The sequence below is a fragment of the Necator americanus genome, chromosome IV (assembly GCF_031761385.1).
Source record: "Necator americanus strain Aroian chromosome IV, whole genome shotgun sequence".
NCBI classification, from domain to species: Eukaryota; Metazoa; Nematoda; class Chromadorea; order Rhabditida; family Ancylostomatidae; genus Necator; species Necator americanus.
Window position 1 is genome coordinate 14,570,729 of NC_087374.1, and position 58,766 is coordinate 14,629,494.

The window sequence follows — 58,766 nt, forward strand, 5'->3', positions numbered from 1 at the left end:
ATAAACTCGATGCAGTAGCATTTCGCTGCTGGACGAAACCGTTCCTCGTATAAATATATCCACTACTGATGCGATTGGATATCCATATCCGTTTTTCCCTTGAAAGCATGTTCGCCTTAGTACCGGTTACCCATCAGATTGCATTTATCCAGTTGGATAAGCCGTATTGAATGCAAATGCCCATTCGTATGAGCGGGGAATCGGTCACAAATGAGTCCCCCACACAGTGAGTCATCGCCGATCCTCCTGAATTTCTCTGCTTGGATCCTTGGGAGATTGTGTAGGCATGCTGTTCTATGTTCATCCTGTTTCTTTAGTGACCAGTAACTTAAATACTATATGGAGAATGTCCTCACCATTAGACACTAAAATGATTCTGCTGCCTATCTAGCACCGACTTACATGAAACGAAAGAAAAACCGTTGTTTTCAAGAAGATAAGGTATCTTGACATCTCGTGTGACAAGTCGACTTTCAGACAACAGTCTAGGATGGATTCCCTCCACTCTGATTACGTGTAGCTTCGCCCGTGGAAGCTGGAGGAGTCGTCCTAGTACTCGTCGTTGTACTGAATTCATCCTATTTCATTCCAAGAAAATGAACTACGTATATTTGTTCGTTCATTTCTCCTAGGCCTTCCCAATTTTTTCACCTTCTTTTTCGCAAAGTCTTCAGTGAAATTCTGTGCATGTCGTGTTGATGGTATGACTGTAAACGCGACCAGCCACATATCATTGATTAATGGAATTAGTTTTTTTTTTTCAAAAGTAGGTAATAAAACTTTCATGTGTAACAAATGAGAAAGAAATCGAAAGTCGTTTGCGTTGTTTCGCCAGCAAGGGAAATCTGTGAAGTGACTGTGAGTTTCACGCGGTCTGAGCTTATTTCTGCAGAACCATCTGCGAACTGAACTGTTGAGGAATTTAGGGAATTGTTAAGAAATCTAGTGGTGTAAAAAGCTTCTCTAACAAATTAAGCAGTGATCGCCTATGCGGTATCATTTGTGAGTATAAATACGAGTAATAAATGCTAAACAGCTACCGTACTCGCTGGGTGGTAGTTTTTTCTGATCGATGTGCCCTTTCTCGTTTGTATGAGAGTGCACTCGAGGAGAAATGAACGCGGAACGTTGGCGATGAAAGTGCGTGTGAGAAAAAAAAGGTTTTCTGTTCAGTTGGTGCACTTTGTAGTCAGTCAGTCAACGACGAATACTGGGAGAGGCGTGACCGAGCGAAGCATCGTGCACTCAATTCGTCCTCGCATGTAACCTATGTGACCGCAGCGGCAATTTTCAGGTCATTTTGAGGTCATCTTCAGCCACTGAAATATTTCCTAACTAGTGATTTTTTATTTCTGACTGTCATCTTTTACTCACTTGCTCATAATTATTTGGATTTGGAATGATGACACTTCTTCAAATGTAACTTGTTTCGAGTCATCTGCATCATTTTGTCCTTCCACTTAATTTTTCCTCACTCATTCTGTTACTCCATATTACTTCTACCAAAAATTCTTTCGACTGCATTTTCGGGCTGAGGGAATAATAAAACAACTTTCAGATTGTCCCACTCATTTCAATTTCAGAGTTTTTCCTGTGAATCCACCTAAAAAATTTCCCTGGCGTCTTTGACCTGTACTAAAGTGTGTGTAAAGTGAATGGTGTTAGTCACTTTGGATGCGCCACCGCGTCAACTTCAGTTCAGGATCGTTTGAGGTTTATCAACTATGTGCAGCCTAGCGATGACTTGCGGGTGCTAACCGATGTATCACGTCAGTGCATTTACCATCCCAGTCAATTCTGGCACTAATTTATCGACCCGAGAGGGAAATTCTTGGTTGACACTAAAGCGATTTCGAGCCAATGGCTCGTGCAGACACAGCGTAACGTCTTACCGACTGCGATAAACCCGTCCCTAACCGATAATGTCTTGTAGTTCTGCCTTGCTGACAAACTATATGAAGCTTCATTCGATATATTCGAATTTTTTCCCTCGTTTAATATTTCTAGAGTAATGAGAATTTCCTAGCGACGCCGTAAAAGTGGATTTCTCAATGGGTGACTACGTGTGGTTGTTGTCGGGCCCATACTCTTACAAAGTCCACATTTTGTCAAAAGCGTAAGTGCACAAGGTTGTTGCTAATGATCCGCGTTGCTGCCGCGTCCAACGCTATATGTTCACGTTGCCTTGTAAATGAAGCAAATGATGATTACATCGCACATATAACGGAAACGTCCATTACGTTAATGAAGTACCCATTTGGTGCGCGGGAAGAACACAAAAGAAAGTCTCCATCACTATGCTATTCACGTGGACATTTCATGTAGCTGCGTGATGTCCGTAGAACGCACAACAAGCTGGTTATGGCGGAATTATTCAACCTTCCATGACCACCTTGAATGCTAATCTCCTCCTAAGGCTTCTTGAATTCCTTAAAGGCATCACCCCACGAATCTGAGGTGGTGCAGATTTCAGGTGGAGTATTCGTATACAGGATGGGAGACTACGGAGAGGGGGGTGATTCCGTTCATTTCTTCCTAATTGCCGTAAAAAACGGCCCGGAAGATACGGTTCATTCGTTTTGGCGCACCATTTTGTACAAGAGGTTCGATTGGAGCGCACCAGTCTTGTGCGGCGCCGCATCTTCCGGGCCGTTTTTACGGCAATTAGCAAGAAATGGACGGAATCATCTCCCTCTCCGTAGTCTCCCATCCCGTATACGAATACTCCACCTGAAATCTGCACCACCTCAGATTCGTGGGGTGATGCCTTTAAAGGTAGCTTGTCACAAAACTGACAAGAAAACATGGGAAGCAATGTCATCGATGTGAACGTGAACACGCTCAATTCCCCTAGTAACCAGGCGAACCAGTGAGACAGTTTTGGTCGTATCCGTTTCCCAAATGATACAATTTATTACGGGTAGGAAAACGAGGGCAATCCACAATGCATCTGCGGTTGTACAGGTTGGGCAGCTTCTGCTGCGTATTTGAGTTGAATTATGGTGGGCGCTAGACGAAAACGGAATTATTTCTGTTGGATAACAAGGGAGCAACCACAGCTGTTCCTCACGTCTGAATTACACCGATGTCATGGTCAAGCGTGTAGTTGGGTAGTTGGGACACGATCCTCCAAGAAACGTCCACCCCTCTCCCTCCCTTCCCCCTCCCTCTCTCTCTCGTTCCCTCTACTTCTAGCACAGTCGCTCATATACTAATTGAATATCATGATCATGATATATAATAACGCGCTTAGTCCATGTGTGTGTGTGTGTGTGTGTGTGTGTGTGTGTGTGTGTGTGTGTGTGTGTGTGTGTGTGTGTGTGTGTGTGTGTGTGTGTGTGTGTGTGTGTGTGTGTGTGTGTGTGTGTGTGTGTGTGTGTGTGTGTGTGTGTGTGTGTGTGTGTGTGTGTGTGTGTGTGTGTGTGTGTGTGTGTGTGTGTGTGTGTGTGTGTGTGTGTGTGTGTGTGTGTGTGTGTGTGTGTGTGTGTGTGTGTGTGTGTGTGTGTGTGTGTCACGAAATTCAAAAAGGGGGGTGCGACGAGTCTAGTGGCGTCGGATCGGCGCGCTGGCGCCAGACACCTCTATAAGAGGGTGCGACGGATCTCGCGGCATCGAAATGGTGCGCAATAACTTCGTGCGCGTGTCGCAGAAGGTAAATGGGATGTTTCATACCTGTGGCCACTGGGCGCTTTGCTCTTCACCTTTATGACTCCTCCGCGTGTCTATTTCCTTCTCCGTTCGCCTCAAGTTGGTAGTATGCCTTCCTCAGAAAGTGGAAACATGCATGCAACCGGCTGCTTAAATGGTAGCAAACGTTTACAGGAACGGTATCTTTATCAGTAGGATAAAGTCTTTCACATTATTTTGTGCTAAAACATCATTTATTCATAACTCCTGTAGGGAGACAGGAGGAAAACCCAAATTTCGACTAATACTTTCAAATTGTGTCTATATCATATTCGTATCGACGGAGTGTTTGAAGCTGAAGTTTGAATATTCTCCAAATGTAGAACTGAAGCGGTCAGAAAGAATACTATGATATATTTTGCCTTCATTTGTAATAAAAAAAGATGAGGGAAGATTGTTGGAGATACACAAGTCTAATTTCACAGAAAAGGGTACTAATATTGATTTTCGCTTATCAGTGAAGGGGAGCGAGAATACAACAGAAAGTCTGAAGTCCGGCCTTAGCCGGAAGTTCAGACTGGTTAAGTAATACAGCTCTTGAAAAATTAATAAATGAATTAAAATAAAGTCTTGATAGCACAGAGAAGTGACCAGAACAAGTATTGATGAATTGATTAAGCATTTACTCCTGATTTGTGGGTGATTCTAGAGATGCACATTGACCCTGATTGGAATTGAGTGCAGGACTGGTGCTGATTTTGGTAGGCTAAAATAAATACGCATAAGTTGCCGAAAGAGAAATCTTGATGGGCAAGTAAGCGTGTATTTTATAAAGAAGCGTTACAAGTCGTAAAGCAGTTACATTGACATTTTTAGAGGAAATCTGTTCTTTTTTAACAGTTAGTTGAGAATTTGCAGATTTTGACGCTTTTTCAAGCTCTTTCTCAACTAACTTTTCAGAGAACGAATAAAATGTGGAAAAGTGAAAGAAGTTTTTAGTAGGAAAATTCATCTTCTATAATAAATTTTTAATTGATTGTTTTTTTTTATTTAGAATAAGCAGTGCTACTCGCCTTCCTTCGAAGCCACACATTTTGACGCGCAGCCAAAATCTGAATCTTCGCACTTTCCAACGACTACGGTAGCGCTATCAAGGAAATCTGCCTCCATCTTCTGATAGCAACAAGGGAAAACTAGGAGCGTTAGAATCACGAAGTTTTGAAGAAATATAGTCATAACTTGCCTCCATATACCTGCTAAGTTTAACTGCAAGCAAATTCCCGGTGAACGTCGTTATTCAGTAATTCGTGCATTCTACTTTTCACTATTTTTACCCGTAGTTCTAGTTATCGGTGTTTTTTGGCATGTTGATAACGTCCAAATTTCTTTTCTTAAATGATAACAGGAAAAGCCCTCATTGTTGGATGAGAAATAAGTTTGTTTGATTCTTTAACGCTGAATGAACAAAAAAATCTCACTTCGGTCAGGGCTTGATTCCTGACCAGTTTTAGTAAAATCAGAAGTACACCGTGCAGCGCTCCCACCTACACGAGGCGAAATAAGTACATATTACCTCTCGCCAAAGTATATATTGTCTGTCTTCACAAATGTGTGGATCTTCATTGCATTGAATCGGCCATACGGGAGGAGTGCTGAAGCAATGTGCAAGGTGTGAGGGGAAGAAAGAACCGCCTTACGGTCCCTTATATACTTATCACGAAGTCACCTTTGATCAGTTTCATTTCTCTTATAAAAAGTGATTACAAAGATTGAAAAACTGTACCACTTACATTTTTAGTAAGTTAATTTTGCAAGAGGATCGAAAATTTTGGATTTTGATCACATTTTCCATTTCACTACCTTCAGGACGTTTATCCAGTCATTTAAAATGCATCCTATTTATACAAGTATTTGATGGTTTCTCCTCAGATTGACTGAGTGTAAATATCGGATACGGTTTTGCACGGTTTGACTCTCTGAAGCGAACATTATCAGGCATAGTTTAGCACAGCAGGTAAATGCTAACTAAAAAAAACTAGAAGTCCATCATCAAGACTGACTCACACACTTGTTCCATTACTCGAAGTATAAGGAACAAGATATTTTAATCATTTTTTGGTTTTTGTGCTCTGATCTTAGCTAAGCTATTTTCTTTGTACATGTTTCAAGTCTTCATCATTTGTTCGAATTTTTCTTTAAAGTTCTTTTCTATTCAAGTTCAATTTTACGATTTTATCCCAAAGTCAAGTATCGAATATGACCCCCTACGATCTCACTGCTGGGAAAATCCCAAGGTACGTTTGCGCTTGCCCCCCTCCCTGCCCATTCGTGGAGAGATTTCAACATTGTCGATTTCGTGATACGCTGCCTTGAAAACTCCCAAGAGAAATGCGAGACTCCTGAATGTGAAGTTTGAAGCAGCCAGTATTCCGTGTTTCCAGATGAGAGGCTTTCCAATGGCATCTTTAGCAGTATCGTCTTCGCTTCGTTAAAACTGCTTCTTATCATTATCGACTATTGGGTTTCATTCACGCTTCTTTTTTCAATTTTAAATGGGCGGCATTATTCATGACAAAGCGCACATTCAGTAGGTAACAACCGAGACCTACGATTCCCAATTCGCCCACTCCTGTTTTCTTGAAAAGACATTCGTCACCGTTGCCACTTTTTCGGGCGCAGCAACGGTGAGCAGCTGCATTGAATTAGAACTCAGCGCTTGCTCGCCTTTCAGCTGTCATTGCTCGCTACAAAGAATCATCTTTTTATTTTCGTCATGTTAGCCGAGTTCCACCAAACTCCTCAAATAATCTCCCTCTATGACTCCCTCTATGACTTTCTTGTTCTCTGAACTGGTCTTTAATTAAAAAGTATAATTTCATCAGTCCAACAATAGATCTAAAAATTCATAAAATTGTCGCATGGTAATGAAGCAATTGCCTCGGTTGTTCGCCAACGTTTAATGTATTAACCATCGCTGGGTGCCCTCATCGGAAATTTTATTGTCGAAATTTCATGCAACTGTCTACAAAACGTTGTCATTCCTTGAAAATTGCTCCATACCAGTAGGTGACACAGAAAAACTTCGCCTTTTTAGTAAAATATCCCTTTACATAGTCTGTCGCTGTTAAGGCCATACGCCATGAAATTGTTGGGATCTCTCAACAAAAAAAAAAGTACGATCAATGGGCTGTTGATGCCTCCTCTGCCGCTCTCTGGCTGGCGTTCGCGACGTGTATGAATGCTCTCGTGGAGCGTTGTAAGGCACCTCGTAGGAAAGTTTGATCGACAAGTCCGTTCCCCGCGCTACTTTTCTTCACAATTATGAGGAATTGAGCGTGAAGTGATCCCAACGTCGTCAATTTCGTGGTATGCTGGCTTTAACGAGCCAATAAGCAATCATTTTCCCGCGTAATCATCTCACTGAAAGAAATTGCAAAAGCATGACTACTTTTTCCTAAGAATGCGCAGAGAATGGGACGATACACGTCGTTCTCGCATGCTCCGTAACCAAGTCGGATGGGATAAATTACGGCTGTTGTAGCGCCAGCTTTCAATGTACACGTAGAGTGGTGCTGTCACATACAGTTATTTATTTTATTCAGTTTAATTGCTCGGATTCTAGCAATGTCACGGCAACGAAGCTTCAAACTTTCCGGCTAGCGGTCGGGGTGGAGAAAAAAGGAGAACCAGTAAGCTAGCGGATTAGAAAAGTCCATTATGTCTCCTTCTCATACGTTTCTTCATAGGTTCCACTGATTATGTCATATGCAAACAACTGAAACCTCCGGTGTTCGTTTTTTATCAGTACCATTCACGTAAAATGGTGTCCTTGAATTGCAAAGTAATTACCCGAACATTAATTTATGAAAGCATTTAGGAGTAGAATCAGAAAAGAAAATCGCAGGCAAGCTCCCAACGAAGTTTTATTTGCTCACACCAGTGTCTGCTGACGCAATTACGGTGCCGCCGTCGTATTGTTTGAGCGTCGTTCATCAAGCAAGGCTTTGTGATTATAAGATGCCTATGCGCATACGTCAAGCATCGTCTGCGTATCAAAGAACAATTGCGAAATCACAAAACAACATAACTATGTAACACTATGTTGTGTTTAACGAACTATTTTTGGCGTCCTTAGTTACTTGTCCGGAGCTGACTCAGCTAATTGACGCTGGCAACTACGAAAGCAGCATTACATGGGAAACATCAAGTACACTAGATGAATTCCGGACATTCCTGTCTCCTTTGCTTTTTTTTCCATTTTCATGTGGTCCCTAAGTTTGTGAGTAAGAAAAGAAAATGTTTAATCCTATAAAAATGGCGAAAAATCCGTTGTATCCAATTATTTTGCATCCGAGGACGCATGGTTCTTTATTTTTCAAACACTTTATTTCACCGGTGGAAAAGTTGAACGACTTCTGTTGCTCAGCGAAAACGTCTGTTCAGAACTATTTTGAAGTTTCCGCCTACGGAGCGTTTATTCGAAGATGTGAGATGCTCTATTCTCTGCTAAGTCTTTTTTCTCCTCGTTCTTGGACTTACACCGACTGACTCGCAATCATTCTGCCACTCCTGAATAATTTCAAATCGATGGCGCACCCATCGATCTGAGTGACGATAAACGTGAAGCGACGATCAGTGGAACAAAGCCCGTGACGTAGAATCTAATTCATATATTTTCTCCTGCGAAATTGCAAGACATGATAGGACGTAGCGACCAAGGTTGCGTTCGGGAGATGATGATGCTCTAGTACCCGATAACGTCCGAAACCATTCACTTCCTTGCTACGGGGTTATGACTACCAGGCGTTTCATTCTGGACGTGAAAAGGAGATTATGCTTGGACATCACAATAATTAACACATTTCCTAAGCTCGACATAAGGTGTCCTCGTAAGTGAAAATGTTATTCGCTTGTGTTTGCTACGGCATCAAATCTAGGCTAAACATTAAGGAATCTACGTAGCTCGTGTTTGGCAAACGAGCGTAAGGTTCACGGTAAGATTTTGGTCCGTGCATCTCCGTGGTGACAACGTTGACCGCAACAGCCACTGGCACCAAGCGAAAGAGAAAAACGCGGAAACCCAGAAAAAACTCTTTTGTTATCTAACCATGAGCTGTTTGAGCATGAAATTTCGGGGACCTTCTGGTAAAAAATTCCCGACGAAATCGGTTTTCGCCGTTTTCTTCGGCTCTTCCACTCCATCCTGCATTGTATTTAGCTGAATGATGACTTTTCGAAGTGGTCACAGAACTCTCTTCTGCTAAACGAAATTGCTGCTTTTTGAGCACTCTAACGTAATCCCAAAAAGAATGAAGGCAACTTTTTTCTTGAAATTTCGTGAAGGGTATTGCATTTGCACCTGGCTTAGCTTCGTTTCTCTTTTTTCTAAAAACAAATAGAAACTGTCAAGAGTCCTCCGTTCAATTAGATGAGTTATCAGAATTGTTTCCCACCAACATTTCTCCTCGTAGGAAAATGTCTTTTTTCTATACAAACTCAGCCTAGCATTCCTTTTTTACGATTTTCTTCCTCGTGAGTTATGGCTCATTTTGCAAATTTCCGTGGAGCAAAGCCATTCCATCTTTTGTTAACAAACTTTAGACATCACAATGATCGATACTTTTTGGTTTAATTTTTTTTCTAGTTCGCGTTTTTCCATTGGTTCACATATATCCGCAGCATGTTTTCTACTATGAATCGCATTTCACAGATTGACAATAAACATTCATGGAGCTGTCCATGCTCCCATGACAAGCAAAAAGTGCGGCCACACGCGGACAACATACACATCGTCCGTGACGTACTGGAACCAGTTCAAGTTTACCCACCGCGTGGTTGACGTCACAGAGCCTACCAGAGCTTTTCCTGTCTCTTCCTCGTCCCACCACTTCTTGAGTTCGACGGTATTCTTTCCTTCGCTGACCATTGCGCCCACCTCTAATGTCACAACGAGCGTCTCGAGAAAGTTTCTGTTTCAAACATTGAGAGACGATGGTGGAATGCTACAGTTTTTCTTTCTGTGGATCGATGTCTAGTGCGTCATAGGATTGTTATCGAGTGGTTCAGACTGTAATAACCCGAGCACGTTTCAGCGCTTTTTTTGTCGGATGCGCTAGTCACAATTTTATGGCGTTCGTACTGTCATCATCCAACAGCCTCGACGACGTAGTTCAATTAGGCACGCATCAGTGAGCGCATTCGAAATCACGGACTGATGTGTACTTAATTAAACTTGATGTCATCCTGGATACGAACGTGACACCTGTGTGCACTTTGTTTTTTCTAATGTCCTCTCAAATTTCTTCTCTTAAAGGTATGCGTCCATAGATAGCGCATCCATATTTTTCTCTGTGAACTCTTTTCCACTCGATTTAAATTATTTCTCGGTCCTCTTTTTTTCCTTATGTGGAAACACACCAAATGCAAACAGAATGAATTGCCAAGAAATGATTTGTTAGATTCGGTGACACATTGGACAGTAGTATGCGTATTATGAGCAAAGTTCGTTAGAAATTGTTGCGTAGGTGGTTGTCCACATTTTGACTGCAATTGATGTCTTTTACTGCTTAGGAAAAGGAGACGCGAAAAAAATTTGCGCTAGCAATTCCTTGTCACCTGTAAGCGTAACTGTAAACGCGTCACAATACCCTACGTGGATATAAATTAAAAAAAAAACGTATAGATCCAATCAGAATAAAATAAGTAGTGACTTGCCGCGGGTGTTGGTATTATTGCCTGACGCAGTTTCCTGCTTCTTCTCCGAGGCGGGTCGCCCTCGAACTTAGTTTCCCCATCCTTCTCGATCTACAGCAAGAGCTCATTTAGAATTCATCCACTCATCGCTGTTCCATAGCCCGCGAGACTCTTCGCCTCACTTGAACACCGTATCGACATTGAGGAAACCGAGTACCTCAGGTCGGTAATGTCCGGCAAAGCAGCGTAACGAAACATAGAGTTTTCACTGAAGATTCCACCATCCCTCCAAGTACTTTACCTATTTTGGTTGGGCTTCATCGATGTGCTGGACAACATCGCTCATTTCAGTATCTTGATAACTTCTGCCACATAACTACGCAAGCTATAATAGCTCGCAGGTCTCTAGAGCGTATACTCAAATGGTGCAAGCAAGGGGAACGGGAGCAATCAGACTTGTACAGGGCTTAAAATAAATACTATATAATAAATACAATTATAGAAAACATATGTTCAGATCTTTGTTAACAGATAGCTGACTAAATTAGTTGCGCTCTCATCCCAAGCATCAACCAGTTTTTTCTACGTAATTGTGGTGAAGAAGCGAGATAGGGCACGAGCTTGAGAACGAAGGTTTATTTTACAACCTTAGAAGGTCGAAGGACGATCGATGACAGGATAATGGAGGCTGTGAATACGAAAGGAAGGCAAAAAGGACGGGATTCTGAATGACGAGAGTGAGATTTTTGAATACGCCAACACTTCAGAGACGGTTCGGAAATATTAGAGAAGTTCAAGGCTATCCGATTATGTAGTTTGGATGTCGCGTTGAGGTGGAGGTTTTCTCCAAGGTCAGGGAAAAAACTAGCACAGTTCCACCTTACAAGATAGTCATTCGTTAGAGAGAGAATCAAGCAGAACCTCCTTCCCTTACTGCCCATAGAAGTTTACAACCACCTGTTGTAGTGGAGCGTGGACGGCGGTACCGCGACTGAAACACTTCATAGGACCGGTCATTCATCGCATTCTCTCGAACATTTTCCTTACAATGTGGACGAGTTTGGTTGAGATGATGTCGGTGAGATTAAGGAACGCTGTCATTCTCGCAAATAACAAAAAGCTGCTGTCAAATCTTTTGATCGCAATATCACTAGCCACTTGTTTTATGCTACGACTAGCATCTAGTTGATTTCATCTACGTTTACGGTTACCCTTAAAAACACACGCTTTGATAATTTACCACTTATTTCTTCCACAATGTAAAAGACGTCCTACTTACACTCTCGATTTGTTCCTGACAAATAATGTGACAATGTACCAGCCAGTTGTTGTCGGTTTTCAATTAATTTGATGCAAAATAGGAATTACGCATTAGGAACGCTTTAAGCCTTTTCGTATACATTTGATTAACTGCATATTAACGGATGTGGGTGTGGATGCTAACTGCATCCATTGTGAGAGCTCCTTAATGACAAACATTTCCTGATACCATTTCCGAGAATCGTGGAAATTGATGAAACTCGTTCCGCGTTTGCGATGCGACGTTTGCGACACCATCCGACTTTTTTTGAACTTATCATTATATTTCATTCACACACTCGACTACTCATTCATTTGTTTCTTTGTCAACTTACGTTCTTTCGGGGTGCATTTCAACTCCACTTCAAATTATTCTTAGTTTATTAATTATTTTTACGAATACTATATTACTCACATTTCATATATTTGTACACATCACACGTATGCATTATTTCAAAGAAGGCAGTTCAACTGTCTGTCTACATGTTCCTATCCTTTTTCGAACTTCTTTAATTGGCTATCAGAAGTGTATCTGTTTATTCGACTCTTTTGCTGCCTGTGACGACGAAGCTCGAATAGTTTTTGTCGAGTTTATCCTTTCCAAGTCGAACTTCAATGCTCGCAAATGTGGAGAATGAATGACGTCAATCAGAACCAGACCCATATTTGAATTCTTCTTTTTCTTTAACTTCTTTGGTCGCGAAAGCAATTACTATTTCTTAACTGTACTTAGTGTTCAGCAACTGAGCAAGTTTCTAGGACACCTTATTCTTCACAGTTGAACATTTATAGGACTTTAGTCATGCTGACACTTTAAAGTTCTCTTTCTCTGATACTTATTATCGGATCTTTTTGTTCTTGTTCATGATGGCTATTATTTTGCTTATTGAATCTTTTTGTTCCTCAAAAAATATACAGCGTAGGTTCGCATAATCTTTTTCGACAACAGACTTGTGCGGAGCGCTTTGCGTGCAATAAAAACTTTGAAATTGATACATAACTGAGAAGAGGCTGAGTGTAGTCACGGCGGTTCATTCGTAGTAGAGCGCGAATGAGATTTCGTCTGCATTTTCATTGAACGTTCGCATAACGTTTTTCGTCAGCGCCCACTTTCAACTCGTATCTGAGAGCATGCTTCCTATGACTTTATTAAAAACATTTTAGAAATTTCGATTTCTCTGCGAGTTTTGTTGCGAAATTTACTAGCCCATACGGATTTTCATTATTCCGTTATTATTATTACTATTATTATTATTATTATTACGGCTTTCATGCAATAAGTTGTACATATTAAATTTTGCAGAAATATTGTAGTAAAATGTGCTGTCCGACCACATCTAACTCTTCGGTCGTTCAAAGTCAATTCTCCAGCAGTATTGTCCGTGTCATTCACCTACACCTTTCTTTAATAAGACAGAAGAGAAGATGACTAGACTATAATCTAGACTTATCCCTGGAAATTGATAGATTAGAGTGTTGTTTTCCGGCGTTTCAGAGTAACGTGACATTCATGGTCAGAGATCAGTTATCAGAACTAACTCCGTCCTCGCAAGACTTTTTAAACGATAGTTTTATGTGGTTCTTCCGTTTTCGTGGTATTTTGACATCATACCTACTGCTGAGTCACATAATAAGACGTACAGTGTACTTTTGTATCGGCTGTCCAATTACTTCTTCTTTCTCTTCTCGACATCTGAAAGCAGCGCACCATTCACTGGAAATTTCATCGGCCAAAAACTTGTCTAACGCTAGTTTGGACGTCTTTTTCCTGGGGCGTCAATTATCCTTTCCACTCATGATCGAGGGCCTCTTAACCGGGGCCTCGCCGAATCGTACACGATGTGATTCACGTCAGAACCGGCTTTTCAACATCGTCACTTCTTGTGAAGTAAACGACCAACGGACGGAAAGCGATTGTCACTGGTCGCGCTTACGGTAGTGAGAAGTCCATTCAGATCTCATCCTTTTTTCCAGCCAACGGCGAAATGAGATTAATGTTTGCGTCCTGTATTTCTCAGTTCCAGTGACGCACTTCCACGGACGTTTTTGCGTTGAACAGCGTTCGCGAGTGCTTAGCTGTGGTCTTTTTGATTGCAACTCTTCTCCAAGATGTTTTACACTTATCGAAGTCCCACTGCCTGTTTTGCAGTAGACTCAGAGTCTCAATTTTCAGCTCGCTGAGAAAGATGCTATGATTTGGTTCTCATCAAGTTCAGTGACGTTAATCAGCAATGAAAGTTCAGATTGTTTCCATTCAAGTACTCTTTATAACATCTTTGAAATGCTTAAAGAAATACCTAAAACATATTTCTTTTATTATACCACACGTGGCAGAAAACACGACTGCTTCAATTTTGCAAGGCTTTTTTTCTGTAAACTGGGCTCTAGTTGTATAAATATTATCTGTACGCAGCACCTTAGTTGAAATCTGAGGAGAAGATATTCTCATTCACTCACCTTCCACACTTAAATGAACGGTCAGTTGCTGTCCGCAGTTCTTAACGAATGTTAACTGCCGATCTGCTGAAGATCTGTACTCCCAGGCGACTTCTAGATTCTGGTCATTTGAATACAACGTGATCTCGTGCTCGATTACATCACCATGACTTGTAGAAGTCCTTGGTATCTACCGGAAACCATCTATATATGTCGGCGACTGCTGCTGTCATATCGTGAGGTGGTAATGAATTGCTCGTTTCCATTCTATTCTATTAATCAATTCATTCCGGAATCTTATGGCTACAGTAGTCTCCACACCAACTTAAGATTACGATGACATTGAATCATAACGTTACACCTGGGCAAAAATGAAATAAATTTTAAGGAAGAAAAAGGTTGGCGTTGGTCGACTGGTTTGGGACGGCGAACGCTTTAATTCAGAATAGTAGTGGTCAATAAGCACATGCATACAACCTATACCATGGTTACGACCCAGGAACATGCAGATGCAACGGAGCCTCGTACTATTCTACTACACTTGCCCCGAACTTAACTACACATTCGTAAGGTTTGGGAAATGCCGAACGACCACGTACAAGCTTTAGCCATCGCTTTTCCTTGACTTCAAACTGGGACCGGTTTTCTTAGAAATAGTAGCTACTATCGGCACAGCGCTTATTGCCTATGTCTTATAGTACAAAGTGCGTTGTGAGGTTCTATCCAGTTTTGGTTCCACTTGAGATATCACATTGGAGGCCGTTTGTGTGATGTCCCCGCCTTTCCAGACGGAACTCGCCTTCAATTGACCGCTATTATTTCAATTCTAATATTGTACGAATGCAATGGTTTATTTGTTGCCAGTCTTTGCTTGTCATTCAGCTTGTTAGCGTCAATTACCGGTTTTTCTCCACCAGTGTCACGTAGCTGAAACGTCGAGAACTCAAGTGAATTACTTCGTTCTTCAGCGAATCGCTCGATGAATGCGCTCGGATAGTAGATATTACACCCTGTCGGCGGAACAGTAGCGAGACAAAAACCGAACAGAGACTGCGTATCACGCAGTTGACACTCGCATTCGCCACGTGTCGTCCTTTGAGCGCAGACTAGGAGATGTTGGTATTCAAATCCGGAGGTTGACTTACTCACTTATTCGCTTCCAAGCACTTGCCCACTAAAAGAGAAAACCATATCTCAGCCGAGTCTAAACAGGAAAATTCACACCTAGTTTTCTTTTGGTGAATGAAAACTGGCGCAGTCCTTCCGTGGCGGCTAAACAGCACTTTCTCCTTCTGAAAAAAGGAGAAAATCCTTTCCCTAATATCAAATATCAGCTTCTGAATGCTACTTCGATACCAAAATAAACCCTTCAAATCCTAAACGTTTGAGTTCTGGGGGTCCTATTCCTACCTACCTTTTTTATCAACCTCATCTCTTCTTCTGCTCTTATCTTAATATATTACACTATTATTTATATTTATATCAGTTAGTTTTCTGGAGAAATAATGTAGTTTATGAGTGGATTTTCTGCTGAAAAGTAGGATAACAATGGAAATATGTATCATTTCTGTGTTTGCTATTCATTTAATGTGGCATGTTAGCATTTAATTGGCCATTTTTCATTGTTTGCTTTAATGACGTTGCCGCGACATCAAGATCGTGCGATTTCATTTGTTTTGAAGAGAAATTCACCGCTTTCGCTTCTCTCGGACGGTCTCGGCGAGCTTAGTGAAGTTTGACCAGCGATCTTTGTTTTCTGATGTTGTTTCCGCAGTGATAACGAAGTGTTTACGAATAAGTGGCGCTCGATTCTTGATTCTAAAACCTTCTACACTCGTCATCTTATCCCAATTTATCATTGTGCGGCAGTCTGCGAGAACTTTTATCTACACATAATTCCTCGCGGATCGAATGACTCTGTAAACTACTGCTATCGCCACATGTATCGTTATTTCTTCTCAATTGTAAGATTCACATCGATGCCTCTTTGTAATCCATTTTCGCGTAACTGTAGTTAACCTTGAAATAGAATAACTTTAACACCTTCATAATGAACACGTCTTTCATCCAACTTTTAATCCTAAATTTAGTCGACACCTTATAGCCAATTTTGAGGCCAATTTCGCTGCGGCTGCTGTTAGCACACACTGTAAAATAATAAGATAATAAACTAATGAAGATGAACTCTTCTCTTTCTGATGACTTCATAGCTTCTATGATTTATTTCTGGCCTCTCTACATTTTCCGTCTGTCGAAACACGTCGTGGCCCATCCTACTATCTGTGGTGTACGCAGACCAATTCGCTCCCACTAGTTCGAGGATAGTTACTCGGACGAGAAGTGTTGCTCCTCGCATTTGTTTTGTCGTTCCAGTAAGCGAGTCGAGATCGTCTGGATCAAGTATCGTACTGGGAATACATTTCCGCCTTTGTTACACACACACATGATTCTACATAGCTTTGAAAACACAGAAACATTTTCGTTCGCCAACCAAGAACACTGCAGATATTAATTTCCTGAAATGTTTCCTAGTTCTTCCGATATATCAAGGGAGCGTGTACATGAGGAGAACTCGTCCTTGTGAAAGCGGAGGCTCATGTCTAGACCACCTGGACTCTTTCTGCTCTAGAAACTACTAAAACTAAAATACTGAACTAAAATAATCCAGAAAAAAATACGGTATTCACTAAGGAGGAAATATGATCATCCATTATGTAGTTGGGATGAAATAGAGCATTGGTGTTTCCTGAGCTACGACGATTATGTCATCAAGGGATAGATCCCGTATTGTTATCGATTTTCCTATCGAAATTCGACTCAGGCACGTTTTGGTCTGTTTTTCTGTATTTATTCCGGTCAGTTAACTGGAAACGCATTTGTTTTTGTTGGGTTTTTCATAATTGATGCGACACCCAATCCTACAATACCCCTAGAGCACAAACGTCAATCCTTTCATGTAACTAGTTATTAACTTCTTATCAGTAGCATATACCACAACATTTCACGTCTTTGGCTAAGGTGTGGGTTCTTGATAAGGAAACCGCGCGAGACCATATTAAATTTTATGACCTTGTCGGAAAAGTTCGTCATTTACTTAACGATGAACTTATGGTGGACTATATGAAACCAGAAAATTCGCAAAGATTTGCTGCATGGGCAAGAATGCTTTTCTTTATTTTTTGTTTTTCTCGCTCTAAATCCTTTTTCTCAACTCCATTTGTATTAGGTTGTATTGACCTTCGTAGAAGTCGTCATATAACAACAATTTGAATTGAAAAGTGGATATGGTAGTAGGGATTTCCACAATCCCCTTGTAGAAAAACATCTCATCACGACAACATGGGAGTACATCATTGTGCTTGCTTTTTTCCGGCTTTTTTTAGGCGATAAAAATTACAGTTCTGTTCCTTCAAATCTCCATTCGTTATTTCATTTCCTATTCTTCTGTCAGTCAATCGCTTACTCCATCATCCATTCATCTCATCCATTCAGCCATGCAACCCTAATGCTCCACTTGAATTTTCACAAGATCAAAGTTTCTCTTCATAGTCTCATAACCATCTCCACCGATTACTTATGGAAGTAGTCTCATAACTCCTATCAGACTCTGTATCGCTCTCCATTACTGCAATATCCATTTGGTGCATTCTGGAATTAGATCTAAGCAGTTGATTTATGAATGTTTGTGTTTATTTATTACCGCGTATTATTTAGAAAATTCTTCGTATTTCTTGTTCACTTCGCATTTCATTCATTTTTTGTCTTCATCGAATCAATGTTCAGATGACAAAACGGCCTTGCGGTGACGACAAATCTGTGGTGGAGCCGCCTCCGAAATCATCGTGCTTGGATGCAAGCGAGACTGATGGTGCGTTTTTTTTTTTACAAATGTCATGGAAGAGGTGGGGAGGACGACAACTCCCTCTACTTCCATATCATTGTTGCTGTTATATCATATCATTGCTATAACTACAAGAGCCAAGCATGGTACCTTGCGTGAGCTGCACTTGAGGTTTTGTAAAACGAATAAAATCAAACAGCAGGGGTCATCAGGGGTGTGCTGAGTAAAGTGAACCCAGTGAACTTACTGCGCTTTATTCTGAATACACTTTCTCTCTAGTAATGTAAGATTCAGGTATAGCAGAAGTTAGCCTTTGAATCTTTTTATAACTCAGAACTGATAATAATTCACTCATTACCGTCTTGTTAATTAAATGTTATTAGATTATCAGACGAAAAATCAGAAGAATCATAATAATAAAATAAAACTTCTATTTTTCGTTTCTAGTCAGTTCACTGATATTTTCTTTCTATAGATAAAAAATAGTTTGTAGTTGTTATTTTTTGAGAAGCGGGTTCCTTCTTTGAAAGTCCATCGGGTAGGCATTTTTAATTAAAAGAGCAGTTCTATTTAATTATCCACGGCTACGAAAACGCGCATTGTTGGTGTTTTCGTACCTGCTTCACTTCCGCGCTAATAAATTTCTGTCATTTGTGGTGTGAACCGTGATGTATTTAATCTCATTGAGGTGAAAAAAATACGGTAGGAATCTGTTTTGCTGCACACTCGCCATTCGTGACATCATTCGGGAACCGGCTGTATCATTCGTTCCAAGTTCATGTCGCTTGTGTGCTACGCGATTTTGGGGACTTTAACAACTGTCGTCTTGTTCGATGAGCATCTGGACTTCGAATGAACAGATAATCCCTGCCAGTCATCTCATCCGTCCTTATGCACTGTGGATAGAGCTGTACGGGATTAGTCCGGTTGAAATTTATGACGTGAGTAGACCAAACTTCGTGATAATAATGAGAGCACTGCGACCAACGATCTCGTGCTCTTAGCGCAACTCAGCTGATCCCCTCCGGCTGTTATTATGCTCAATTGCAGCCTTAGGACCTTCCTCGATCCACTATGTTCGTCACTCCCTTGACGTTTTGAGGAACTTTTCGTTCCACTCACCATTCTTTTCGCCTTATTTATATAGAAGTTCTATATTCTACATTTTCGCTACACTCTCTAAATACGGCATGGTTGTTGTCAGCGAATCCAAGTACAGCATACATGCTTCGGCGTTCTCCTCTGTTTCCACCAGCTTCTTCCTTGTTTTCTTCCTCATCGTTTGGCATTTTTCTGAAAATGACTGTTATAGTGAATGAGTTTCACCTCTAAAGGTGAAGGAACATCGCAGAATGCAAAAGAAGGACCAAAATTTGGTGCGCAAACTAATCCATGATTTTTAAAATTCTTTTTTCCACATACCTAGCCTGTCAAAATATCATTGTGCAAGGTAGGTTAGCTTTCTTCAAATTGAGGGCATTGCATAAAATCTCAAATCGAGGAAAGTTGGGGAAGTTAAGCATGGTCGCTTCACACTGATTCCAGTGTAAAAACAGTTTTTGCTGTTGAGTAGGGAGCGAATTCACAGTATTTTTAATGTGTATTAGTGTCAAGAAACAAAAACTGAGGTCGAAACTTTGCAAACTCCTCCTCCCTCTCCCTCACTTATTTTTCAAGTATTCTGGTTCACATTTTTGAATATTCGGTTACCTTTATATTTTTGATTTCTCATCTTTAGCGCGGAATCCTAGAATTGGAAACAAATGGAAACGAAATTTTCACGTGGGAACTATTGACCTTTTCGAAACGGATCTATCTCTAGAGTGTGATTTTCCCTCGACACTCTGGTGTCCACTCATCTTTGGAAAGGTCTTGATGACGGCGAAATAAAATCGCATTTCTACGAGCTCGGACCAACCGAACAGTTCACTCTTTTATCACTAGCAGCATCGAAAATGTCCAGAGATAAAGTTGATTCACCGAAACCAAACGCTAATTACAAGTAAATAATGAGAAGATGATAATCTGTTGTGGTGACGTAGGTATCATTGAGACACTAGTAACGATGACTTACAAAATAGGTGGTAACAGGGATACTCTAACCCAGTATTTCTAGAAGCAACAAATAGACACTTTTTTTGGATTTTCGAGTGTTTATTAGCTTTGAAATCCAACGCGTTAGTTCTTTTTTGTGTCCGATGGGCTTTGTTCACCTAATGAACGCCATTCGTTTCGTGTCTGCTTAGCCGAGAGTTTCGGAGTTTTGTTGCTCGGCTTTTATGTGTAATTGGAGATGGCACTTGCCGACGGCCTCGACGTCACCCAATAAACACGCTCTTCCGATCATTTTGCTGTCTTTCTGCTTTTCTCCTTACTGCTAAACCTACAGTAATTTTGCTGTAATCTTGGATTTCTGTATTGTCAATCTAAGAGCTGCGGCTCTATGAGGATTTCATTAACTGACCGTTACTGGTAACTGTTCAAACTCTGTTTAACTACTATTTTCCAACTAACAACAGCTGACAAAGTAGCTGGCTGCTTGTAGCCATATAGTTACTTCAAAAAACTGGAAATCAGACTCTGATTGAATTATAAGCATTTTCATCATCGCGATCGTTAGTGCAATTAAATTATGGCTGTGAATTGTATTCAATTAAAATTCTTCGCACATAGTACGTCAAGCTACATCATATTCTCTGCTGAATTCTATGACAATTTCTTCAGTTTCTGGAGCACTTCAAATCCTGTTAATGATGTCTACAGACATTTTTAAACTTCTCATGTACCGATTACTCTTCGGCCTCAACATCACACAATAAATAATAATAATAATGTGGTTAATTTTGTACAAAGCGCAAAAATTGTGGGAAGAGCCGAATCTACATATCCCATGGGACTGCTTCCATATTCTTCGAAACTCGCTGTAATACATGCTAATTGTTTAGCTGTTATGTTGTTCGGCTGCTGCTACATGTGTATGTGTGATTTACGTCTAGCAACAGAGAAACAAAGATCTACGCCATAATTGGATTTGTTGTTCTTTTTTTTTTGGAAAAGCAACTGTCTTCTTGGAGAAGAAAAGCCAGTAGCGCGGCCCATCTACAGTGTACAGTGCTGCTATATTGTATTGTAGTTGCGCCTGACAACTATTATGCTCTGTCAGTATGGCAGATGCATATCTATCACTACGATACGATTGAGCTGTCAGATTTTCTTCGTGCGCGGGTTCATCCCTGATTATACGCTCCGCATCTACATCCATCCGTTGCTCAGATAAACTACAGAATCATTCAGGAGTAAAATTTTCTGTCGGTCAAGCGACTATGCAGCAGTTGGAGATCTCCTGGCCTGGCGCTGCCGTTATGCTGTAAAACATCAATTTATCCGCTCATTCTAGTCTCATATGTGAAAGAATGGCCTTCATATTAAGCCAAAATTTATCCAATTTATCCATTTACCAAAATTTATCCACACTTACCACAAAACGTTCAAACCTTCTAAACCTAAATTTCACACCAACTCTTCTAAAACTCTTAAAAGTCCGAGCGATTAACGATTCGGATAACTCTTCATGGGGGTTCTCTTTTAGTTCCTTTACTTCCTGAAATTGAATGCTCGAATCCTAATCTGTGAACAGCTCGCCTGATTTGAGGTGTTTTCGCTTAACGCTAACATAAATTTTTCACGTAAACCTACTCATTAATCATGGATCGCCTTATATATAGTTGTTGTTGTTATGTGAAGCCGATAGTAGCATAATTCACGGAGATACTTGCGCCATACATACAGGAAGGTACGGGAATCGTCTACGCAACTCTCTCTTCCCCTTCTTTTTCGTGCTTTAGTTCATTCTTCGGCCTTTTTTTGAGGTTTTGAAAACTCGGATGCGATATAACTAATCGCTGTTAAAAGTGCTGTTTTTAAAAAATTCGGTTACAGTCCTTAATTTTTGGTTTTACAGCTATCATTTATGTTTGTTTTCAGTTTCCATTTTGTTCCTTCCTTAGTTGGCCGACTTTTGCTCAAATTCTCAAACAAAGCGTTGCATTCCCGAGTCTGACGTAGTTTACAACCTCTCTTGACCCCATTCTTGGAAAGTGGGGAATTCAACTATAAAAGTTTATTCTTCTCTTTTTTCCGCGTTCTCTTCCTTGTGCATTTGTGTTCTGTTTCTTTCCTGCTGGTTTTTGAATTCGAGTTGTTGTGTCCGGAGAACTCTCATTCACCGCAGCCGAATTACATTTCCTGCTTTGCACACGTTGCTGTTGATCGAGAAAAGCTGGAAGCTATTTCTTTTCACTCGAAAACATTTGCTAGATAACTAGCATTGATTGCTTCACAGCAGAGCGGACTAACTTTTTCGATTACCGTTCTATTTCTCTCGTTTAACAGTTGCGTGCTTTCAAATTTTCAAAACGTCAAAATTTTTAAAGTGGTGCGGTGAAGCGGCCTTTAACATAATTTGTCTTGCCATATAAATTCACATCTAATTTTAGTTCGTAATTTTATTTATGTAATGATTTTTCTATAGGTGAGCTCTTTTTAATGAGATAACTCAAACAAAGTTCTTGAATACCTTCAGATGCTTTTTGGAAATGATGCAACTGGAAAATGTTGTAATACATCTTAGCTTAATGAATAGAGGTTCATAAGCCATTTTGGTAGCTTTGCTATAGTATTTCCTAGATGTAAAAACAACTTTCAAAGCTCATCTAGTACGAAGCTTTTTTCAAAATTAACAAATATATTTGTTTTCACCAGCTCCGCACAATTCAGGCATTAGAAGGTGGCTCTAACGTATTTTCATGCTCAAGATTTTTTTGCATATCCTAAGCATCCAATGAATGATTGTGAATATGTGCAACAAATTTGGAAAAGTCTATCAAAGATATTTCCCCAGAGCCCTGTTTATGCTTGTTTTTCTTGTAACACCAGAACTCCTCGCTTCTCATCATCTGACTGTCATCTTATCGATCGTCCAGGATGAAACCTACCAGGAAACACCCCTACAGTTAGTTATCACGTCCGATTGTGTATCCGGTCCCACTTTTCTCCATGCTTAACCCTTTGAAACAGGATTTTTCTGTCTTCGATAACCTCTAAAGGACACCACTATGCCCGTTATCCTCTGAAAATTCCAGTTTCCGAAAGAAAATGAACGCGGAGAGGCTAGTGCATGCAACCAATCCATCCATTTTGTCTGTTTAGAAATTTTCGGCAGGATAAATGGCTTGAAGCTTTCGCTATGTGATTATGATGGCAGATTCTATCTATTTTCTAATTCTTGGACTTTCTTACAGCCGTTTTAGGTCCCCTAACCGTATTTTTAAGTTGCTTCAACTTTAAAGAGTCACGTTTGTATCCTCTTCTTTGCACCTGGAAGTCTTACGCTAATTGGACCACTGACACGACTCATCAAAATATTCCCATTCAATTGTTCCATTCTACAAATGGTTGTGTACCTGTGTTCACAAATGCAATGAGCCATCATTGTTTACAGAGAGAATGATGAGTGGAAGCCATTGCCTCTGTTTTCGCCCACATCCCGCTTTTTTGTCGTTGTTTTCTTGTGTTTTTTGTTACTGATTTTTTCTATCAATGTCCCACCCCAAATTTTCACGGAGATAATGAATGAAGACGTCGGTAAAGGGAACAACCCTCCAAAGAAATAGAATTTTCGGACTTCTAGCCTATAATGCCAATGTATGATACAATAATGTGTATATATAGTATCTAATTACACGACCATAAAGATCAGATTGTCGATTGTTTTCGCTGTAGCTTTACTGTAAATTAATACTTGAAGCATCTAACCAAAATTGGTCTTCTTACCTGTCAGTCTCACGTACAGTAGAATCCCTAATTCTTCCACAGAAGACGAAAAAGACGCGATGCGCGTCTTTTTCCTCTTTTTTTCATAACACACCTCAATTTTATCCGTATTATAAAATCTATATACGAATAGACTCGGATGTGCGAGCCCTATCGACTGGATATGATTAGAACTCTTAAAACCTACCACTAAATACTTTTTGAAAGAATTATCTGCGGCTACACACTAACAAGGCTGAGTCCGAGATAACTGCGCCCCAAAAGATATTTGACTTACTACAACTACTTACTATTGCGAACAATTTGATATCTCTCACAGCTTTAATATCATAACTTCAAAGATGTTGAAAAATTGACTGGAGTCACATGTTTCAACTCTAGAAACGATCGGTATTATTAGCTTAGAAATCATTCCTTCACAAAATCTGCAAGGAAACTATTTGTTGTAGGCTTTTCCCTCGATCTCTCAGCTCAACAGAATTTTCGATTTTCTGCAACTGAAGTTATAACTTCGGTGTTTTACATTATTTATTGTGATTTTTGGCACTTCGTAATTCGTTAAAAAAATCAGATTTAATTTCTGTCGGCACAGCACAATAGAGAACAGTATTTGTGCTACTGTTTTGATTTTTTCCAGAAGATCTCTCAGCTGCGGTCAATTCTGAATCTGTAAAAATGTTAACTTCTCATTTGATTTTAGAAATAACTCATTTTGCAGCGATTTCTCGGAAATTCCTTCAAATATCAAATGTATATGTTTAATCAGGAAGAGGAAGAGCTTTATTTATTGGTGTTGATTTCAAAAAATTTTTATCATTCAAATTTTCATCACATACTCTTTCAGCCACTACGGGGGATTATTGTTATTTAGGCACGCAGACCCACCAGATACCTTAGGACACATCGAGTTACGGATGTGTTACCGCATTGAATACTACATTTGAAAAGAGTAAAATAACTACAGAGAAATAGGCTTCAGAATTGTCTGTTCCATTTCGTTTTTTATTGCTTTTATTTTTTGATTCTATCTCTAAATTTAAAATGTAGAATCGCGAATACACGAATCTATTCGTGTATAGGTTTTATAATAGAGATCAAATTGAGCTATGTTATTAAGAAAAGACGAAAAATTAGCGATTCTTCTGTAGGAAGTGCGAGAGTTGTCCCGATGAGCTGTAGTCAGCGGAACAAACACAATATTTTAAAGCTGGAATATTCTGCTATAAAATATCTTCATTGCAAGCATTTTCTACCTTTGGTCACTCCCCGGAGTATTTTTTTTCCGCTTACAACACTTTTTTTGGTTTACATCGTCTTAATCGTACAATCTTGTTCAGCATCGACAGCTCAACTTTAGCACTACTCTACAATCACTTTCGTTCTTTCCCGTGAACGCTCCTGTGCTTTTGACCTCCAGTTTCTGTTCCCTTCCTCATACATTTCTAAATTTTTTTTTTAAATTATAATTTAAAATGAACTTTCTCCTGCTTTTCGCATAGTTTAGTCACGGTCTTCGAGTCTACTCTTCTGGCTTCCCTCCACAAATTTTTCTGAATACATGTGGACAATTCTCTGATTCGTTTTTTCACTGCTAAATGTAGAAACTAGCACTTTTACGTGGTCCTGTCAGTATATGTGAAGGTCTGGACTTGCATATTTGGTGGTAGCTAGAAATTTGCTCATGTTTCCTGCATGCATGAGGGTTATTTCTTAAACCAGCACTTCCTAACAACGTCGAATTTGTTCACTCGGCGATGGGTTGCCCACTGATTTGTAGTTGTACGCACAATTTTCGCTTTCTCATGCAATTGTAGTGGCCGAATGACAGTTTCTCGGCAGACGATGACGTCACTGTGAATGTCGCTCGAACGAAAGGAGCCAAAACTGCCTTATTGCTAGTATCATGTTTCACAAGTTGACGTGGGCTGTGAATTTCCTACCATACCTCCTCTATTCATAACTTTTTCGGATCCTGTACACACCTTCAAAAGCATTTTCTCACGCTTATTCTTGCCTATTCAGGAGCGATACGTGAGAAAGAGCCTAACTCGAAATACGTTCTTTTTCTGGACATTATACAGAAGAAATCCATTAAGCCATAATAGAATTTTGCGAACAGGTCCCCGAAATTCTATTCGTTTGCTGGTGTTTCAGTAATAGGACAAGGTTAGCAAAACTGGCGCATCTAGAACTCGAATCCAGGAGGTGGAGGACGAGCCTAAACATTACCGTATGCTTAAAGGTTGGATTTTTCGGACTGTAATTATATTTGTGAGTCCTTCTCAAACAAAAGCAAAAACCCTACGCATCGACCTCTTTCTGTTACAGTTGGGAAATGGAAAGAATGTTGGAAAATTCGTTCACAGTCGATTCACCCTCCTGGGCATTAGACATTCACTTCACTAAATTCGATTCATGGACAATTGTCAAGAGTACAGTACACATGGTAACCAGACCGCCGTCGCTGCGAGTCGCGTGAATGTGCAATTTTGCGTCAAAAATCGTTTTATGGATTCATTAACTGGCACAGAACTTTGTTTACTGGAATTGACTTTATTTTATGACGTGGATTTTCATTCGACTCAACTGCATTCCCAGAAAATGACCACTAAGCATGTGGCCATCATGGCTCCATTAGGTGCACATCCGCTATACACAAAGTATTTAGTGATAACACTTGAAGATCTGCTTTCAGCTAAAATTCCTAATGCTGAAGTAGCCGTTCCCTTTCAATATTGACACTTGGATGTTGGTTCATCGTAATTTTCCTTTGTTCACAAAACCTTCCCAAATAACTTAATTTCTTTGTAGGTAGCATTTTATCCCTTAACATCTTACTGGTAACAAGTTTGAAGTCTGATAGGTGTTCTCTCGGTGCTGTTGAATGAGGTGCGCAGATTTTATCGTGTGAATTAATATTCGTCCCGTTGGCAGAGAAAACGAAGTATGTGTGATTCTGACGTGCAACTGCAGCAAAACCCCCTCATCGAGGCCAGGACTGACAAAACGCTCGTCGAGCCAACTACTAGTAGGTATGTCAACGAAGCGTATGAAAAGCCCTTACCCAAATTTTTGTTTGTTAATTCCGTGAAGGAGTTAAGAACAACCTCATTTGCGGTTAGTGCAGCAGAGGAATTTGCGCGGGAGTACCTGAGGATGAGCTCACTTGACACCTCCCTCGACCCGTCTTGAAGGAGTGGACGACATAGTAGGTAGCTAATTAATTAAGCTGACTCCACGGTTGTCTAGTCGTAATCATAGTTTTGCTTTACCCTTATTACCTTTGCCCCTTACAAACTAAATCCTCTCGTCACTTACAAATTTAAATGCAGCATACCACGAAATTAACGATGTCTCGGATTCTTTTCACGAAGAGACAACGTTAGAGGTGTAGATCCTGAGAGTGAGCGCGGTCAATTTCAGGTAATTGTCACGAAAAAAGTAGTGGAAAACGGCTTTGTCGGTCGAAATTTCCTGCAAGGCAAGTGAAAACGCACCAACTAACGGAGCGCTGCTGAATATCTCCATAAAAGCGTTCTGCAACTTAATTAATACCTGTTCTAAGTCCTCCTTTTGTAACTAACTCTGTACTTAACAAACTACTCGCTTTCTAACACTGTGGCAGAATTTCGGGTTTTCCGGACAAACTTAATTAGTTCACGTTATATTGGGTGCCTCCACGTAGTTAATTTTAGCAAGAAATTCGCTTTCCATTTCGTATGACTTCTTCTGCTCGTTAATAATGCTCCATTTTCATTTCTGGCGCTGTTTAATGGACAGCTTCTTCACCGTTTTCCGGGAAAGATGTCGTTTAACAGGCCTCTAGAACCACCTCTTATTTTCGTTGGGTTTTTCTTAATAATTTTTAGCAAGATATTAAGTTTCTGCATGTCACTTTCTAAAGTCCTACGGTATCATTTATGAGACGAGTGTACAATTTTGTGGAAAATTTTATGAAAGGACATTCAAGAGAAATTTTCTAGCCATCTTAGCACACAGCACCCAAATTGCGTCTTGAAATACGTTCTTGCCGTCGGAGTCTTAGGAATCGACCAAGTGGACTTTTGAAGACAACAATCAAAACGGAAGCGGCTGATTTCAAATTTCCGTTTAGAATCTGGTTTTTTTTAAAGATATGTGATCGCTATAAAGGACCGAACAGCTGCCGTGCAAATTTGCGTCGTGTTTGTGGAATTTACAATTATCCAGTAAATACTGCGTCATTTTGATGAACGGACGTGTTTTGATGTAATTCGTGAACGAAACGAAGTGAAACAAATAATGTGTTCACGTTAGTAAACAGCAGACACCAGGAACATGAAACACGTTGTCGAAATACTTTCTAAAAGTGATGCCAACTGTTTCAAATATCGAATATCGTCCAGGTGGTAATCACTACAGTACCTACTGGGAAAGATTGCAGAGTACATACTTCAGTTGATGTGACTGAAGGCATCATTCATTTGTGTTCAACGGAAGATTTTAACAGTTCCTTTCTAACAAAACGGCATTTATGCATTCGCAGTTACGCGTTACTCTGTTCTTGATCTCGGACTGCAGAAAAAAAGCAACTTCTCTTGTTAACTATTCCATTCATTCGTGCTCTTCTTCTGTCTTTTTTTCGTTTTCCGATTCGTGTGCTTCTTTTTCCATTCACTCATTAGACAATTCATTTCGTTATCCATCTTCTATCTAGAAAATGTTGTTTTGCGTTTCGTCCACCCAATCACTACATTCATTCATTCAAGCAAACAGTAACTGATGCATTAATCCACTTATGCATTTCTGTTCAGTCGTTCACTAACTCCCACTTCTAATCCAATCGTTCGCTCATTCATTCATATTCGTACTGATTCGTAAATAGAAGTAATTGACTGGACTGGTCTATTCCACGCAATGAATATTAACTTACTGATTTAAGTTCCAGACAAAGCAGAAACAATTGAAAAGAAATGAACAATGTGAAGAGAGCTAATCTTGCTACCTATCAAATAACACACATGTAAAGGAAGTAGATCAAGCAGGAAAATCTGCTGCCCAATCTTAGAAACTCATTTGCTTTTCCATCGAAGTTCCTTCTTCACTTTGTTTTTTTTTTGTTTCCCACTTTGCTAGTCTCCATCCACCATCTGTTAGCTTCCAATTTGCTTATTCTCCTGTACTTTTCCTCTATATCATATGCTATGTCATATCCTCATGTCATCTATCATTTTCTCCTCATTTCACATTCTCCTCATTTGTTCATCTATTCCTTACGTTTCGTCCCCTCTCCAGTTCCCTTTATTATTTCAATCCAACAAGCTAATTTTTAATCGTACTTCATCCTATTTGATTAACATTCTTATCTTCCTGGTGGCTACTTTTTCTCTCTTCTTGTCTTTCTTCATCTTCCCTTCTTCCACACCTATCTTTGCTCTTTGTCTATATGCTCTCCGCTAATTATAAGGTCCGCTTGTCAGGATCTGATCATTTTTCATCTGTGTTCATATCAAACGATTTCTCCTATTTCTTCTTGAATTTCCAGCTTCCCATTTAGTCACAGAAAACCAGCTGTATTTACCAATACGATTTGCTCGGCCGCCAACTCAACAGTAATTAGTAAGCTATTCATCACATTCATCAGAGTTTTCACAAACAATCATTGCTCTGTTCCTCTACGTTCCCACAATTTTCACCCACTCTCTACTTTCCAAGGATTCCTCCCTCCAAATAGCTTAATAGAAGAAAAACTTAGATGCACCTTCAGCGCTGTGTCTCTGCGCCGGTTCCGCCCATAACTTAATCGGCTGACGTGTTTATGGGCGGGTCGAGTTGCTTGCATCCTTCCGTACTGCAGAAGTTCAGCGCCGATCTTTACTCAGTCCAGAGACGTTGTCACTGGAGATTGTCCTTTAATGATAGAAAGCGTCGTTGACGTACTTTTCGTTTCCTCGTTAGCCACCAAATTAAAGTCAGCTACGGTATTTTTTTTCTTGTTGCCCCCTTCTGCAACTCTTTTGCTTCTTGCTTTTCCTTAGTAGCGCTTTCAACTTTTCTTCATTAAACGCGCTTAGTAGATTAACTACTGATTACTATATTATACAATTAATATATAACACAACTATTGTATTATAATGTCATTGTATTAAAGGTAATTTATTATCATAGATGAAAGTGGAGGAGTTGAGGTGGGGGCAGTTTATCGAGCTTTCTTCTCCTTGCCTTACTTTCATACACACCAACGATGAAATAGAGGATTCGGTAGCGGTTAGCGGCAGTTTGCGATGGTCCCACTTCGGTCCCAACTGCTGTCTCCACCGCGCCGTTTCGAGCGCGTACGCAAATGCGCTGTGCTGCATCGTTTTGACTCAACTATAAACCATGTGCTTGCCATATGCTTGTAGTCCGCAATATATTCTTCCATATTCATTTAACTCATGAGTTTCCTGCAAACCTTCCCATTGTTGGGAAAGGAATTTCTGTGAGCTCCCTTATTTCTTGCTACATTCAAAATTATAGAAGAAAATTATAGAATAAAGAGTGGCTGGTGCTAATCAGTCTGCTTAGGGTGCGACTACCCGTTCACTTCTATTCAGAATCGTCTGAGGTTTACGAATATGATCTAGCCTATAGAATGACCTGCAGAAACTATGTATCGACTCAACGTTTTTATCCTCCCATACAAATCTGGCACCAGTTTATAGAGCCCTGAGAGAGATGAAAGTCTTGGTTAGCTCTTGAGCGGATTTGTTCCATTGACCGGAACTCTTACCGGCTGCGCTACACGCGATTTTGATGCATTTATCTAGAAACAATTCTTTCCTCAAATGTTTCTGCTGAGGTTTCTCGGACAGTTCCAAAAACTGTCAGTGCGCTAAAATTGTCGCAAAGCGACCCTCCAGAAATGAACGACCGACGCAGCTCTCAAGAGTTGTTGTTGTTGTAAGGGTTTCCACAAGAGAACTGAGATGAAAGCATCGACACGCGTTATTTGCGAAGATCACTTCTTCTCTTCTTTTTTTTGATGAATTACCCGCAATTGCGTGGAATAGTCCGGCTAACTTCGTACACGCAACGTCTTTTGATACTTATTTATGCATGCTAAGCAGACTTGGGAAGGAGGCCATGTTGAGCGCTAGTAGCCGAGTAATGATCCTAACTCGAATGAACTCACCAGCGCTACCATACCTCTTCTGAATGGCCGACAAAAACGTTTATTTTCAAGTGTTTCGCTTGAACTAAATGTGGAATATGCTAACAAATTTTATAAAAATAGCACGGTAACGACGCAAACTATTGTCGACAATGGTAGCTGCGAATTCACTGGTTCCAGCTATTTATCGCCCGCACTTTAAGCCAAACACAAACTTTTTGCTTGCTACTGGCAGAGAGCGCGTTTTAGTGATGTTCAGCCGCTTAATTCATTCGATATTATCATGAGTTCCCGCAGGAGAAGTTGGAAGCACCGATTTGTGTCGTTCAAGGAGATCTTTTTCTCAGACACAACTGTCTTCTTCCATCCCTTACTGAGTTTTTTTTCGACTTTTATTATTTTTAACGTTCTTTCTTTACTCTACAAGAACCGCATCACCTACTTTTTTGTCCTACTGTGAGATTCAAAAAAAAGACGGCATTTTTTTTTTGAGGAGTAGGAGAATTCAATATTTGTAGGGAGTGGGCTTGTACTGTCAGAAATGACGTGAAAGTCACAAAACCCTATTAAGCCCTGTTTTCAGAAGAGTTGCCGCGTCAACTCTTTCATCAACTGATGACAATATCCAGAAAGAAATATAATAGTGATGGATTATCTGCACAACAACCATAAATTCTGCACAGCTATTAAAAGCGGAAGAGATCAGACGGGCTTCAAATCAGAAGGGATCAAACGAAACGGCTCTTTTCCATGCTATTTCAGGATGTTTTGATATTCGCCATTCCGATCGTATTTGCGTCACAATGCATGACGGAGACGTCAGCATGTTGACCACGCCTACATCGTAGCTCAACCCATCCTTTTAGCGAGTCATTTGCGTCCTCTAAGTGTAATTTTGTTTGTGAAGGGTTTCTTGCAAGTGCCTTGGAGATTCATTAACATTTTAATCCACGTTCTCTACTAGTCAGTTTTTAGATGTCTAATTCGTGGATGCGTCCAAAAATAACCTATGCTAATATTGTGGAGTACGGAGGAGAAAGTACTATTTTAATCAAGAGATACATTGTTTTAAATCTACTTGAATCGTCTATCCCTTGTTCTGGAAGTGACTGCGCCCTTGAGATACCGTGTTATTTCCCACAACTTCGCCAAGTGATTCGTAAAAAACCAGAAATGTAATTGTGTTTTGTAGCAGTAGCGTTTTTTTGTGCTCTCGCTGTTTCCACCCAGTTGAAGACGCAACATGCTCCATTTCAGATCCGCGTCCACTTCCGGCGTCAATAATAACGATACTCATCACTCGAATCCAACATCATCCTTGTATCTGGGATCACGATCACGAATTTTTCGGACAGCGCGAGCAAATCGACTCTGCTTGGCGTTCAATCGCTGAACAAACAGACGTGCAAGGTGCAGTTTGACTCACTTGTTCTATAATGGTTAGATCTGGAAAGGAGGAGTATAGTTATCGCTGTGTGATTCCTGAAGAAGAATTTCCAATTTATTGCTCCGGACAAGAATTCTGGCCAGCCAAGCACGTAATAAGAATTATGGCAGAATACCTATTGGGCATGTTGATTTTCTGCACTGGAGCGATTTACGATTTCTGTCCCATTTGGGTTGTAGGAACTGTTTTGGTCTCTGGATATGGTAACCGACTAAAAACCAGCTCCAATTTCACTGAGTGGCTACTTACCATTAGTGTCATGCAAAGCCGATGCGCCAGCAAAACTACTGCTTTTTTGTGAACCTTTTTTTAAATTGTTGCCTTTTAAGCTTGTTGTTATCATTATTAAAATCATAAAGTAATTAAATAAAAACTACTACAATCATTGTTATTAATAGTTAGTTAATTTATTCCACAAAAAAACGCGAAGCCAGATGTGGTGTGGAGCCCTTGCATTTTTCGCATCCTGGTTGCTGTCTCGAAAATGTGCAGCTTAACCCATGCACCTATCATTATGGTATTTAAATTGGAGCAGATGAACGAGGAGCGCCTAATTGTTGCGCATACATGTGACGTACGCACCCGCAATTCGGCATATTAGAATTTTTCGGCCCACAGGAGCGATCCAATGTCATTTCGTCCTCCTCTTCTATACCTTCCTCTGTTGATGTTGTTTGTGTTTGTGCACGTGAAATTGCGCGCACACATTATAATTCGCATGCAAAATTGCCATTAATGTGGTTGAATTCTGTAACGGCGGCGGCAATGGCTTCTTTGGAGGGAAAAAATGGCTGCTACAACGTTAGAAAAATATTATTCTTGTGCATCGCTTGTTATACGTACGTCATCGGTCCAATTTTACAACATATGAAAGATTACGATAGATTCTATTCATGGCGAGGCTATCTTTAGTCTGCTGGATGTTTACAGATGGAAACGTCAGCTCCAAACAATGAAATAACGTGCATATAGAATCGATGATAAGGGAGTTGGCTAATGTGCAACTGTCTTGTCGTCGTCAGTTAATTGCTTGATTTCCTCCGATATTTTTGTTTCCGTTTTTGTTATAAATAGTTTCTTCTCGACAAATCTGAGCATGCATTGGTAAAAAGGTAACAATATCAAAAACTTTTGCTGACATTTCAATTAATGTTCCAGAAAAATCATTCTCGATCCGAGGTTAGTTCGAATACTTCTGAGTATTCTGCTGATCCTCTGCAGCCGCTGAACATAAAAATCTGAAATAATCCATCCAGGAGACAAACATTACATCCGAAACAATATGTTTTCTAAATAAAACTATGGGGAAATACATTGTGCATCTTTGCTTCTAAGGTATTGAATTTGGCATCCTTTCTAGTATTACTTCAGAAATAAGCCCTTCAGTGAAATAACTGTTGCATTCTTTCAGAAAAAAAACTCCTAAAATAGTTGTTACTTCGAGCACAGCACCTAGCTGTAAATATGTACGCAGATTATTTGAAAAAAAAGGTGCTCTCCTAGAAAGTTACGTCCGTTATCATGTTGTGTTCGTTCGAATTTTAGGCTTAACGAGACTCGTATCTCACCGTACTCAATTTTCAACAGCAGTTTCCCAGAGAAACTGCAAAGTTAATTGGCACATTAAAGTTATATTTTTGGTGCAGTTTTTGCCAGTTCGCATGAATCGTCGCTTCTTTAGCACCATATCTACCTTTTTCCTAAATAATTATCTGGAACGCTAAAAAAAAGATCATCATGGAACGCTCAAAATACAATCGAAATACAAAATACTTCCTACGCGGATTATCTATTTTCACATTAAGCGGATTTCCGCATTTGGAATAAACCGACGACCGGCCGAGTATTCCTTGTGAATTCATGAATTGAAGGTTTTGTTTTCCGCATCTGTCCTTCTTTTGAACGAAAACGTTTCCATGAATAGCTAGGAATAGTCGCATGCTTCCCACTACTTTATCTTGGCGAGTGAAAAAATGATTTCCAAGAAGCAGAAGCGCGAATCAACCTCGTTCATGTTTGTGGTTTTGGTTTGCTTATTCCTAGAAAACTCTCACCAAATGCATGACGAAATTATCTCCTGTTCCATTCCGAAGAGAAGGTTGTGTGTGCCATAGTTTCAGCTCACAAAAACTGATCTTAGTTGGATTCTTGTTTCTCTCTGACTAAGACACTTTTTTATAACAATCGAATTTACGTGGAATGTGTCTGATGTCTCTGATTGAGTTTTTCCCTTAGTTTTACCTACGACTAAGCGTCTTTTCCATAGCTGGGAGATCACAGAACAATCTGGCGATCGAATGGTACGCGCAAAACAATCTACACATATGCAAACTCGGCCGCCAATGAGAAATTGCGTTGTTTTTCTCTCGTTCCGAACATTTAATATTGAATGAATAGCGCGACACTTTCAACACTCCGTTTCCCTATGAGACTACTGACATCAAAAATGATCGTTTGAGCCTGTATCTCGCACAACATTCGTTCTGCCCGCTTATGCGTTCGAGGTACGCTGCTAAGGCCACACATCGGCTGCGATTTTCTCTTACTTCTCGAGTTTATCTTTTACTACGTTAAGAGTCTTAATGCGCCAATCTACTTCTTTTCTGTAGATTTTTGAAAAGAATCGAAACCAAAAAGAAATCGTGGTATTGCACAGCGCAACAATCTGTAACGTTTTCACGCATCAGAAAATACGGAGAAAGCGAATTGCAATGATCCCCTTTGAGCACAACACTCGTTTATAATTTGGTTTCTGCAAAATTGATAGCGCTGCCGCAAACACTTGAGAACGATGAAAACTGCTACGACGCTCTCACCTCAACGTAAAGTATGTGGGGTATTTTTTTCCCTAAAACTATTTGTGTGATCTTGGTATTTCTTACCATTAGCCTCGCTTTTTTGTCATCCCAGCACGAGGGATTTTTGTTGTGCTCACAACGGTAATCTTACTTTTGTTCCTGCTTGTTAGATAAAACAATATACACAGCTATGAGAAGCTTCGAACATTATTCACTATTTTTCAACTCCATGCGAGAAAAGTGCTCTTTTCTGTATTAAAAAAAGACCCCTGGGTTTGGTGTTGATCTACGCTCCACTGCTTGTTTTTTTTAATCTCCCTAAAGCGATCCCTCAATTCTTCTTCCTGTTCATTTTGATTTCTGTCTCGCAACCGCGGATTAACTAGAATTAAGGGTTTCCCATTGATAAAGTAGATTTCTCTACACTGCTCACGCAGTGGATATGTTTTGTCTGCCATTAGCGATTCGCAGTAGACCATAGTCACTTGATCTATGATATATGTAGCTTTGGATGCATATATAAATATGTACATGTTGTCACATCGTACGTGTTTCAGAGGATCACGTGCGAAGTCTGTGGAACACTGTCTGGAATTCGTGCTCGCGTTCCGGTGGTAATCCCATATTTAATCAGCTCAACAAAATGTCGTCCACGCAGAGTACGCCGAAGAGTTCACCTGGAGCAAAGCAGTTAGTTTCCTTCGAATTTTAGAGATTGTGTCGAACTCGAACCCTGATGTGGCTCCACTTCAGAAGTCCGCCGCGAAAACGTGAAGTGTGCAAGAAAGTTTCGTGGTCGCGCTACGATTCGGTGAACATCTCTGGACACTTATTGATGCTTCCACGTCGATTTGCTAACCTGGAGATCATCGAAGCCGGACCCAGTCGGACTGTTTGGTAAGGTATCAAACGTCTACTCGTCCTAATTATTGAAATCTGTGAAATGGAATGTTGCGCATTCAGTTCCGGTGCTGACCTTCTAACAGAAGAGAACGTGATTATCCGCAAAACACCGTTAAAGGACCAGGAACAAACAGCTCGCGTCTACCACAACCTGAAAATGGGACGACTTCTGCCGCATCCGAATGTATGTTCAGCCAGCTCCTTCTGTACTCTGTTTTCAGCAGTGGCTAGCCGCTTTTTTGAGGAGTTGTAAGCTCGATCCTCTACCAGATCAGTTTTGAATGTAGGTAGCAAAATAAAAAAAAGCAAACGAAATGGTTAGCAGAACACTTGCGATTCTTGCATATAAGTGACTATTGGCTTTTGACGTGAACGCTGAGCAACAAATTGTTTGGCCCGATTTTATTTGAGATTCCTGTCAGTGAAGAGTTGATTCAAGTTTAAAGATCCTAATTATATCCATTGTCTTCCAAGTTCGTCAACTTCTGCGTCCATAAAAGTGTTACTACATTTTTTTAGGCTCACAAAGATTTAGTGTTAATCCGGTCTACTCAACTTCAAAACTAATCATATTCGCTAGCTTCGCCAAATAAACAATGTTTTCTTTAGATTCTTTCTATACTGGATGCATTCGAAGCTGGGGACAGCTTGTACACCGTGACAGACATGATGGACGGGCGATTGGCCGACATTGTCGACGAACATCTGAATCATTTTGTCATTGCGAAAATCATCTACCAATTATTATCAGCCCTGGAGCCATTGCATTCGAATGGGTTTCATCACGGGGTGAGCAGTTGAGAAGCACACAAACATAAGCCATCGAATTTCTTGAGTTCCTCCATTTGATACTTTTTTCAGAACATCACTCTCAACTCAGTGTTCATCAACACTGACGCCGTGTTGAAGTTGTCGTCGTATGGTGATGTGGCGCAAAATGTTGCCGAAGAGAAGTTCAGAGGTGAGTTACTCAACCATTTTGGAAGCCCAAGATGTGCAGATTTCCTGAAAATCCTCAGAATGGAATAGGTGTTGAAATGATGACGGATGATGACCGAGTGCCGTAAAACATTTACAGCTCCGTAGAACACAAAGTAAATGGAATTGATCTGGCGACAGTAACCTATGACATGCAGCAGTTTTCCTATTTTTAACTTTGTGAGCAATTATCTACAACTCCAGCTGAACTTCCTTTCATTTGTCAGCTCCTGAATTGACGTCATGTATCCATTCAAAAAAAAAACTCATGTAGTTTCTTACGTCTGGTAATTCTACTGCTCTTTTGTTATTCCGTAAGACCAGAGTTGTAGCTGCCCGAGAATCAATGTCCTTAATCATCTGTCGTCTTACCTGAACATCAACAGCTTCCAAGAACACATATATTGCGAATAAAACGTAATAACTTTCACAATGCTAAAGTATGTGTCATTTCAGAAGATATCACATCTGTCGGCTCCATTCTGGCCCGTCTGCTGCTCGAGGAGGAGTCTTTCCTAAAACTCGCTAAAATCAAAAGTCACAATGACCTCGAATGGCGCACTATCCTTCAAGGGAACAGCGAATCGGGTCTTGTTGGTGAGTAAAACTTTCAAAAAAAAAAAGCGTCCTGTTCCTTGCATAAAATCCTCTTCGACAAATTATTTGTTTGCAGATTTCCACGCTCGAAACATGCTTTATCTCCTGCTAGGTGCTCCATGCACCTTATCGGATCTCCTCAGGCATCCATACATGCTTACATTTCGAAAAAATGCGGGCAAAGTGCCGCTGATCGATGCAGAACACAGAGATCTCTCCGCGCTCAGCCTCACTGATATGCAGGGTGAGTTAAGATCCATGTACAAGTGTCGCTTTCTATTTTAATTTCTATTTTAATCCGTGAATTTCAGGATTACTTCGAGATGAGCTCAATCGATACGAGTCACCGATCTCTCTGCAGGATGTGCAGTGAATGTAATTATTTGTGTAAAATAGTCAATTTACGGGTATTTTGTAACATTTATCTACAATTTGTGTAAGCAACTCTCGTCACTTCCACTGTGATTGCTAAATAAAATTTTTTTGATAGTTCTTCTCCGTTTATATCGCTAGATGAATCGTCGTTTATCAATAACAGGATTTACAAAGCTAGAATGTAAATTTGCCCATCTAGAAGTTGATGTTGCCTTTCAAAACCAAGAGCTCAGTAGAGTAAAAAAAAATGCTGAAGATTGAAATTTAGCTACACTTTCGCCTACTCAAAATTTCAATAGGTGCCGAAATGTACTACAAAAGAAACTGGTGCCCGGACTACTATAGTCAGTCAAGATGGTTCACAAATGGTTTCGGCTGGTTTTGTTTTCACAGGTCCAGAGAGATCCAAAAAACCAGAGAGTCACCATGAGTGGTTAAAAAAAATGTCCGGATCGCAAATATAGAACTTAAATTCCAGAACAAAGTTTTCTTCTCTGATCCACTGTGTAACCTCTGTTTTGTCTGACACAGTTCTTTCAGCTAGAACGGTGCAAATCAGAAAGAAAAGAAAAGAGGTCGCGAACTCAATTACGCGCCCATGAGCTGGTCATAGCGACGATGCCGTCCTAAGTTTTTTTTGACACTAATTTCGTGGATGGCTTGAGTTCAGCTGAAGCTGGCGACGGTCCTACCTCGATTCAGGCTGCCTTCTCCAGTTTATTTCTTTCGCTTTAAAGGCATCACCCCACGAATTTGGGGTGGTGCAGGTTTCAGGTGGGTTATGCCTATACGGGTTCGTAGATTATGGGGGAGGGTTGTTCCATCCATTTCTTCCTAATTGCCTTAAAAAACGGCTCGAAAGATTCATTAGTTTCACTTGGAGCAGTTGACGAGGAGACATAATTGATCTTCAACTACTCGAACTTGGATTCGGTGCGTCCACAAGAGTTGTGTGTTGCAACTGACACTGTCGTGAAAAACTTCTTCTTCCGCGCCGTTTTTTACGACGATTAGGGAGAGATGATCGGAACGACCTCGGATCCTGCAATCTACAACCCTAACTCTACCTTTTCATGCAGATTCCTTCGCCACGCCAGATTTGTGGAATGCTGCCTTTAAAGGCATCACTCCGCGAATCTGAGGTGGTACGGATTTCAGGTGGAGTATTCGAATGCGGGATAGTAGATTATGGAGAGGGAGTGATTCCGTCCATTTCTTCCTAACTGCCGTTAAAAAACGGTCCGGAAGATACGGCTTCGGGCGTTCTGGCGCATTATTTTCCACAAGGAGTTCGACTGGAGCGCGCCAGCCTTCTGCGGTGCTGCATCTTCCGCTTTTTACGGCAATTAGGAAAAAATGGACGGAATCATCTTCCTCTTCATAATCTACTGCCCCTTATAGGAATACTCCAACTGAAATTTGCACCACGTCAGATTCGTGGGGTGATGCTTTCAATGCGTACCAGATGTAAGAGTTAGGGTTTTCTTTTCAGGGAGACACCAATTTTGCAGTGAAGGAAGAAAATAAGGACAATATCGGATTGAAAAATAGAAGGATATCGCATCAAAAGAAGAAAATTCAGAAAATTCAATCTCTTGTCCTGTCCTAAACAATAAGCGCCGGTCTTTATAAAATCTCTACTACATTCCTTTCCATAATTTTCGTTTTGTTATGCTTAGCATTACAACCATTGCGCCTGCAAAGAGATTTTATATCAAGTGAATAACTTTGGCTAAGAAGAGAGGGATCGGGCGAAAGTGTTAGATGTTTTAACGTCTTAAAATGCAATTAAATTAATCACATAAACCACATAATTACAATATTGACTACGAAACACTGCACCATATTGCACACTTTGCAGTCGGCGAACGCGGCGCGAACACATCAAGTGCATATAGATCCACCCCAAAGTGTCGCCGGCATTACTCAGAATGACCGATGTAATGGACGGAAACAGTGGTGTTATCTACGCTTGTTCATATGCATAATGAGTGTACAACACAGTTAAAAAAGAACAGGAATTTATTATCACGAACTATTTGTGTTCTTCAGGGGAAATGAACTGAATTTATGCAGAAGAGAAGTAATGGAACAACCTCGTTGGAACGTAGCAAATCAGAAAGGCACACAGTGCTTCCAGTAATGCAAGGATGACACCCAATACGAAATTGGTAAAAGCACCGTAGCTGGTCATACGAAGAAAATTCGTCATTCCAAATGAGTGTCAGTCTTTTGACAAAGTCCAAAGACAAAGTTACTGAAGTCGCGCACAAATGGATCCTTGAGATTTGTGATGCGAGCACCGTTGCTGAAAGTAATTTGAACTACAGTTTATAGAGGAAGTTCGAAAACGAGATTATCATAGCCCTTTTTGAAATGATACACGCCAACTGACAATTTTATTGGATGAAGAAAAAATGTTCGGTATACAACAACTCGACCAAGAAAAACTAATTGGTTCTGAACCGGTTTTTGCAGTATGCAACTAGTTCACATTCACTCCGGGAACTAAAACAGGTATAGTGCCGACTCGAACGCTCGGGTAATAATGAAAATTAAAGACTAAGACTAATAATCAATTAAAAAATTAAAATCAAACAATTAAAAATGATGTGAAACATGGTGCAATTGCGTATGCAGTTGGGTTCGAAGTGGCGCGGTGGAGTTGGGGTTTCGATCGAGGTAGGATCCTCGCTAACTTCTGCAGTCTAAGTGGACCGACGATCCCACCTCGATCTCAACCGCTGGCTCCGCCGCGCCGCACAAGTTTTCGGGTCGTTCTGAACCGACCACAGCAAGTATGACAACATCATTGCCGTGCTAAAAGAAGCGATTGATGAGATTCTAAGGAGTGATCTAGTGAAAGAGTGATACTAGCGAGTTTGGTATGTTCAGGAACAGTGCAGAGGCAAAGTTTGTATGAGAAAGAGCGTGTGTGCAGGTTGCTGCAAACACGAGTTGTTATGGCTTTCACGAATTGACGAGCACAAGACAAAAAAAAATGTGAAAGTAACCAAAAGCAAAGGTTCTGATTGCAACGGAGACGAAGGTGCCTAGCTATACTGTTATGGACAAAAATTCACTAATAACCAAACGACTGACTTACGTTACTAAATCGACAGGTTGATATGATCGCCAGTTGCGGTTCGCCGCCGTGGCGTGCCGTCCTTGAACGTAGCGCCGCCCAACCTTCCCGATCTTCAGCAAGAAGTCGCGGGAAGACAATCCTTTCGTCGGCATATCCTTTAAGACTTGTGGTGAGTAATTTCTCGCCTTAACACCCTTTATGGATTGCCACGCGGATTGTATTGTACGGTATTGTACTGAGAAATAATGATGATTTATTGTGAATATCAGAATATCGTTTAACAAATGGAAAATATAGCACTCACACCTTTATCTTATCTTTTGAATTCTTCTACTCTACTGAATGCTCGTAAGTACCGGAACTATGGAATGAAGAGGTAGAGTTGCGGAGTTGACTTGTGGCGATCGAGGGAGAATGTGAGAGGTAGTGATGAGGCGCGAATATAGCGGCGTCCGAATCGTTCGAAGTGCTTCAAAGGTTTGAAACTCTCTAGAAGCTCCGCGTCGACGACGTTCACGCACTCGGCGCCCACGATAGAGAATGTCAACGTATTGCTGGATCTTTTAAAGGCATCACCGCACGAATCTGAGGTGGTGCAGATTTCAGGTGGAGTATTCGTATACGGGATGGGAGACTATGGAGAGAGGGGTGATTCCATCCATTTCTTCCTAATTGCCGTAAAAAACGGCCCGGAAGATGCCGCGCCGCACAAGGCTGGCGCGCTCCAGTCGAACTCCCTGTAGAAAGTTGTGCGCCAAAACACCTGAAGCCGTATCTTCCGGGCCGTTTTTTACGGCAATTAGGAAGAAATGGACGGAATCACTTCCCACTCCATAGTCTCCCATCCCGTATACGAATACCCCACCTGAAATCCGTACCACCTCAGATTCGTGGAGTGATGCCTTTAAATATATCATGATAAGTTCTATACAGTAGATTCTTGAGGAGTAATTGGCAAAGATGGAGAAATATTTCCTTACCCTGCTTTTAGGCATTATAAAAGCTTACTGTAGCGTAGCTGTAGGACTTGACGTTTCTCCTAAACGCCTTCTGACACCGAATGTCCTCAGATATCGATAGTGTCTGGAAATTCGGCATGGCGAACCAGAAAGTTGTTGACAAACATTCCGTGCACTATCCACGAATTAGATCTATCCCGACATGGGCCTCGGGGGGACGGGGAAACAGAAGGACAGCATACAACTGTGGAACTTACGTGACTTGCACCTAGAGGGCGCACCCAACATTGACTGCGTTTGGGAGAACCACCACGAGCAGATAACTACCAGCACACTTGCAATATAGAAAACCCTACGAATAACACTAAATTACTAACCATCAATCATTTACGAGACGATCATCATTCGACTCCACAGAAGTCTTGTCAAGCGGATCCAAGCAACTCTATTTTAATGACAAAACAGGTTATCTTCTATCTCGTAGCTTTCAAACCAAAACGCACAATCCCACCCACTTTATAAGAACATTGTACTGGCTTAGCTGATGCGCTCCAATCGCAACGCGATAGGTCCCGGTAGGAAGCATCGTAACCGGTCCTTACACTGCCGGACACTTTTCATTGCAAATCCTAAAACTTCATGTGAGGTGTTTCTTATATCTTTGTTTGTTTTGGAACAGTTTTCAGCTTTTCTGTTCTAAAATTGATGGAGAAATAGCCTTTGGCACGTTTTCTTTAGAATACGCGTAGATGAAGCCATAGTTAGTCTCTTGTTGCCCGACTTTCTTTAGGATATTCACCAGTATTACTCATAAGAAGTGTTTTATTTGCTCTTTTCTCCTTGTTTGTCCGATTCTCTTTTTTGTTTCTTCTTCGTTATGTAGAACCAGTGTGAAATCGGCAATATAAGTTCTCGTTTTTCATTTCGTTCCGACTTTCGGGCTTCACTCCATAATTCAGGATTCATGAGGATCACGGTTGATTGCCTCTCTCTTCCGCACCTGATATCTTAGGAGTACACTATTTTTCTTCTTTTCTCCTTGGCAATATGTAATAATTGTTCACACAAATTTAGTCTGCTGCCATGTGAAAGTAACAATTCTGTGCTGTTGATTTGTGAAACTCTTACTTTAAAAAAAAAAAACATGAATTCCATTGTTGTTGACCTTTGTTGATGAAATTCTTTAACGCCGAGGCATCTTGGGCGAAACGAGATCCAGAGAGTTAGTGTTAAGCTGTACACTTTTATACTATTTAAGACTTCTTTTAGAACATGGGTGCCTACAAGTACATGCAGGAGATATGGCGCAAAAAGCAGTCTGATGCGATGCGCTACCTTCTCCGTATTCGTACATGGCAGTACAGGCAGCTATCCGCTGTTCATCGAGTCAGTCGTCCTACACGACCAGAAAAGGCCCGTCGCATGGGATATCGTGCTAAGCAAGGTTCTTTTTGTCTTCATCTTAAAAGAGATATTTTTGTTATCGTTTTTCGCGTTTCTTTTTTCGTTTATGTTTAGTATATTTTCTCCTGATGCTTTCGTTTGCATGAATGCGCAGTTTTATGCTTTGCGAAGTCTTTAAGATTGTCTTGCCCCTACCCCACATTTTCTTTCTGAACTGAGGGTTTTCAAAACGACGAGAGGTTCTTCACGGATGTTGGACAAAAATTAAGATTGAATATATGGAAAATATAACGGTGATTAAGAATGGGATGGTCACAGAATTAACTGATTTTCAAAATTGAGGCTATCTACTATTGATATACACTGTTGATATATGTTATGACCAAATTTATGGGTAGGGTAGAAAGCGCATCTCCTAGAGCTGCACATATACTGACAGCCTAACTGCTGAATTGTCTTTCTTCTTCAGTGGGTTGTTGGGATTTTTTTCACTTGATTCATGCTCATCACTTTGGTCTTAAAAAGACGGCAACGTTTTTTTTTTAACAACTAGTAGATAATTTAAAAGACAGCAAAAAATCTGGTATATACCTGACGCTTCTCAGTTTTACAGTCATCTTCATTTTTCTAGAAATATTTTTGGGTTTTATGAATTTTTCTGATACTTCCTATTACAGTAATGTATTAGAAATCTAACGGTTAAAACACTTTTTGTGATCGGTCCATTACGGTCGCAATCGATGCGCCTGTTTCAGATGGAATCGAAAGTCTGTAACATCTTATTTTTATGTTAGTAACACTGAAAGAATGATGATCTTCTTAATTTCTTAGATGACACCAACTTTACTGGGCTTTTTCTCACAAGTTAAGCGATATTTTACAACTAGTGAACTCAGCTCTGCGGAGGGCGGAGATTTCTTTTTCAACTTCTTCAGTCCTTCTTTATTTCCACTTTATGAGATTTGTGTCAGGATACGTCATCTATCGTGTCCGTGTCCGCCGCGGTAATCGCAAACGTCCAGTCACCAAAGGACAAACCTATGGAAAACCCAAGACTCACGGAGTAAACGAGCTCAAATTCGCCCGATCAAAGCAGGCTATTGCTGAGGTATTACTAATGTTGTGATAACAGTTCTTTAACGCGCAGAAATGCTCTTTTTATGTTGAAATTATTGGATTCACAGAAGTATTGATGGAAGATTTCGCTGTTAACCTACTTATCTTTCTTCCTCTTTTGTCCTTTCTTTCAATAAGGCACAGATTTCGAGTAAAGTGTAGTTAGGGGAGCACTCGGTGGCGCCCTAATTTCTGGAAGTAAAAGACTGACTCAATCAGGCCCGATGACCTAAGCATTAGTTTCAGAGGATCTATGTCATGTAAACTAAAGTTATTGGGAGAAAAAAAAGAAAGATATCCCTCCCCTGATTACGCTTTGCCCGAAATTTCAACACCTGCCTTAATTCTTATTAGAGTTGTATTAGACAGGGTACCCTCTTTAATTTTGTTCCTGGTCTTTCACATTATTTGACAAATCGTTCTCGGCAAAATTGGATGATTTCTACAAAATAAGCAAAACGTTAGCGCTAAGCTTTTTAGGAAAAATCCCTTCATAAGGATGCTATTCATTGTCACGGCATTGTCCGTTTGCTGATTTTAAGGTGTTTAGCAGCACCGTCGTATTATAATTTTTGTGTCTTATAAATAGTGATAAATTCGTTACGTGTAATACAGAAGTTGACATGGACCATCGGGAACAGTTGTGTGCTTCACTAGTTGACACAAATGGTACTCGGCAATTCTTCGTGCCGGTCTTTACTTCCAGATTACTCATACTGTTTGAAGATGTTTCCTCGAAATTTTGTCTTGTTAATCTCCCGATTCTTTTTTTTTTTGTGCTTTCCTCGGTCCGAGTAGATATTTATCGTATTTGACCGGAATTGTGTTCTGAAGATATATGAAATGATGTAATGAGTTCGTTATTCTTTTTCCCTTTATGTGCTTATGAACATAAATGACTAGCAAAAGTAAGCGAGAAGATTTCTAAGATTCTCTGACTGTTTATTTCTTAGCACAGTTTAATTTCATGGTTTCTAGAAACCTTATTTTTACCTTATAACAGTTCTTTTTTAGGATCGCGCTGGTCGCCGCTTGGGTTCCCTTCGTGTACTTAACTCATACTGGGTTGGAGAGGACTCCACGTACAAGTTCTACGAAGTTATCCTAATCGATCCCTTCCACAAAGCTATCCGTCGCAATCCAGATACTCAATGGATCACCAAGCCTGTACAAAAGCATCGCGAGTTGCGCGGTCTTACTTCGGCAGGGAAGAAGTCGCGAGGACTCGGAAAAGGATGGCGGTACGCTGCAACCCGCGGAGGATCCCAAGCAAAGAACTGGAAGAGAAAGAACACCACAGTTTTCCGCAGATTCCGTTAAATTTATGCTATTTACTTGTTACTTTTGGTTCGTTGATTGTTATGCTACACACCAGAATAACAAGGTTGTTCATAATTATATATGGTTCATCAACGGGGAAAGATTTAACCAGTTTGGTCTCTGCATTTATTTTTTGACAAGCAATTTCTTGGTGTGGATTTCTTTGAAGGTCTTCCATATGTTTTGTGCTCTGAGAGCAATGAGCACAGCAACGCTAGCAGAAGGACCTGTAGCCACTACGATACGTCGGAAGTTGGAGAACACATTCTCAGTAGGGTCTCTAGACGAGAATTAGTTGGGTTAAAAAAGTGCTATTCATGGTGTTAATTTAGCCGTCTCATTTGGAGATTGTATGCGAAAGCTTTATGCATAACGTTCCAAAAGGATCGGAGAAACATTTTCGTGTGCAAATCGTCAGCGATAAGTTTGAAGGATGTACAGTGATTCAGGTTAGCAACACAGTAGGAAGTACTTTCGTAGATGTACAAAGCATTCATTATTAGGATTGTTGTTACTTGGAGTTCGGCAAATTGCACTAAAGAACAACATTAAGATTGTGGGAGGGGAGGGAAATCGTTCTCATTATTTAACTTTCAGTTGCTAACTGTGACTGATGCAAAACTGATTACTTTTGGTACAGCGAGGCAGCTATTGATTCTAAAGACAGATGTTACTTGTGCAAGAAAAGCAGCATGCACTTGAATTTGGAGTTCGGAAAGATCGGATCTGAGTTGGTTTTGATAGTTGTGAGCAAAGAGACTAAGTTTAGCTCCTAAGAATGTACAAAGCAAAATGTTGGGTTAGTCAAAAACAACGTTCAGTTACGCAGAAGTATGTGGCTGGATTCTAAACCTTCTTCTTCCCGTTAAAGGGTTTAATTGCGATTAATTCTTTCTCTTTTTCTCAAAACTCGTTTCTTTCTTATATTAAGAATTGAATTTCCGGATTATTTTGATCCCTTCTGGGTTGAAAAGTACTTTGAAATGTTTTTAGACAATTATTTTCCTCCGGAAAATAACAAAATGACAATAGTTGCAAAACTACAAAAACTATCGTCACTTTATTATCATCTCTGCAGATCAGATATTGTATGTCTTTATTAAAGAGGCATCGGATGGTGAACTCGTGCCTGGCTGATGAATTGGCCGGTCCAGTGCATGCTCTAAGGATCGACGCTATTTCACCGAGTAAATGGTGCGGACAGAAGACGCATCCTAGCCCAGCTTGCCGAGGTGGTAATGGTTTGTAGGATTAGAATATGTCCTGATATGTAAATATGTTTCCGGAGATTCTGTGCTAATGAATAAATGTGATTTAGTGGTGTTTTTGTTTCTTTACAAACTACGAATGAAAAAGGCACATAGAGGTGGCATAAGCCTGTGTGGCATGTATGATGCAATGAACCTATTTAGAACTTGTGAAAGTACAAGTAAGCTAAGCGAATCGGACTGAGGTTATAGTAGAGATAAGTGGAAGTATACCTGTAATAATGAGATGTGAAGGAAAGAAAGTGAGAAAGTCTCTTTTTTCTTCCTAAAGAACTGCGTATGAAAACGCGCCCAGGTCCTTCTCGTCCTTTTTTTTTCTTAGAAGAAATTGCAGAATTCGACGCTATCGCTTACTTCCAGCTAGGTGCATTAAGAGGAATACTGCGACAAATGTTTACAAGGGTTCTGTGGAGTTTCGTGGATAAGAAAGAAGAACCGATACTCTCAAGCCGTATGATTACTGGGTCCACCTCGAGAATGTTCTAGAAGAAGGGCGGCTCCATGCTTGCGCAAGTGTTCCACAACCACAGAATCACCCTCGTGTCACTCAACCAAGCATCACTCAACGCGCCACTCCTTCTACCTCGAACTACGCTCACCAGTGATCCTACCCAGATTTGCAACATGTGCCACGACCTGTGATAGTCAGAAGTTCGCCCTTCACTTCTCACGTGGTCGTTGGTTTCGAAATAGAGCGCGACAGGTGGCGACGAGAATTTCGTCATCGTCAGCTGACTTGCTCGACTGCTGCTGTCTTCTCCGCTTCTTGCTTCTAGGTTGTGGTAGTTTTACTTTCGTGGTGAGCAACATGTAACTACATCGAGTTTCTCTATGTTCGTCCTTTGGTAAACCCTTACCAGCGGTTTAGGTGATCACTGAACTAAGCCCTTATTTTTGGAACTTCTATATTCCTTTTTTGTCTTAGTAACTTCAGACCGCGACTGAACTGCCCACCAACTACACTCGTTTTCCTTTCCAGCTGGAGTTGCTATGCACATAATGTTGTAGACAGTCTCAAATTGTGACAACTATGGAAAGAAATTCCCTCTTCCTTGGATATTCAAATTCACTACAGGTTTCTAAACGCATGAATTCATAAGCAAAATCACATTGTCATACATAGATTGATGCGGTTTTCAAATGAGCTCAGGAGTTGGGTAAGGTGTAGTTTGGTGAGGGAGGAGTTATCTAAATGGAACCTTTATTTCTGGAAGTAAATGACTAAATCTTTCGAGGCCCTAAGACCTAAGCATTAGTTTTAGAGGACCAAAGACATGTAAGCTAAAGATAGTAGGAGAAAAAAGTAAGATAGAGGGTTCAACGGCGCCACTGAGTGTTGGGCGTACACTCTTTACTCATAGTCTCTTTTCTTTAAATAATTGTATAAAAATAATTGAAGACATTTTAGATTGCGAATATAGATTGTATCAGTTTTCCTAATAAAGGAATCTTCGAAGAAGAAAGACCACATTTACTTATTTAAATGCAGATTCATCTTTTAACTTCGCTTGATAGGAGTACACTTCGTATCTAAGCGTTCTTTGTGTGAATTTCTTATTTTCTAGATTTCCGTCGTCCGTATCATCATCCATCATTTTTTAAACCCTTTATATCTATGTTCGGTGGTTCTTTCTGGTCACTTTTCTATCTTTTTGCAGCATAATGCTCTCGCGACTCGCTTTGCGTCCTTCGATTCTTCTTTCTCCCAGTATTCGTCAGTTTTCACACTCGGTACTGAGGCCAGCTCGATTTGGAGGTGGCGGTAGCAGTACTGGTTTCACTAGGTTTACACAACAAACCGTGAGTTCTACTTGCACTTTTAAATTAATGGATGCGATAGGGAGGACCCGGACCATCATCAAGTTGGTCTAGCTCATTGGGTGCAGCTCAAGTGATGAGGATCCGGTCGCCAACCGTTCAGAAGTGAAGGGAGCCCCTTCGAAAACCGTCTAGAAGTGAAGGGGTGTTTTCGTTAGCCGTACAAAAATGAAAGTTGTCAACCGTCCAAAAGTGAAAGGGTCGGAGCACCAACTCCGACTATGCATCTTTGAGTAAAATACATTCTGAAATTGAATTCGTTCGGGTATCGTTATGCTTTTTTTCTAATTTCCTTCGTTTCATGTTTTTTTGTTGTCTGGATTTTTACCTATATGAGGTCTTTCTTCTTTCCAGGGTATTGGGATCCGAACTGGAAAGACTCTCAAAGAAAGACTTCTTGGTCCCACAACTGGAGCCCGTGCGTGAAACTAGCTTGTATAGATCCAAAGGTGTTTTCAAATCTTGGTCCTTTTTAGCCTACATCTTTGGAACATATGCATTAGCTGGAGCGTCCATTTTTGGCATTGGAGCGTTGATGTATTATGGACTCATATCGAAGGAACAGTCGATCCTCCAAGGAAGCGCGTAAGTCCGCTTTTGATTATTTGAATTCGTTGATCAGCCCTGGGACATATATTTGGTTTTTTTTTCTAGTGGTGAAGAGAAGATTTTAGTTACTCTAAAAGTTGGGTTGAATCTAGAGTAGAAGCTAAAATGTGCATCATAATTCTTCCAGCCTTTGGCCACAATATGTCCGTGACCGACTTTCCTCTACCTATTCATACTTGGCGGGAAGTTTGGCAGTAACAGCAGCTAGCGGAGTTGCTGCATCTCGTAATCCAGCTATCATGCGCCTGACACAAGCCGGAGGAGTCATGGTAATTCGAAACAGTTGATTCTCCTCTAAACCAGTTTTCAAAGAAATGGCCATCAATGTGCGGTATTAAAATATTACCGTTCCCGAAACTTCGTTTTGTCTATTAGTTTTGCAATTACTTCATAAAGGTTTAGTGGTAATGTTGTAGTATTTATTGCATACCGTTATGCCTTTTCTGATACAAAACCCTCTTAAATTAATTCTCTTTGCTTCTCTTATGCTTCTTCGGTAATTCGACTTTATGTGGACCTAAAATGGACCTAAAACTGGAAATACATTTACTTATTCTCAAGAATTTTTAAAATCGTACAGTTATTTTTGAGAATTTATCGCCAGCAAACGCAAATTTGGTTTTGCAGGGTCTCTTCGCAACCTTAGCTGTAATTATTGGAACTGGCATGCTCTGTCGCTCGATTGATTACGATAGTACGATTGCCAAACATTTTGCATGGATGCTTCACTGCGGTGTGTTATTCTGTATTCTGGATTTTGACTATTTCCCATGCACAATTTAGATTATTTGGTAGTTCGGTGATTCTAGGAGCTATGGGAGCTGTGCTAGCCCCTATGTGCTACATCGGTGGGCCGGTGCTTATGAGGGCTGCATGGTATACTGCTGGTATTGTTGCTGGTAAGTAAATTTCGATGTGCGAGTAAACGTCTTACATGAATAGATAACTTGAGCACCTGAGTCTCATATTTTCTGCGCCTTCTAAACACGTCGAACCATTTATATGATAGGGGGGAACCGGACGCTCCTCAGGTGAAGGCATGGGGTGCAGCTTAAGTGATGAGAATTCCTTCCCCAGTCGTCCTAAAGTGAAGGCGTCTCTTCGCCAACTGTCCAGAAGTGAACGGAGTCGGAGCACAGGTTCCGACCATCACTTGTTGGCATGAAAATCGCCTGTATGCGTCGTACATATTTTTGGAAAAAGAACAGCTGTTGTGCTCCCAATCCATTTTGGATGGGAGCATTCCCATTTTGGATTTTTTTGAAGTCCTCCCAGGTTCCATGCGAAGCAAAAGTGAAGATTTTCTGTAGTAATATGAATCTGGAAGCATAAATTCAGCGGAATTAAGAATTCAGTCAAATAGTTTTGTCTGTTTTCCATTCCATGAGCCACATAGGACTGCATGCAAAGTTGCACAACAGCTTGTAAACACCCTCACTACCAATTGATAAATGTCAGCCGAGCAATCTGGTACGAATGGTGCGGCCTATGCTTAACTTCAACTAACTCGATGTAGATGCCATTAAAGCTTGCATTACTCGCTTTTCGCGTCACGATGAATCTCGGCCGATCGCAAAGATGCGCTTTACCACCTTGTTAGATTTCTGCCGGTAACCATGGCCAGAATAAAGCAGTGACCTAAGTTTACTCGTGATCCATAAAATAAGTGGTCATTTCGGATATGTTCGAGTTACGTAGAATTATAGGTGATAGTGGGAGCATTCAAATTTGTCTGCATTTTTTCCAGGTCTTTCTGCCACCGCTATCACAGCGCCATCGGAGAAGTTTCTGATGATGTCGGGACCGCTTGCTATGGGTTTGGGTGTGGTATTCGTTGCAAACATTGGGACGTTCTTCTTCCACCCAGGTTCTGCACTAGGAGCTGGTATGTCCATACTCGTTGTTAGATGTGAGGTTCTGGTGGAACACGACACACAAATTTAGGACTTATGTCAATTGTTCTATATGGTGGACTAATTCTATTCTCGGCGTTTTTGCTTCATGATACACAGCGTGTAGTAAAACACGCTCAGATTTATCCACAACGTGACCATATGATGTACGGAATGCCCGAGGTCAGAAGTTACGACCCGATTAATGCGTGAGTTAAATATTTTCATTCAACTCATAATGCTATTCGAAAATGTTACAAGGAGAAAAAGATCTGTGTTGATGGTATGAGTTAGTCATATCCGTTTAATTTGTCTTCCTTCCATATCACGGTAAATGTTTAAGCTTTCACGGCAGTTATGCGCTCTCTCTACTTCTTTCTTTATCTTCCCTACTCTTGTTCTTTATTTTACCTTGGATATACTACTAGTTCATGTTTGCTTTCTCTTACAAGCTTCTCAATGCGCGTATCCAACGCTTTTGTTGATCCCTTGAAAATCGTCGCATTCGAGATCTCCATCTACATCGCATAAACACCGAACAACAGAGTCATGTTTCGTTGAAGTTACTATATAATATTTGAAATTATGTGCATATTTCTTCGTATCCTTCCTCTTATTCTTTTAATCCTTTTCCTTTTTTCGGTTAGAATTCCATAATTTATTGTTAATCATGAGTCCTTTTTGTTTCAGTTGTTATTTGTCTATTATTCTTGTTTCCAAGTGGACTTTTTCCTTATATATAAATATATATTTCTTCTTCACTCCTAAATCTTCTCATACCTTCTATCCTTAGAATCCCGTTCCGCGCAACTTTCTGTTTTCAACGTTTGCCTTTGCTCTGCGTTCGTTATAGAACCAAAATAAGTTGGGTTGGCCCAAGGTCCTGGCGTTTTTTTTTTGAATTTAAATTTCCTCAAAAGCACGGGTCATAAAAAAATACGAAACAAGAGCGGCGCCTGGGCTTGTCTTTGAGGTCGATATTGCTGTCTTTGTATCGCCTAAACCAATGCTGAGTCGCCGTAAAAGGCATCGCTTTTTTGTAGGACAGATAATTATCTGTCGATTAACATAAAACGCATTGTCTAAACGTTTTATTTTTCACTGGGCCCGCAAAAATTCTCTTAGAGAATGCCAGGGCTTATAGCCCAACCTAACATTACATTCTCTCCAATACTTTAAAGATTGTAAGGGCTTTTTGAACCGCTTTTAAAAGATAGTTTTTGTTAGTTTTGTAAAGTAGTGCTGAAGGTGTCCGAATGTGTATAAATTCTGTATATGTTTGAAATAGATGCTGATTATAGATTACAAAAATGTAGTAGCATTGTCCAATTAAGTTATTCGGCCGATTACAACAGGGAAAATACTGAAAGTGTCGTTGTAAAACAGAACACGACGATTCTGATTCTGACCACAGAATAAAGAACCTTTGTCGTTTTCGACTGTGGAACAGTTTCTCCAATATCTGCACGCTAGGCCTCGCTGATGAACCAGCGCCGTGTACGGTGCACCTGCGTAGGCGCAAAATAAAGGAAGCGGCGGGGAAAAGCCGATGTCCGGATGATCATCGGTGGTCCGATGTGCAGGCTTCAAACCTGTAGGCGGTTAGTAGCCGCAGTGGTTCGATTCCACCTTCTGGGTGTAGACGTACTCTTTTTTCTTTACAAAAGAATGCGTTATTTTAACTCGATGATACTCGCATAAGATATTTACTTTCAGGCAGCTTTCAATATACATGGATGTATTAAATATCTTCATGCGAATGGCGATGATCATGAGTGGAATGAGTGGAAATAGAAGGAAGTAGATTTACGACTTCTTAGAACATTAAAATATTGAACAGAAATTTCTAGTACCTATTTGTTTGTGAAAATGTCATGTGCATGTGAGCCAGTGTATAAATTATGAATAAAAATGTTATTTGGCTTTTTTAGGACTCCAGAACAAACCGCTTTGTGACACAGTCAGACCAAAACGACATGAAACTAGTTGCTATTGCGTAAGCGGGTGCGCTCAAATCGGAGCGGTGGCCCGTGGCGGTTGGGGTCGAGTAAGGACCCTCGCTATAACCATTCATCGTTGCAGTATGAGTGAAGGTAGCAGTGATCCCACCTTCATTCTGGTTTGACTCGGTTATGTATAGGGCAGAATACCGCTGGGAGTTTTGTTTGAGACCAACGGACTATAGCCTTCACTGAGTAAGTTTGTGGTTGTGTGAAGGTGTTCCGTCATGTGATCCTATCAGTTATAAGCAAGTCATGCATAGAATTACCTAGAATTTCATGATCTATGCTCTGTCAAGAATGAGTGTAGTAGAGTAACATTTTATGGGTTAATGACCTACATCATCAATTAACATGGAGTGAAGTGGAAATTACTCCAGTTCTTCGGGGAACAGGAGCAGTAGTTTTTAGGTAAGGATCACATTTGGGGCGATCGTCAGCTGGAGAAGTTTTGAGCGGAATCCGCGAAAGAGGACCAGTTTTGAATTTCTGGGCACCACTTTTCGCTACTCCATTTATTCTCGTTCAATGCACCTTCAACAATGCCACTCAAAGTTGGCTAAGTTTCCTGGTTGTTACGCTTGGGCACAATCTCCATAAACACGACAAGTAGACATTCTTCTATTATTCGACCCATCAAATCCCCCTCGCTGGAGTCCGTGGATGCATAGCTAATTATGACCAATTGCCAAACGATATGAATGCTTGGTACTTTCTTGTGGTTCCTTCATCTACTTCCCGTTGTTTTTTCCACTACTGTCGAGTAGACAAAGAACACTTCAGCAATGAATCTTGGGAAAATTTAAGTCTTTTTAGGTGAATAATTGGTATTTTCTACGATTAACAAGAAATGTTCGTATTAGTTACTCTCTAGAAATCGTCGCTATTTAGCGAAGTGTTTCTTCAAGTTCTCTTCTTGTTTCCTGCTGCAGATGTGTTGGCTTGGCACTAGACATCGCTTTTTCGTTGATCTGTTCCAAAAATCCGTGTTAAGAAAGGTCCTATCTCTTCAAAAGAAAATTTTCCAGGAATCAGTTGACATCCTTAGTAGGGAAAATTTTCACATCCAAGGTGATCTGCAGCTAAATCGAAATAAATGGCCTTTTTTGGCTTCTGGGTAACGGTTATGATACGTGCACCCCACTCAAGTTGGATTTTTTTTTTTCAGCGAGTTGCAATGCTTGTGCGCGATCTAATGTTGTTTTGGTGAAATGGAGCACTTTCACGTTTCACTGATTCCGAATGCTTCTGTTTGATGGAACATCGAAGGCTATCGATTTAACTGTAGTAACAGAGCTAACAATTTCAAGTTTTACGTACTTCTTCCGTTACTTAGATCATACTTACTGCTTCATCTTTTTTGTTCAACGTTCTAGACCATCCACTTTCAATCGCTCTTAACCGCACGTTTCAAGAACGAATTTTTTCATGCGATCCATCTATGGGCGCATTTCCTTTTTTGGTGATTACGATACAAAGTAGATTTTCGGTAGAACTTGCTGCTGTTGTCCGAATCATTTTATCTCCATCCTACTAGTTCTCACAATGACTCGCCCTTAGTCTTCGATGCAATGTGACGAAAACATAGGACGACACATGGAAAGCCTTGTCAATCTGATATAGCTTATGCGCAGAAGCGTTGCGTCATCTGATCAGTGGAACTGGACCGCTCGGGATTTCTCTCACTCTTTGTGTCCATCTCATAAACTGAGGCAATAGTTAAAGTAAAGTCTTAGCCGGTCATCTTTGCAACCAATATTGAACCAACTTTGAAGGCAGCGCATCACAAAATTGATTGGATTGCTTACGATCTCTCCAGAAATAGATCATGGAGGAGTATAGTTCAGGAAAACGATCACGCTAAATTCTCTCTAGCAATCCAGAAGGAAAAACTTGTGAAACAGCGTTGTGTGATTTAGTCTTCTCAGAGATGTAACCTATTACGGGTTGTAGAACGACGGCAATCCGTAACTGGTGTTGTGCAGGCTGGAGAGCTTCTACTGCTCACTTCTGCTACATTATTTGAATTGCAGACGTTAGACGATGATGGAGTCGTTTGCGTTTCATCGCGTAACAGGGTGGATCGTAGGGTGCACTGGTGCAACCAATGCTGCTTCTCTTTCTTGTTTTTCTGGATTACTAGGCGGAATTCGCTTCTAATAGTGAATTACACCCTTTACCACTGTCTATTTTTGAAGAGATCCCAGCACTGTCAAATTCCGTGGTATGCTGCGCTTAGGTGCTTCCGTTTTCTTAGATGATAGTGATTTGATTTGCAGAAAGCAGAGGCAGTGTGCCCCAGCCAGAGAAAGTACATGGATTATTGTAGAAGCGTTATGGTCGTTAGGACGAACACGATTGCCGTTCATTATGTGGTAGCATGTAGCTGGCATTTTTCCTTCATCACTCTCACAACTTTTCGAAATCTTCACTGTACGCATGCCATTTCCAATGATTCACCAAACATGCTGATTCAGTTGAACGTTATGTGGCTAAACTGTCTCTGCTTCTATCATGAAAAACCAGTTGCTAATGCATACGTCGAGATCACCAACAAGTTATCTCTAAACAGCGTTAACGAGCGTTAATTAACCAGATGGTTGCGGTTATAAGGCGAGTCGTAATGATTAAGTGATCATGTCTGCGCTCACGCGCTTTGCTCAAACTTATTATTAGAACTTTCTTTCAATTCGGCTCTTCTCTTCTTGTTGGCTGACTGGAACAGCTTGAATAATTTTTTTTAGTTCGTAGTGAAAAAGACGAATAATTGATGTTTTCACTCTCTGAATACTGAGCAGATTTTCCTGAAGTTCATTTGAGTCCTTTTTCCTAGTATATTTGTGAAATTCTTTCCTCTCCTTCCTTGCACGTTTCATTTGTCTTTTCCTTTGTCAATTTCTGGAAACTTCTACACACTTCATAAAATAAGACAGCCTAAACACAGAACAAAAGGACATCGTACAATTGTCTTTCTTTCTATTTTCTGAGGACACCATTCTTCTTCTTTCGAAGCACTTCTTAAGCTAACAGATTCCTTCTGCTCTTCATCCAAACAGCCAACCTCAAATCCGGTATTCGAATTTCTCCTCTAGATTTCAACTATGTGTAGGTGCCAATTTTGATCGATTTTATAGTTTGATCAGTCATGTTCATGTATTGCGGCCTCCATTCTTTGTGGTTTCGACTCCGAAAAAAAGAAAGAAATAATCTATGACTTTTTGTTTGTTTACAGCTCTACGCCCTAACGCGGCTATCGTGTCGTCCTCTGACTTATTTGAGCCCATCCCGTTCGATCTTCGACCAGAGCTCTCATAGAATCTATCCATCCGCCACTATTTCATAAACGGGTTTACTTCTGGACTGAACTGCTTTTACAACGCCAAGTGCGCTCAGATCTTTCGGTACCACCCCTGTCCTAAACGTTTTTTTACTAGGGGGCATTATTCAGTTAGGATCTGGAAACATCCTCACGACAACTTGGACAAGACGATCAGGCGGTATCCTCATAACATGAACAAAGAAAGCGAAGAGCGAAGACGGTCTTCCGTGACTATTCCACAAGGCCGGGCGAGATGTTGATGTTTTCCATGTGTCATCCGCCGGTAGATCATGTCCACTTCTGAGTAAAGTTCTTTGTTATGGACCGCCATCGGCCAGAAGTAGCCTGGCAGTCGTCGAAACAGCTTTCTCTCAATACAATCGAGCTTCTCCATCACCGTCGACCGCGCTGCTCAAGTCCCCAATCCGTACATCATGATAGGGCAGTTGGGAATAGGTAGACTAGCGGACTCCGTTGGTAGTTTTCAGAACAGGGAAACACCTCTTCATTGTCCCGCTATACTGCCTTAGCAGAGTTTAGGCTTTTCTCGGGTTCTTGTCCTCGCACATCTTCCCAAACTCCTTCGCTCTTTACATCCATTCGTTCTCATGATCACTTTTGAGCTGACGACGCACTCTCCGTCTCAGACGCTTCTCTTGGCTAAAATCACCTATAGTGAGGGCAACACTTACAGAATATATTTCCTCCGCAGATGCAAAGGCAAACTTCTTCCTCAATGTTAACCGGGGCCGTATTCTTTGAATGCATTTAGCGAAAGAGTCACTCTCTTCCTGTTCCGTAATCCAATATTGATTGACACTTCTTTCTGCATTCCTCGTTTTTAAAACCTGCCATATCGAGCTACGGTTGATGTTGAGCTCCACGAATTCTTTTCTGGAATCGTGTCATCAAACTGAGAAGAACTGGGCTGTGAACGGAATCGAATGTGACTTCTCAGACATCTCTAGATGTTCGGATATCTGGCAAAGTTCTTTGTCAGAGTGCAGTCGAGCTGAAGCTTAAAAGTTTACGCTTTAGCTGCTCTTCTGGCATTACAGGGGTTGTCTCTTGCCATTTAAGCTGATGGCATCGATGTTTCTTCTCGAACTCGGATGCAATGGTGTTCGTCTGCTCGCAAAGGGCTATCAGTATAGTTCCGTTGTCCGATGTTTGCATTGGATAGAACCGTTTTGCAGGTATATTGCATTAACATCAATTCCGACCATTACCGCCTCCTAGATTGGTAACTTGGATAATAAATACGTCAATACGTATTGAATTAATGATAAAACGCGTCCTTGTTGCAGTCCTCAGGAGTTTTTGTAGGTGCATGAACACTTACTATTTAGAGTTTGAGTCCTCTGCGATCCCGCAATCGCACAAAGGCGCATCTTGACGACGTTGAACCAAACTCTTCCACCAGGTTGTTGTAGTCCTTCTCGAAAGCTATTAGGCAGCCTCCTACTTTCCTTTCATTAGCATCGCCGCAGTAGATGGTGTAATCGCCGATATGAGAATAGGACGATCCCTCACATGTGTTTTCTGCAATGCAGCAAACTATGCATGCAGTTGCCACAGAAGTCTGGGGAGAGTGGCTTGTTGGAGTTTATTTGACATCGACTGGCAGTTCAATGTTACGAGACGGATATTTGTTGCTAAAGATTCCATGTTTCCCCTAGGCATCCGACCTTTCAGAGTATGGGGTCCCACGTAGTGCTGGGCGAGCACCTTTTTGGAATGTATGGTAAGCTTTAACAGTCCGGGCTATACAGCTCGTCCGCTCCCGAGACGTATTCCAAGTCGTATACTCAAGTGTCTGTTTCCGTTTAGTAGAAGCTGGGCCACCACGTGCAGGTAACAATCAGACTGTATACGCGGCCCCTGTTATCTCATATTCCTCTGATTACATAATTGTTTACATGCACATTCAATTATGCAAGAGAATAACTCTACGTTTTTTCGTAAGCGTATAGAAAAAAGGATAGTTCATATTTATCCGGCAATACTGGAGTATT

At 40.7% G+C, this 58,766-nt stretch overlaps 4 protein-coding genes across 6 annotated transcripts; 3 read left to right on the top strand and 1 right to left on the bottom strand.

Moving 5' to 3' along the window:
- Positions 1–17,838: 17,838 nt before the first annotated feature.
- Positions 17,839–37,956, top strand: RB195_001283 (uncharacterized protein; the record flags this gene model as incomplete). The annotated part of the gene is made up of 10 exons (XM_064197988.1): positions 17,839–17,923; positions 32,118–32,270; positions 35,663–35,795; positions 35,859–36,002; positions 36,069–36,192; positions 36,618–36,797; positions 36,870–36,969; positions 37,443–37,583; positions 37,660–37,827; positions 37,895–37,956. 10 exons carry the CDS (start codon positions 17,839–17,841, stop codon positions 37,954–37,956), a joined length of 1,290 nt encoding a protein of 429 aa, XP_064053869.1.
- A 2,210-nt stretch (positions 37,957–40,166) lies between these two features.
- RB195_001284 (uncharacterized protein) lies at positions 40,167–41,198 on the bottom strand (the record flags this gene model as incomplete). The annotated part of the gene is made up of 2 exons (XM_064197989.1): positions 40,167–40,266; positions 41,065–41,198. The coding sequence occupies 2 exons, from the start codon at positions 41,196–41,198 to the stop codon at positions 40,167–40,169; spliced, it is 234 nt and encodes a 77-aa protein (XP_064053870.1).
- Positions 41,199–42,549: 1,351 nt separating this feature from the next.
- On the top strand, positions 42,550–45,845 carry RB195_001285 (uncharacterized protein; the record flags this gene model as incomplete). Of its 2 annotated transcripts, XM_064197990.1 has the most annotated exons (4): positions 42,550–42,651; positions 43,275–43,449; positions 44,381–44,517; positions 45,540–45,845. In XM_064197990.1, the coding sequence occupies 4 exons, from the start codon at positions 42,550–42,552 to the stop codon at positions 45,843–45,845; spliced, it is 720 nt and encodes a 239-aa protein (XP_064053871.1). The 2 variants fall into 2 exon arrangements, with proteins under 2 accessions (XP_064053871.1, XP_013303003.1); XM_013447549.1 differs by lacking the exon at positions 42,550–42,651 and having other exon boundaries at positions 43,278–43,449.
- A 178-nt stretch (positions 45,846–46,023) lies between these two features.
- On the top strand, positions 46,024–53,236 carry RB195_001286 (uncharacterized protein; the record flags this gene model as incomplete). 2 transcript variants are annotated; one of them, XM_064197992.1, is made up of 13 exons in its annotated part: positions 46,024–46,116; positions 46,178–46,294; positions 46,951–47,086; positions 48,152–48,188; positions 48,772–48,913; positions 49,286–49,349; positions 49,408–49,516; positions 49,668–49,809; positions 50,168–50,273; positions 50,350–50,439; positions 51,288–51,425; positions 51,485–51,641; positions 53,149–53,236. In XM_064197992.1, 13 exons carry the CDS (start codon positions 46,024–46,026, stop codon positions 53,234–53,236), a joined length of 1,419 nt encoding a protein of 472 aa, XP_064053872.1. The 2 variants fall into 2 exon arrangements, with proteins under 2 accessions (XP_064053872.1, XP_064053873.1); XM_064197991.1 differs by lacking the exons at positions 46,024–46,116; positions 46,178–46,294; positions 46,951–47,086; positions 48,152–48,188 and having other exon boundaries at positions 48,776–48,913.
- Between the last annotated feature and the right edge of the window lie 5,530 nt (positions 53,237–58,766).